Raw genomic sequence first — 72,089 nt, 5'->3', positions numbered from 1 at the left:
CGGCGGAGCAGGGTGTTGAAGGTTTTCCTGTGCAATCAGATGATCAATACTCCACTGGATAGGACTAACTATCATGGCTGGAGGGAGGATTGGTTCTGGAGATTCGGGTTCGGGATCTGCTTGATGAAGACGGGAGAGGGCGTCGGCTCTATTGTTCTGGGAGCCAGGGCGATAGGTGACCTTGAAGTTGAATCTCGTGAAGAACAAGGCCCATCTAGCTTGGCGATGATTCAGTCTTTTGGCTTCACGGAGGTATTCCAGGTTCCGGTGGTCGGTTACCACCTCGAAAGGGAACTGGGCTCCCTCCAGCCAGTGACGCCATTCTTCCAGAGCCAGCTTAATGGCCAGTAGTTCACGGTTACCAATGTCATAATTCTGCTCCGCGGGGGATAGCTTCTTCGAGAAGAAGGCACATGGATGGAGTCGTGGTGGATTCCCCTGCCGCTGGGAGAGGACTGCTCCGACCCCGGTGGATGAGGCGTCCACTTCCATGATGAACTGGTGGCTGGGATCAGGGTGGATGAGGATTGGAGCGGTCTTGAAGGCTTGTTTGAGCAGGTGGAAAGCTTCAGTGGCCTAGAGGTTCCAGGACAGAGACTTGGGCCGGTTCCGGAGGAGAGAAGTTAGAGGGGAGCTGAGTAAACTGTAGTCCTTGATGAATCTTCGATAAAAGTTGGCAAAGCCAAGGAAGCGTTGAAGTTCTTTTATGGAGCCGGGTTGAGGCCAGTGTGTGATGGCGTCCACCTTCCCCTGGTCCATCTTCACGCCACATGGGACGATGATGTAACCTAGGAACTGGACTGAGGGCGTATGGAACTCACATTTTTCGGATTTGAGGTAAAGGTGGTGTTCCCGGAGTTTTCGGAGTACGAGGATGACATGATGGATATGTTCTTGCTTGGATGTGGAGTCGATGTCGTCGATGTAGACAATTACGAACTTGTTAAGGTAATCTCTGAAGACTTCATTCATGTAGTTTTGGAAGACGGATGGACTGTTGGATAACCCATACGGCATGACCCGGTATTCATAGTGCCCGGAAGGAGTGATGAAAGCGGTCTTCCATTCGTCCCCCTTCCGGATGCGGATTAGGTTGTAGGCGCTCCTCAAGTCCAGTTTCGTGAAGATCCTGGCTCCGCGTAGTTGTTCCAACGCCGCTGGGACCAGGGGAAGAGGATAACTGAATTTGACGGTTTGTGAATTGAGGTGGCGATAATCGATGCACGGCCTCAAGCCTCCGTCCTTCTTGGCCACGAAGAAGAAGCTGGAAGCGGCAGGGGACGTAGATGGTCGGATGAACTCCTGAGCGAGGGCTTCCTGTATATACTCCTCCATGGCCTTCTGCTCCGGGATGGACAGGGGATAGATTCGTCCTCTAGGAAGGGTTGCTCCAGGCAGGAGGTCAATGGCGCAGTCCCATGGCCTATGAGGTGGTAGCTTCGTTGCCAACCGCTTACTGAACACATCCTGGAACGCCCGATACTCAGGAGGGATGATATGATCCATCTTCGTGTCGGGGCTCTCCACTGATGTGGACTGGACCGGTAGGGAAGACTTCCTTAAGGGAGGACTGACCTTGGGGATTTTAGCTGGAGGAGTGATGCAGGTATGATGGCAGGACATTCCCCATTTCAGGATCTCGCCAGTGGGCCAATGGATGTGAGGTTGGTGGAGGTTAAGCCAGGGGCGTCCCAGGATGCCCGCGATGTCTGCGGTGCCCAGGATGTCTGCGGTGGATTTCTCCAGCACCATGAACGTGATGTCTTCTTCGTGCAGGAGTCCCACGCGGAGGATGATTGTGGGGGAGAAATAGTGGACACGACCCTTGCCCAGCGGCTTTCCCTGTATGGTGGTTACTTTGAGTTCGACAGGGCTTCGGTGATGTTTGGCGTTGAGACGAGTTAAGGTTTGCCGGTTGATGAAGTTCCCCGCCGAACCGGAGTCGATGAGGGCTTGTACTGAAACAGAAGAGCAAAGTTGTCTTAGAGTAACCCAGGTCTTAGTTAGATGAGCAGTTTGAGGAGGTATATGGATGGTACTCACCGCTGGGCGTGGAGGTCGAACTGGATAGGATGGTAAGAGGTGTCCATCTCCCCCACAATAGAGACATAGCCCGGCGTTGATCCTCCGCTGACGTTCCGATGCGGACAGATGGTGAGAGTCCACTTGCATCGGTTCAGGTGCTGGAGGAGCGACAGATGGTATAGCGGGCGGAGGAAATACAGCGGGAGTGAGCGGATGACAGGCAGTGAGTCGCTGGGCAACTCGAATGGATTTCTGAATGAGATTCTCTAGTCCTAGTGAGTCTTCGTACACAACTATCAAACTTTGTATCTTGTCATTCAATCCGTGGCGATATGCTGTAATTAAGGCAGTTTCATTCCAGCCGCTTATGTAAGCGAGAGTACGGAAGCGTATGGCATAATCACTCACAGATTCATCTCTCTGTTGGTGAATGGTAAATAATTGGTCATGGACAGACAATGCAGAAGTTTGATGGCCAAAGACGGATTTTAACTGGGAACAGAAGTTAGTGACGGATCCAAGGGCAGGTGAGTTCGAGTCCCAGAGAGATTCAGCCCATTGGAGGGCCTTACCTGAGAGTAGGTTGATGATGAAGGCTACTCGACTGCGTTCGGAGGTGAATAAATGAGAGTTGGATTCCATATAGAGGGAACACTGTAGCAGGAACCCGCTGCAATCCTCCGCCGTGCCGCTGTATGTCGCTGGTGTAAGGGAAACAGGTCAATTTAGCTCAAAGGGAATCATTTAAGATTTTAAAGGGAATTTGAACAGAATCACTGTTTCACGGCTGTTCACGGAGAAGCGCCTGCGGTTCAGTGAACGAGCCGTTTAACATCAAATCTGCGCTGGATACTAATATCCAAACTATAGTGAAAACACTATTAATTAGCACAGTAACAAGATCGGCAGTTTAAGACATTAACTTGTAAGCACAAAACACAAGATACTTCTCTTTTCAATATGAATAAGGCTTTATTAGATAAATCTAAGACATATAAACTAATCTAACACATAAACGCACGCACACACACATTCACACAAGTTGCAGGAAGGTCGAAAGTTAGGGAAAGATGAGTTTAAGAGAATGGAAATATGGAATCCCAAGTTAACAGCAATACCTTAAATTGCATAGACATGAACAACCATCAATCACGTAATTAGCGCTCGCATTGAGTTCCTCAATGGGGTTAAAATTATATTAGATACACCAGCACAACAAATATCTGGGAATACGTTGCCTTCGTTTGCTGTGAAAGGGACTCCAGTTGAAAGGGGTATCCCGGTGTCGCTGATTGGCTTGAAGTTCAGTAGTGAAGTGACGTCTTGGGAAGCCCGTGGTTGCTGGGCGTTGGCTGAAAGTGCAGAGTCGTGTTCGCTGGTTGAAGTTGAATGGACGTTACAAAACTTAACTCAGAACACGAAACTCTCAAACGGAAAAGAAAAGAAATAAAGTTTGACGAGACTAGGTTGTTTTCTTTCTCATCGTGGCATAGTAGCAGCAGGCAGGCACGCTGGAACCGCGCTCAAAGAACCATGATGACTAACCACATGGCTAGATGCTACAAGCTAAAGCTAGGTAGCAAAGCTACAAGCTAAGAGCAGGCATGACTGATAGCACGAGCAAGGCTGGAACTAAAAGCCCACATGGCTAATAGCAGCAGCTAGACTAGGACTAAAAGCAGACTAAAAGCAAGGCATGACTAAAAGCAAAATTTCATGGGGTCCAAAGTATTTAAAACTTCCTTGTTGGCCACCCCTCAAATGTTGCCTTGACCAATCAGATATGTTCTTTGGGTGGGTATCATAAATCATTTGTTTATCTTACCAAGCATGTGGTTCTTGCCTCACAGGGTCTAATTTTGGACATGATTCCTATAACATGATTATGATATATTTTACAAATAAATGATTGTCAGGACAATATCAAGCAAGAAAATGCGATTATTTGAATACTAGACATGACTAGGTATCCTATAGTTATCAAAAGACATACACAATAAGTGATTATACATGATAGTCAAATGTGTGGGTTACACGTAAATGAATATGGAGTTAAGCAATGGAATGATTCATTCATAAGTCTTTTTTGAGTTCATTCTGGTCCATATATAATGTATAAAAAGGGTTTCTTTGCCATTCTCTGGCAAAGGACTTTTCTGTGAAGACAAAGGTTTAAAGCCCTTCCCCCTTAGGAATTTCAGTCTGGTTTCACTGGCTGGGGGGGGGAAGTCAATGCAAGTATTTAACTTGATCTCCTGGGTTTACATGTGATGTCCAGCGTTGCATTCCAATCACGAACAATAAATTTGACAATCTCTTCTTTGAATTAAAATTGTCAATAATTGTTCTATTGGTGTTAATGTTGAAAGCTGTTGTGTGAACAAGTTGGTTGGTTGGTTATCTTGTTTGGTTCCTGTGGCACTAGAATTGATTTATGACTTCCTGAGGAATTCAGCTCATGTTTCAATGCACACAGCTCTGATGGACTCTTTGATTTGTCTGATTTGACTCATTTCTGCTACATATATCCCCCTTTCGATCGGCGAGGTGTTTAGGTGAAGACATCGTCGATCGCTGGAGAAACAAAGGCAGAAGAAGCAGACAACACAGCAAACAGCAAGACAACACCTCCATGACAGTTACTGTACTGGTGCAGGCATCAGGTTATTTAGGTACACGTGGTTAAGTTCAATTAGTCAATGTAGTTTAGCACATTGAGGATAGTTTAGATCGTCTTGGAAATTGTTTTTATTTTGATTCATCAATCAAATTTGTGGTTAACTTTGTTTGGTTCTTCTAGGTTGTCTTACTTTACATGTTTACCATTAGTTTTCTAGTAATTTCATTTTCAATTCAATGAATTGACCTATCATGCATGGAGCTCTCTGGCTTCCATTCAGTTTAGAGTGGCTGGCGGATATTAGGTGTTGCGAGTCAATCCTAATATCAGACCTTCGACCCTCGCAGGGTGTCTAGGCGTTTCACCTACTCAGGAAAGAGGGGAAGGAGAAGGATAGGTAGAAGAAGAACAAAACAAAACAAGGCTGCTGTGGGTTTTCCTAGCATGGGTTACAACTACTATTGAGCTAGGATGTCAGGTGCAGCTAGTGTGTCATGAACCTTAACTTAGTGTCAGGTGTTCTACCTATTGTGAGGATGGCTGCACGTTTCTTCATGGTGGGTATGTGTAACTTTGTTACACTAAAAGTTGGATATTCTACCTGTGGGAAGAATATGTTTGTTGACTGTGTTATCAGTAGATGTGTTTACCTCTGGGTGTAGGTAATGTTGTGTGTTACTGGTGTAGTGCATGTGTGGTCAGATCTGTTCAAGTCTGTGTTGTCTCCCCCTTTTTCTAGCATGTCACTGAAGACTGGCTCTCAGCATCCTTGGCTTGGATGAGGGCGTGTCCATGGTCTAATGAGGGGTCAGTCCAGCAAGGCAGGAGGTTCTTTGGCAGACAGTCGGAGGCAGTTTGGCATGGCTGTGTGAAGCTGAGTTGCAAAACTTGTCTCCTATGTTGCATTCTTCTTGTGATGCCTTCTGGCTGTAGCAGACTTTCTGACCTTCTGTGCTCTGGTGGTTGCTGTTGCACAGACAGGGAATTTGGAACTTGGAGTTGGAGTTCATTTGACAGTTTGTTAGTGACTGAGGTGATGTCCTTTAGTACCTCAGATTTTTCATCAACAGTTGGCCGTGAAAGACTTGTTCGTTCTGGGTCGTTGTTGAACAGGTGCTTGTCATCTCTGATGTGGTGCACCAGGTGATCACCGGCCTTCCGTTCTGTCGCTGGTCACAGCGAGCACGACTCAACTTTGTGGTCATATGCATGTAAATTGTCTTGAAGGAACTCTCTTAGTTGTTCCATGACTTGTTCCGTGTCTTCTAATGGTAAGCGGTTATGTTCTTGTGCATACTCAGCACTGTGCATGTCTGAGTGGTGCTGAGGTGGGTTTTGTTGTCGCTTACCCACACGAGTTGCTCTTGGATGAGTCAGCTGATTACCTTTGGATATCTGGTTAGGTTTCCAGATGTTCTTATCCTTTTGGTTTCTTGAGAAGCGTGGCTGGTCCCATGGATTTTTCCAGCAGTTGGGCTGAAAGCGGTCGTGGATATGGGTGTCACGTTCTCTGTGCTCTTGATGGAAGACTCTGGTGTTGTGATGCCACTGGGTGTCGTCCAGTGCAAGGCTTGAGTCTTTGTTGACAGAGTTCAAGAGTGTGAATGTTTTGTTACCTTTCTTTGAGGCCAACTTCTGCTTGTTATAGGCCTTCTGTGTTAGGTCACGCAACTGTTGGATGGTCATGGAGTTCGGACAGGCCATGACACCTAGATGGTGACTGACTCCAGGGTGCAGATTCTTTAGGAAGAGGGTTTTGAAGTTCACATCCTCTTCAAGGTCAGAGTTGTTGTGTGCACCAAAGTAGGATTGTCGGAGTCGGTTGTAGTAAGCTTGTGGAGTCTCTTGACGACCTTGTTTGGTTTCCAAGGCAGTTAACAGTCCATGTTCAGACTCTGGGTCTGTAAACTCTTTAATCAGGACCTCACGAAGTCGCTGGTAGTTTGACTTGGTTTGACTGGGCTGTCGATCTAGAAAGTTTCGTACCTCGGAACTGGACGTGGCTCTAAGGAGGTATAACCAGTCTCTGTCAGTCACATGAGGTCTCACTTCCAGGTGAAATTCGATATCTCGCAGGTAAGCTTGGATGTCGGGGCTCTCTGTGGAGTTTGGGTTGAACCTGCTGATGTTTTTAGACAGCTTGTTGAGGTCTTTGATTGTCATCCCGTGTGCAGCTTCAAGGCCTTGGACGGGAGGTTTTCTTTCGTTGGCAGGAAAGGGTTGTGTGGCGAAGGCAGGTGAGGTTTTGGGTTGTGGCCCTTCGCTCCTTTCGTCATATGCCAGTTCTTGGACGTGGGACTCTGCTCTGCTCAGCAGTGATGAGGCTAAGAGAGGTTTCTCTTTCCTTGGCTCTTGTTTGTGCTTGTAAGCATTTTGGAGTTCTTTTCTGACCATGTAGAGCTCATCGTTGGTATCGTCTAGTTGTTGGGTCAGATTGTCCGTTTCAGTTCTGTACCTTTCAAGGTGGTCTTTCAAAGCACTATTTTCAGAATTCTTGTTTCTGATGTCTATCTTGGCTTTCTCTAGTAGCTGTTCGGCATACTGGAGTCTGTTTCCCAGGTCTTTCTGAGCAGCCGTTGCATGTTGCTGGTCGAGCTGAGCTGCTGCCAGGGCTGCTTGGAGCTTCATAACTTGTTCTGTTGTATCCTGCTCCCTCTCGCTGGGTGCTTTGAGTTGATCTTGAACTTTCACTTCCAGCTTGTCTATGCGACGTTCAGCACGTGTCAGCTCCTCTTGAAGGTGGGTGATGTGCTTGTCGCTCAGTTTCAGCTGGGTTGTGAAGGCATAGCTTAGTGAGCTCGTGATCTTGACTAGCTCCTCGTGGTTGTTGTTCTGGCTTGAATCTTGTGTCAGGAATCTTCTCAGGATAAGGATTATTATTAAAAATAATAACAGTTCAAATGTCTTTGGAGTGAGGCTGTCTGTCATGCCTCTCAGCCAAATGTTCACATCTTCCCCATGGGCAATGGGGTCTGCAGTCTGCGGCATGTTGGCACGCTAGGGAGAAGAGAGACTGACACAGATCTGTGTGGAGTAAAAGCCTATGTGTGGTGGGACAACTAAGTGTTGTATCAGTGATTGTGAACCACTATTGAAATGTGGTGATGACGGTGTTGGTTTCAGGGTGTCTAAGTAGACTAGAGATGCGAAGACTTTGTCACTCTAATGAGGAAGAGGAAAAGAGAGACAGAGGTGAAAAACAAATTCAAATGACAAGCATAATTTCTGTTTTTCAAATGAGGAAAATTATTTTTTCCAATTAAATGTTATCAAAAACGTAAACAATATTATTATATTTCTTGCTTAGGACAAAAGAATACAATAATAATTCTGATATCTCTTTTCTTAGTCTGACAGGATTGACACAGTACACCTTTCAGTTGGACCGCTCACCAGGGAGTCAGCGAAGCGACAGTTGCTCAACACGTATCTCTATTAAATTGATCGCAACGTTGGATGAGATGCTAAAACTTGGATTGCGTTTCCAAATGTAGGGAGGTTAGGAAGAACAAATGAGAGGATGAGTACAATCAAATTCATAAGGATGATTCGTCGTCTTTGGCACGATTGTGTATTTACTTCACTTAGAATTGATTGATGGTTCTTACATGTCCTACAAATGTAAAAAGAGAAGAGGAAAGTAAAGGAGAGAGAGGACGGAGATGGTAAGTCTCAGTAGCGGTTATCTCAACTACAAGGAGAGCGTTGTGTTAGTTGCTGCACAACTAATCAAACAAAATAAACTTTAAGTGAAAGAGGGTTGTCTTTCTAATTTATTTGAACTCGTAGTGAGGGATAACAATGTCTCCTTTTGGGGCTCAGGTTTGTCGTTCCCAGGCTAGGATACACAAAAGAAATGGTAAGAAATAGGAAAATTAAAAAATTAATAAATGGGCAAACTATGCAAAAATTAAATTAAAGAGAGGGAATCAATACGTAAAACAATAGTGGTTAAGTGTATAACCAAAACAGGAAGAGGGGTAAAACGCATTCAAATAAGTAAAGGTCTGAATAGCGTATATTCAGATGGGTAATAAATAAATTAGGAAGAATAAGTTTACTTAACTTCCAAAGTTCAAGGCTTATTCATTCCTAAAATAATTAGACCCAAAAGAGAATACTAGAAATAAAAGATCATATGAAATGATCTGAGAGGGAAATTTTAAATGATTCAAAATAAATTTAATGTTTCAATTAAATTTCAATTTGACAATTAATAATTGTGAGTCAGTATTTCCCTTTCTAGTAAAATGAAAATAAGTGGTCTAGTGAGAAAACAGAGCGATAAAAAGAAAGAGACTAACAAGTGTTAGTTAAGATGTTTAAAATGGTTAAATCACGTCAGCGTTGCCCAAACACACATTATTCTACCACTGTATGGTAATGCTAACGGCTAACCTTTGAGGCTAGTGGCTTTAGTATAGACTTCAATGTAAATGCAATGGTTTCGTTAGCTTAGCGACACCGCAGAGTTTGTGCGCTGCGCGTGCACAGTTCAGAGTTGCTCCGGAAGTACGTTAGTCTTCCTGGTCACGGTCGTCACTATGGCAACCAAAACACATTCTAGTGGATTAGCACATTAATCGTTGCATTGTTGCAAATACAGTTAAGCATGTTACATGAAATGTCGGCTCATTTCAACACTGTACAAATAACAACACCGCCTTTCAGTTGGTTTTGCGATGTGGCACTTAAACTCTCAGTTTGTATAGAGTTAAATTTATCTTAATTCAAATAGCAGCTTCCTGCTGTAGTTATTATATCTCAGCAATTTGATTCTCCGTGCCAGTTTTTCTGGACACAAACATAAAAGTTTTCCTTCGCTGTTGGTACACAGTTAAAATTTACTTGATCAAGCTTTTAAAACACTCCCATTCAAATTACTCTCGGACACACGCAGTGTTACGATTGCATTCACTTTGTGAACGGATACAAATGGACAAACATTGTTCTCTAATGTTTAACGTTAACTTAGGGGAGTCGAATATCAAATTTGATTCGGCAGTGGAACACGCACTGGCAATTAAACTATATGAAATATGAATACGGGGACTTTGATAAATAGATTGAGGAACCCGCTCAAAACTATTCTTTATTCACCGATTTATATCCCTTTTTAAACACTAACAGTTTAGCTCCGTTCAGCAAACAGTGACTGAGATAGCGTTTGAGACACTGGAACACGCAGTGAAATCAAATCAGCTATAAAACAAGGCATTACACAAATGAGGAACACGCTCAATTTCTACCTTATTGTACGATCTCAGATGTTTACTTTTAAGTTCACTTACTGCTGTTAACAACGGGGAGACGGACTCGAGTTAAAGTCTCCTCTAGCTCCTTTCATTCAAGCGGGAGGGCGCGCGCTGCTTACGTCACGCGTCACACACACATACTCAGGTCTCGCAAGCTTCTCATCTTTCAGTCCTTTAGCAAAATCAAAGATTAAATAAACTTGGTTTATGCTCACAATTTAGATTAAACTGCACGCATTTTCTCCACCATTATAAATGTAAGGGAAACAGGTCAATTTAGCTCAAAGGGAATCATTTAAGATTTTAAAGGGAATTTGAACAGAATCACTGTTTCACGGCTGTTCACGGAGAAGCGCCTGCGGTTCAGTGAACGAGCCGTTTAACATCAAATCTGCGCTGGATACTAATATCCAAACTATAGTGAAAACACTATTAATTAGCACAGTAACAAGATCGGCAGTTTAAGACATTAACTTGTAAGCACAAAACACAAGATACTTCTCTTTTCAATATGAATAAGGCTTTATTAGATAAATCTAAGACATATAAACTAATCTAACACATAAACGCACGCACACACACATTCACACAAGTTGCAGGAAGGTCGAAAGTTAGGGAAAGATGAGTTTAAGAGAATGGAAATATGGAATCCCAAGTTAACAGCAATACCTTAAATTGCATAGACATGAACAACCATCAATCACGTAATTAGCGCTCGCATTGAGTTCCTCAATGGGGTTAAAATTATATTAGATACACCAGCACAACAAATATCTGGGAATACGTTGCCTTCGTTTGCTGTGAAAGGGACTCCAGTTGAAAGGGGTATCCCGGTGTCGCTGATTGGCTTGAAGTTCAGTAGTGAAGTGACGTCTTGGGAAGCCCGTGGTTGCTGGGCGTTGGCTGAAAGTGCAGAGTCGTGTTCGCTGGTTGAAGTTGAATGGACGTTACAAAACTTAACTCAGAACACGAAACTCTCAAACGGAAAAGAAAAGAAATAAAGTTTGACGAGACTAGGTTGTTTTCTTTCTCATCGTGGCATAGTAGCAGCAGGCAGGCACGCTGGAACCGCGCTCAAAGAACCATGATGACTAACCACATGGCTAGATGCTACAAGCTAAAGCTAGGTAGCAAAGCTACAAGCTAAGAGCAGGCATGACTGATAGCACGAGCAAGGCTGGAACTAAAAGCCCACATGGCTAATAGCAGCAGCTAGACTAGGACTAAAAGCAGACTAAAAGCAAGGCATGACTAAAAGCAAAATTTCATGGGGTCCAAAGTATTTAAAACTTCCTTGTTGGCCACCCCTCAAATGTTGCCTTGACCAATCAGATATGTTCTTTGGGTGGGTATCATAAATCATTTGTTTATCTTACCAAGCATGTGGTTCTTGCCTCACAGGGTCTAATTTTGGACATGATTCCTATAACATGATTATGATATATTTTACAAATAAATGATTGTCAGGACAATATCAAGCAAGAAAATGCGATTATTTGAATACTAGACATGACTAGGTATCCTATAGTTATCAAAAGACATACACAATAAGTGATTATACATGTTGGTCAAATGTGTGGGTTACACGTAAATGAATATGGAGTTAAGCAATGGAATGATTCATTCATAAGTCTTTTTTGAGTTCATTCTGGTCCATATATAATGTATAAAAAGGGTTTCTTTGCCATTCTCTGGCAAAGGACTTTTCTGTGAAGACAAAGGTTTAAAGCCCTTCCCCCTTAGGAATTTCAGTCTGGTTTCACTGGCTGGGGGGGGGAAGTCAATGCAAGTATTTAACTTGATCTCCTGGGTTTACATGTGATGTCCAGCGTTGCATTCCAATCACGAACAATAAATTTGACAATCTCTTCTTTGAATTAAAATTGTCAATAATTGTTCTATTGGTGTTAATGTTGAAAGCTGTTGTGTGAACAAGTTGGTTGGTTGGTTATCTTGTTTGGTTCCTGTGGCACTAGAATTGATTTATGACTTCCTGAGGAATTCAGCTCATGTTTCAATGCACACAGCTCTGATGGACTCTTTGATTTGTCTGATTTGACTCATTTCTGCTACACTGGTTTGGCCATGGGACTCGCAGGGGCAACTGAAGAAGTGACCGGAGTTGTAGCGGTGTTTGAGTTGTTGACAGCCGGTGAAGAAGGGGGAGTTTGTTGCATCAGTGAGGACCGTACAGCGTGAACCAGTTGCGTGAAGGGATCCGCGGTGCGGTCCTCGCCCGTGTCCGAAGAGCTCTGCATGCGGTCTGGTCTTCTGTCAGACACAGACGAGGACACAGAGGATTCAGTGATAAGGTAGTTTAATGTGAATCAGAGGTTTCAATCACAGGTGAATCTTGACACGTGGATAGAACGGTGACAACACAACTTCCCTTATGGTGAACGGTGATCCAGATGGTGCTCAGATGAAGACGATGGGGACAGGAAGACTAACGAGGATGAAGAGGGTTCAAGAGTTCAGGTAGGTTTAATAATGGTGTTCAGGCAAGTGAGGAGATCGGTGCAAGACCAGACGATGAGTGATGGTGACTGATGGCTTTATATGTGGTTCTGGTGATGATGCACAGGAGTTCAGAATTCGGGTGATTGGGGACGAGTGGGTGTGGCGTAAGTGTCCGATTCCGGGAGTGTAGAAGGTGTGGCTGTGACATATATAAAATTTTATTCCAAAAAACATGGCGGAAATAATTTTTTAAGGCTATTGACACAGTATATTCTGATTTACAGGACAACAAAAGTAGATATCCATAAATCCCTCTGTAATTTTTTCCACATCTAATATGTGAACACAATGAAAAAAAATATTTAGCCTGGCTTTATCCAATATTCAGATTATTATTTTTTTTTAATATATATATATATATGCAAAATTAGCAGATATTTAATTAGATATTGCCTAATTTGCATTGTGAAATGCATTGTAGGCTATTTGAAAATGTTTAGTAGCATACACACTACAAAATAAATATGTGCATACATTGTGAAAGTAAAATCTGGTGTTTTCTTTATTACATTGTATTGCATTTGTAGAAATATAGTGTAAGCCATGCATTGCTTGGAAAGATTGAGATCTAGTTAATCAATATAACAAAGACATCTGTAGACATGAAGTGGCAGCTTCAGCCATTTGCAGCTATGAAAAGTTTGGCGGCTGCAGCAGCCATTTAGGTTTAGGCTGAGCTGGCTAGCCAGCCAATAACTTCATCAGCCAGCCATTATTCTCAAAACAAATGGCTTCGGGCTGTCCTCTGAGTGATGAGCCTCTGGGGAGACAGCCATTGGTCGTACATTTCCTCCGTGGGGCTTGGAGGATGAGACCTGTGGCTCGTACCAAGGTTCCCACTTGGGACCTGGCGGTGGTTCTCGGAGGGTTATTTGAGGCCCCCTTCGAACCGCTGGAGTCGGCTGAGGCCAAGAACATTTCCCTTTTGCCTGGAGTTTGCTCCAAGCTACATCAAAGCCATCCTACTTCCTAGGTCAGGCTTTTTGCCTTAGGTACCGTCTAATGTGGCACGGCCTATGGTTCTGCAGGCTTTTCATCCTCTACCTCAAGCACGCAGTTCGATGTTCCCTCGAAGTGGAACGTCTCGGGTTACAACTGTAACCCTTGTTCCCCGAGAAAGGGAACGAGAACCCCGTCCCTTCGCCACACCTCCCCCTGCCTGGGAGCGCTTGCTTCATCACAGAAGCTGTCTTTTTTGTGTGCTGCCATCCTTTTTGTAGCTTCCGCATATGCAGTTACACATTACGTCATGATGCAACACCAATCAAGATTGGCTTAGTTTCATTCATGCTTCAGAGGCGCTACGCTGAGGGGCTTCCCCCAAATTGTCGTTCGACGCAATTCTCGTTCCCTTTCTTGGGGAGCAAGGGTTACAGTCGTAACCCGAGAAGTTTTGTCACTTTGTTGTTCTTGCAAATAAAACACTGACACAAAGATGAGCAAGTACATTAAACATTTACAATAACATTGATTTATTGAATAATTAAGTAAATATAATTCCATAATTTACCTTTGTAAAAAAAATCTCATTGCTCTCTGCTGTCTTTACCGATGACATCTTTATCTGTGTCGGCAACCATGGATTCTCTTGAGGGAGGGGTAAGTGGGGAAAAATTCACAAACCTTACCTCTAGATGGCACAAAAAAATACACACTACACCTTTAAGTATCCAATGCTGGAATCGGAATCAATTTTCAATTCCCAACCCTAGGTCTATCAGAGTTATCACTCTCACTGAAAACCCGGCTGCCAATTCAACAGTTTGAATCGGGCAAACTGCCACCAACGTGAGCCCGACAAGAGCCAATAAGTAACACACTGCAATAAATAGCCGGCAAGATAGCCAGAAGTTGACAGTCACTTAGGGTGTCCTGGTCTTCATTGCCAGATAACAACTCTTGCCGTTAGCAATGCCAAATAACAAACATTCATCCGGGTATTTGAGGCCGGCGCTTCTGACACATCTATCAAATAACACTGCCACGCTGTCTCTCATTTCTTTCAAATGCAACTGCTATCATCTTGCACCTTAATAATCCACTGTATTCACTGTAAAATAAAACCCAGAGGACTTCAGTGTTAATAGTAGGTCTACTGTAATATTTTTTAAGCATTTATCTTGTTGTCAGAACAGATGTTATGCACACTGTCATGGATTTAGGATAATAATAGGGGTGAGCGATAAATATCGGCTGATAATTAATGCACATTTCGTCAGTAAAGCTGGTTATCTAATCAGTGGTAAATTTCCATCAGGTGCGTGATTTCACATTGACATTTATCATTTATCACCCCTAGATAATAAACATGTACATCCAGTTGGTAGTTATTCTTCAATAAACCCCTTCAGGGTGATGCATGACTGTACATTATCATTTAGGTAATATATTTCTGTCATAATTTCTTCAAGTTAAACCCAACTTCTACTTTGGTGGGTTGTCGTAAAGATCTTTGATTTTCAATTGATATCCCTCGCTATAAATTTTGTTTATTTCTTCTGTGTTTAATAAGCTGTTAGATTTATGCCCAGAACAACATAAATTTTACTATGATCTTGATATGTTATTGTTTACTGCCCAGCTCTACTGGAAAGTTAAACCTAATGCATCCTAATGTTATCGATCCATGATTGAAGGATCTCTGAAGAGACAATCAATGTCCCTGACTCTCCTTCAGACACCTGCTGTGTCCTGTCCAGCCGAGGCACTAAAGGGGTCAAGCATTGACCTTTCTGCATCATTAGACCCTCAATGGGGTGGCACAAATGCATTTGCCCATCAACCAGCATCAGAGGGGAGGGTGTGTGCCACAGAGAACAAACAGAAAAGGGGAGCATGAATTATTAATTCCCTCTGTTAGGGAGAGGACAGTGTGTGACTGCTCCTGTCATTTTGAGACATTCCCTGGGGCAGGTTTCTAAATAAAAGTCACTCCGTTAAAACAAACAACCCCTAAGGCCCTCAGGACACAGACCAGACATGTCCAACACAGTGAGCTTAAGAGGACACAAGAGATTTCATGTTGATAGACAAGATATACGGCAAAAAAAAAAAAAAAAAAAAGTTGCTACATGTCAGAGAATTTGTACTTTTACTTTTTTTTTTTTTTTTGCAGTTTTCACAAGTCAGTTTAAATGAGTAGAACAGACAGGTACATAACTTTCAATATTTATTGCACGTAAACAGACAGCAAGAGTTTTATCCTGCACTTCAAGTATTATCTTTGTAAGAAAAGTGTTTTTGGCCACTAGCTTTGTAGATGCGTGTCACACATTACATGTACACATTACATGCACGTTCTTGCCTTTGACAATGAATTTGGAGTAGTGCTTATATCTTCACCTTGAAAATGCCAACTTTTCATCGGATTGCTCCTGACTTGCCATCTCTGCTGCGAATCTCTGTGTAGCTGTTGCGTGTGTGTGTGTGTGTGTGTGTGTGTGTTTGGCAGAGATGCTCACAAGTCTCTGAGCTAGAGTCCAAGTCAAGTCTCAAGTCTCTGAGCTAGAGTCCAAGTCAAGTCTCAAGTCTCTGAGCTAGAGTCCAAGTCAAGTCTCAAGTCTCTGAGCTAGAGTCCAAGTCAAGTCTCAAGTCTCTTTATTATATTAAGTCTCTGGTTATAATAAATGTTGCATCACGTACATCGATCCATCCAAGCTGCTTAGAACACTGCATAGCTATATATAAGGAATTCAAAGCATGTAATATGTTATTATGACAACTCTATCTATTAGCATACAATATCAACTTTGATTTTGGTATATAATCAGTGTAAACAGGCTATTGCAACATGACAAAAACACCAAGAATGCTTTACTTTTAAGTTAATATCTGTATTTTGCATTTATGGATTCAGTAATGGCCTTCTGTCTGTACTGGCTGTATAGCTGCACACCTCTTGTCTGGCTTAAGAATGAACAAAGCTACGCTGACTTATGTTATTCATACAATACCTACTCACAAATAAACATCAAAAACAAAGCCGGCTGCAATGAATTTCTGTGCAAAACAGCTTTTACTACAAACACTTCCACACAAGAACATTGTTATCACACAAGAACATTTTGATAGAGAACCAAAAATATTTAAAGTAGATAAAATTAGAATAAATAAAATGGAAATGTCTACATACTATTACTACTGTAAACTTTGCAAATAGGACATCAGCCCCTTCAAGTCAATGAACAATAACAAAGTGGGCTGCAATGAATATCTGTGCAAAACGTCATGGCTCCGCTCCTACCCAATGACAGAGGCACGCAGGTTTTTTTCCACTGGAGTACTCACGTGAAGGATGCGTGCACAACTAATAACTAATATCATCACGCTATAAAGGGTTGGCCTGCGCTGGGTGCGTCCCTCCCCCTATAACTGTTCTGTCTCGCGGAGGAGCTCATTTGTGTGCATCTGTGTGAAACACGCGCTCTGAAACACGCATAGGAAAAAAGAGCGACAGAAAGAACGGCTCCCCTCCAGCCGTGACTCGGCTCTCATCGTTCATGTTTATGAGCCGTTCAAAAGAATCGGTTCGTTCGCGAACGTCACAACTCTAACAGCGAGCTCATCTGACGTTTACTAAAAATTAACATTGTTCACGAGTCCCGGAGCTCGAGTCCGAGTCGAGTCTGAAGTCTTTCGAGGACGAGTCTCAAGTCGAGTCTGAAGTCACTGTTTGTGCGACTTAAGTCGCACTCGAGTCCGAGTCTCAAACTCGAGTCCCCATCTCTGGTGTTTGGCGCCGCTGGCATGTGTGTAAAAACACTCTGATTGGCTACCATGAAACACGTGACTCTGCCTTAGCCAATCACAACCGCTTATCTCGTCATTAACCCACCTGCTCACTCGCTGTGTGAGCCAGAGGTCCGTTCGGATTGCATAGTTTATTAAATCAATGCATAGTAACGCGCCGCATTTAACGTTCAGTAACGTTAACGGCGTTGTAACGACGGGAAAAGTAATTAGTTAGATTACCGCGTTGCTGAAAAAATAACGTCGTTACCTAACGCCGTTCTTTTAAACGCCGTTATTCCAAACACTGCTTATAAATGATAATTAGCTAATATTTCACAGTTGTTAACATAAATGCATTTTGTATCACAAACTAACAATGAACAGTAATTTTGCAGCATTAATAAATCTTAATGTAAAACAAAATATACTATTGTTTATTGCTTTTTCATGTTTGTTCATTACACGCTCATTTATATAATGTGCAATGTAAAAAATGTCTACAGAAAAATGAATATCCTAAAATAATAAATACTACATTTTCAGTATTGATTTGATGTGGTGTGACAGATCACTGTATAGATGCCTCAGTTCAAATGAGCGCAGAGCATGGGTGAGTGTGATCATACCTTCCTCTTTACCAGTGGTTCCCAAACCTTTTGAAAGCATTGCACCACTTAGAATTTTTTTTTTTTTTTTTTTGTACTTTATTCTATTTTACTTTTTATTTTTTTGCGGCACCCCAAGCTAATTAAACTAAAAGTAACTTTGTGTACATAAATATATTAAGTTAAATCCAGATGAGCAAACAACAACAGTATTAATTTGTTTTGAATGCATCACAAATGACATAATATGAGGTGCGAAATCCGTGTATAAGTGGATCAGATGAAATGCGTGGCAGAACCTGATTTCACCAAGTGAGACATGTTCCTGGGACAACGTCTTTGTTGTCCTTGGAACAACATTGTGATTAACCAATCAGATTTGAAGAACCAGTTTATAGATTTTGTGAAGTTGTGCTTAAAATCACTGTTTGGTGCTTGTACATCAGTGTCATTCATCTATCATTTCCTCTGATTTTAGGGATTACTCATGGTTAGGGTTAGGTTTAGGTGTAGGGATATGGTCAATAATATATTTTTGGAGTAAAATGTTGTTCCAGGGTCAACAAAATATGTTGACCTAGGAACACATCTAACTCAGCAAAATCAGGACGTGCAAACGCTTGCATTGATTGATGTCTAGTTCTATCCCCCCCCCCCCCACACACACACAAACACCAATGAATAAGGCCCAGTGCAATTCATTAATGTGTACATTATTTGAAAAAATTTGCAAATGTGCGCCACTAAACTGAAACAAATGCTTTTCAACCGGTGTCTTATTATATTAATGTTCAACATTTTGTTCAAATAGAGACATATCTGTGAATACAAATGTTATAGTTTTAATAAAAGTAGCTAGGCTAGTCGCGTGCATTCATTCACATCTCTTCTGAGTCGATTCTATTTGATTCATTTGTACTGTGAGATTTTGTTCCACCCTTTTAGCCTTGCCCAATCCACACACACACGCAGCTTGTGTTCCACACGCAGCTGAGCCACAGAAATTCAGCAACCAATAGATGCCACTGGCCCCACTCACATTCCATTGTGTACTGTTTTACAAATGTTATATTGTTTTCTTTTTTTGATTTTGTTATTCCTTTCTACTGTAGAAATAAAGAAAGATGTTTTACTGAACTTGTTCTAACTTAACTTGTCCTAAGACACAGAATAGCTTATATTAATTTTGACAAACAAGAACTTCGTTACGGTAAGCCTCCCTTTTTTTTTTTTTTTGTAATTAAAGGAGATGTCAGTTATTCCTTCCTTGTATTATTATTATTATTATTATTATTATTATTATTATTATTATTATTATGTGTGCATCTATGAATCAATTTGAGTCTAATATAATTTGAAACAGGTGATATTATTTTAGGTTGTTTAAACTGGAAAAAAGTTAAAATTCAGCGGCACCCCTGGACAGTTGTCACGGCACCCCAAGGCACCCACTTTGAGAACTGCTCTTTACTACTAGTTTTAACATGAAATAAACATGAACATCTCATGCCTCGTGTAATCCGTCAATCAGTGTTTCAACCTTGAAAAGATGTCAGTAAAACTGCTTGTAAACAAAACAATTTTACTTATTTTACTTTACCTGTTAGTGATGTCTTAATTGTTTAATGTCTAAATAAATCAGCCACTATGTAATTGATAGACATTTTATAATTTAAGTTACTCTGAAAAAATGCATTATGTGCAGTTTACATGTTTGCATTAATATTTTTATTTTTGATAATAATAAATATCAATTGAGGTTTAAAAAAAGAGCAATTTGTTCTGTTAACCACTGTTTAATATATATAAAAAAGCTATTTTATGTTCAGTTTTTCCACCTGCTTTACCAAAACATGTCAAACCTGAGGTACATACTGAATAATCATTTTTGTGTACCGTTACATCCCTATTATGAATTTATTGTTAACAATAGTAATGCTTTAAATAAATAAACGTAACGTTAGACACAGCAAATATGACAGAATGTTAACTATTACAGCATAACTGTTGTGGCCTAATGATTCGTCTTTTTAGAAAAAACTGGAGAAATTGAGTAATTTACATACCATTATTGACAAGGACGTGTAGAGGCAAACCTTTGGTACAGATGTCAGAGAAGCCAAATCCAGGTACATGAACTCCACTGAAAGCAAAAAGATTACAAAATCACTACCTTCAGAAAATTCAACAATATATGTAAAGCTTCAAAAATGTAAATTTACACATGCTCAAGACATCCCGCACCTATATGACTTGTCTTATGTGTCTTTCTTCTGTGCAACATGAAAGAAGAGACATTTCTCAGAATATCTTCTTACGTTCCACAGAAGAAGGAAAGGTTTGGAATAACATGAGAGCGAGTAAAGGACAGAATGAAAATTTTTGGGTGAACTATCCTCCTACAGTTTCTTCAAAACATTCAAACAAGGCCAACATTTAGAGTTTTTTTTTTGTAGAAAATTTTTGCTTTTCCCGTTAAAAAAATTACTTCCCTTTTGATGATTTGTTGCCTTCAATTCTCCAGTCTCACATTGAAATCTGAATTGCACTTATGAATCCTGTTTGCTACCAATGCAAAAATGTAAAAAGCATTTTCAATTCAATTCTGAATGGCACACAACCCTGGTAAGCACAAATAATGAATTGCTCAAGGACGACACAAGCATGTGAATAGCAATAGCAAGTTCTTCATTCGATCAGATGAACAAACCTTTTCAGGATACAAATCCAAGATAAGATAACAGCAATGAAGTATTCAATATAACAACAGAATTATTCCACAATAAAGATGACTTCTACTGAATGCACAGTATACGTATTTTCATATGCAGGTCATATAGTTAAAGCATCTGCCCTCTTCATATAAAACAAGCAAACTCATCTTGTCAGCTTGTTTTACAGGGCTTGGTTTTAAACAGTAGTTGCAGGCTAACTCTGTTGATTCATCATCAAAGCACATGCCCAATTAGTCTAATTTCAAATGATTCCACTCACTAATGCTCTCGTAAGGTCAACAGAACATGTATCCCATCATTCCAAATGACCTGTCAGTGTTTCAATGATCACTTCTTTTAAGATAAATATCTGAAACCAATAAAATCACCACCACTGCCCTAAAAATCTGCAGCAAGATTGCTTACAAAACTGGCAACAAACAATAATGTCTCCCAGTCAGTGTATTGCCTGGTAATTGTGTTTTAAATCAATAGTCTTGACAATACATCTCAAAATATACTGTACATCTTAAAAACTTTATTTAAAGTTAGGGCCATTTTTATTTTTATGTTTATAATCTTGAAAATTGTAAATTAACTATCAGTCTGTGATTGTCTTTGATGTAACACTAATACATGTTCTTTTTTGAGACCTGCTCCATTTTGAATTAACAGGCCATTTATGGAACTTGGTCTCTAACACCTTATCTGAGTAATATGATGGGTCTTTATATCTCTGCTTAATGGGGGTCACAGTCCCACTCATGGAAACAGAAGCTGGAGTTTTGCCCACTCATCCTTCCTGTTCTTGTTCTCCATCAACTTTAATTAGACTTATCATTCATTTAGTCTGACGGGACAAACCTTCAAGCTAATAATGGCTCCCAAGTGAGAATCAGACCATTACACGTCTGCCGGGGTGGAAAACAAGAAATGTATACACAGGAGGCGCTATAAAAGAGCAGTGATACTTCAAGGATGTCTTTTAAATGAAATGTTTAGCGGAATTGTTGGTGAGCTTGTCAGAATACGTCCATGGGTAAAAATTTGAGTCAGTTTATTTCTCATCATATTAGTGGTGGGCCATTATCGGCGTTTATGTGCTGCGTTAACGCGAGACTCTTATCGGGCGATAAAAAAACATATCGCCGTTAATCTATTCTCAAAGTTAGGTTGGGAGCTGGGTCTAGGCGAGCTATGATGACTTTCACCTTGATATTTTATATAACCGACTGGCTGAGGCCAGCCTAAAAAGATGCTCAGGACAGTTGACGGGCCACTGCTGCGCATCGTCACGAAAGTTTATCTTTTTCACATGTTTTTACGCCTTACCGCTTGTCGATTTAAACATTAAAGCATCCAAAAACAAGATGCGGAAAAGCTGAACGGAGTAGCTGGTTACTGGTGTTCGGTGCACTTGAGAGAGAGACGCGTATCACGGACAGCGACACTGAACCGAGCTCTCTTCTGCGAAGAGAAAGGCGTCTCAAAACACTTGAACATCGAATTTGCTTATTTTTGCTCTTGTGCCGACAAATAAAAACAAAATATGTCAAAGTATCCACCTTGGAAATAACGCTCGAAAAAACTGTCAGTAAAATACATAAGTGAAAGTAAACAAATGAGGGAAAAATGGGATGTGTATTATGTTTGATGCGTTCATCGTCTCTTAAAGTGACCGCGCCTAATTTAGCTACTGGCTGCTGTAATGTTAATCCAAGAAAGAAAGAATGAAAAAAGAAAGAAAATCACTCACTTCTCTTGACTGCATTACTTTGTAGTTTTAACAGTCAAACCAAAAATTATTCAGACACCAGGTATAATTTTTGATATATATAGCAAAACTTTAATAATGTGAGAAATGTTGAAGGTGTCTGAATAAATGTAGGTTTGATTGTATATTTCATTTTTACATTGAAAACTATCCAGTGCTATTTTACATTTAATTATTTGGTTTCTGTACCTTGACACCTACAAACTTGAAAAAAAAACTTAAACATTGGTGTGAAACAGGCGTAATGTTGTTTGCACCTTGTGGAATTAGTTTACATCTTTTTCAAGCACATTGTGGTGCATTTTGGAAACAGGAGATGAGCCCCTTTTCTAATGCACCACCTAGCTTGATAAACCCCTTCCAAAGACTTACTGTTTGTCAGTTTTTTGGGGGTAACACACATATTCTGAATGCCTTCGGCAGAATTCGAATGAGCCATTTTAATCTAGATTAATCTAGATTAATCTAGATTAAAAAAATTAATCTATGCCCACCTCTAATATGTAATATATATATATATATATATATATATATATATATATATATATATATATATATATATATATATACACACACACAATACACACACACACTTACCCACTTGCCCACTTACAAAGAAACGAAGGGTCTGTAATCTTTATGGTAGGTTCACTGTAAAAAATATATTGTGATTTTAACAGTAAAAGACTGTCAAAATGCTACAGTAAAAACCTGTTAACTGCTTAACAGTAATTTCCATACTTCATAAGGTGAATAACTGTTTTTGAAAGTGAAAAAGTAAAAGTCATGGTATAATTTACAGTGAAAAACTGTAAAATGACACTCCCAGAACTTCATATTTTATATATATATTTTTTGTTTGTTGTTGAAATAACTATGTTTCTACTGTTTTTCCTTATCAGTTGTGTACATTAGTGTTTTATCTTACAGCTAATGTTGTTAAATGAATGTTTATTGCATTATTTCAGTATCATGCTTGTCACCATGATGGTGTTTAGTGTTTGTGTGAATGACACTGTGCACCTTCTACGTATATTTATTATATGCAACCACAGCTACTGGTATTTTACTGTAAATGTCACAGTTTTATTTTTATTTTACTACATTTTTTTACAGTGTTTATTTTAGTGGTGCAGTTCCTTTTCCTGCTCTGAGAGATCACTTGATGAACATTTTACTATTTCATTAGATACAACTCTTGTCAGATACACTTAAAGGTCTTTACATTACAAACTTCCAAAAATAAAGGACACAATTAAGATCATTCAAATGCAATGGAAAAATTCAAATAAGAAAACTTGAAAACACCACTTCCTTAAGGTTTATAGCCTATCTCTGGCTGATTGAAATTGGTTGTATGGATGGAAAGACCTTTCGACCTATTATGTTGCTCTTGACCTGAATGCTATCAATCCATTAGATCAGCCCAGAATAAAATAATGAAGGGAAGGGGAGAATGGGATGGCAGGAGGGATGAGAAAACCAGGTGCGGTGAACAGAGATTCAGATGGCAGCAGAGGCGTATGGAAACTCAAGATAATAGGGCCTTGCAGCATCAGATCTATTTATCAGACAAACAGAAAAAAAATATTGTCTGTCTGGCCCTCCCTTTAAGACTTACAATTACATACCATTTCAGTGGTGACTTAAAAGCAAAGCTCTCATACCAGTGATAAAATGTGAGTGTCTATTCCTTTCAGCCCTTTGGCACAGCTTGCACCTTTCCAGTGCTGAGTACTCAACCGCATAATTAAACTAATTATAGATACACAATTACAGCAATTACCCACTACATTACATTAATCGTCTGATGCTACCCCAGTTTAGAGTGTGAAATGCCATTCTGACTGGCAACCCTTCATTACAAAAACCACTCATTCATAGCCAAATAACAGAATCTTCTTAGACAGCTTACCAAGCACAAAAGTGACAAGCTATGATAGACTAGTTTCACTAGTGACTTCACTAGGTTAAAATGCTCCTTTTTGAGTGAATTTAAAGTTGACATGAAATGAAAATTATATTTCATTGAACGGCAGAATGATTCATTTATGCAGCGATTAGGCCACGGGAAGTCGTGGCCTAATGGTTAGACAGTCGGACTCCCAATTGAAAGGTTGGGCCAGCAGGAATTGTGGGTGGGGGGAGTGCATGTACAGTTCTCTCTCCACCTTCAATAACACGACTTAGGTGCCCTTGAGCAAGGCATCGAACCCCCAACTGCTCCCCGGGCGCCGCAGCATAAATGGCTGCCCACTGCTCCGGGTGTGTGTTCACAGTGTGTGTGTGTGTGTTCACTCCTCTGTGTGTGTGCACTTCGGATGGGTTAAATGCAGAGCACAAATTCTGAGTATGGGTCTCCATACTTGGCTGAATGTCACTGTCACTTTCATGTTTTATTATTCTTTTTTACCATGTCTGCATTACCATGTCTTTTTTTAGCTTACGTTCAGATCAGCCTCCATCCACTCAATAACTGGAAAATGTAATCAACACCCAGTCCTACTTTTTTTTTTCTTCCAATGATGTTTTACTCAGATTTCTCTTTAATGAAACCTGTAGTAATTATAGCCTTACCGAGTCATAAAATGTTACTTTGTACCACACAGTCTGTTTCACAAGAACACTATAAAAGTCATTGACTCTCCTAAGTTTCACTCTTCGCACACATTAAATGATGTGAATTTATGACACCATAGGCTGAAAGAGTATAAGACAGAGGGGATATAAACAGGAAGAGTGATGTCTCTCTGTGGTGGCACTGTGTATCATGACTCATAGAATGAAAGGGCAGCAGGATGAAATACAGCTAAGTGTGTATGAGTCTGTGTGTGTGATATATCAGGACATGCTCATGGGGCAGAACCCTAATGATGTAGTGTGCCCTCCCTTAGGTTTCTCTCTGTGTTGTGCATATATAAGAGGAAGTTAATGGTTTGAGGCAAAAAAAGATGACTAAAGCTTACGTAGAAGTCCCATGTATGACAGTTTTATATTGTCTTTCAGGCTTCTGGCCTTTTCCTCTAAAATAATGTCAACAAGGATCTATTAAGTATGTACTTCTTAGGGTGTTTTTACACTTGGTTAGTTTCAGAGGTCTAAGAACGGCTGCCATAAATTGGTATGTGAAGTATGTGCATACTCAACACAAAGTGCACATTGTTCACTGCATTTTCATATTTGAAGGTTTAACCAGAAAAATATTTAATGCTGGGTGAAAGTACATTAAAGGGATAGTACATCATCATGTACTTCATTATACAAGTTTGTAGGGATGGGCGATTTTTACGATTGTATTGATTCCTTTTGAATTTTATGTTTTACCACAGTTTTTTTTTTTTTTTCATAAATCAATGAATCATGATTTTGAATAGAATTATACTAAACATTGGGATTGGACACTTTGGCAATATCCCAATGTTTACAGTAAAGAGAAAAGAATGATCCACCCACTGTCGGCTCATGTGTGACATGCTCTGTAAAGCACCATAAGTAGAATATATCACTAATGCCATTCACACAGAATGCGATTTTGTGTTGACGACGATGTGACGCAGGCAGTGGAATAGGAAAAAACGTGGTGGTTGAACTTTTGAATTAAGCACAGTGATTTTAAAATGCCATTTCATGCATGAGATTCTGCAAGAAACACGAGCGCAAGTCAAACGTGTCCATGTTTTTTTTTTTTTTTTCTTTTTTTTTTCATTGGAGGGTCAATAAAGAAAAAGTTACTTGAATCATGTTGTAGTTACTTTTTTAAGTTGACTTGTTAAAAATAGTACAAAATGGAGAATTGGTCAAATGTTCTGATTTTTTTTTTTTTTTATTAAATTTATTTTAAAAAATTAAAAAAAAAATGCAATAACGTCCAGCCCTAAAAGTTTTGACTGACACGAGGGTGAGTAAATGATGAGGTTATTATTATTTTAAATTTTTTGGTAAAGTATTCCTTTAAGTAAACAAAAATAAATCACAATTAATAATTTATAATTAAAAAATAAAAAATAAACAAAAAATAAATATTTTTATTTTTTTAAGTGTCTTATGCTCACCAAAAACTTGATCAAAAATACAATAAATAATACTGTATTACAATAATATCATTAAAAAAGTTGTTAAAACAATTTGCAAAACATGCAAAGGATGTTTAATTAATCTTTTCAATAATAATAAGTTAACTGCCCTAATTTTACTCAAGTATTCAATATAATATTACAAAGGTTAATTACTGCTATATTACAAGCAGCCTAGGTGACTGATGTTACAGCTTAAGCTGACCTGGGAGATCTGAACATGGTTTACTTTTTGGTCCATATCCTCTTAAAGGAGTCTTAGTTTGGTTCTCGTAAAGAGGGCTACATGTAAATACTTTTTTATTGTTCCTGACGAGAGACCCCAAACAACAATCATGCTGTTCTTTCAAAATCACAGCCTACAGAAACTCTATGATGACAAGTTTTGTCCATGTATTTCTGCTCTGTTTTTCAATCCAGATTTCCTCAAAGGCCTTCAGTTGGTGGCAGTTCTGGCATGATTGATCGCTGGCATGTGTCTCAGAGCGCTGCTGGACAGGGATGCCTGCAGATGTTCCGTTCTGATTAAAAATCCGAGCTGCAGTAATGAGCACAAGAGCCCATGCAGAACTTGTGAATGCTGTTTCCTGATGGCACCAGACCAACAGGTCTGCTTTATAAGAGGTGAGTTAATCTGGGGATTCGGCCCACCACAGAATATTCCTGTCTCATCCTTATTTGCTCTTTCTCTCATAATTTTTAGTTTGGATGTGCCAAAGAGTGTGGTAATGAGGTAATCTTGGCACCAGAGTTACAGTGCCAGCTGGAGGACACAGTGATTGGCAAACCGCCAATTTCAAGTACCAACAAAGACATTTCCCCCCTCCTCAATCTTCAAAGGTTGCCAGTAAATCAGACACACACTCCTGAGAGAGGATGACTGATAGAGAATAACCCCTGGGTAAGTGACAGCTCTGGCTGAGACACGGGGTTTTGTCAGCCGGGTTGGTCTCCAAAAGGTCTACGAAAATGTAGATGGTAGATGGATATTGGACGGGATGATAAGATTTATCTCTCTGTGTCAAGTCAGGAAGAGATGGAGTAGATCAATAAAGGACAGAGATAAAAGAAGTGGCCAGGGATTCTTTAGCTAGACGTCCCTAAACCATTTCACATTCATTCTTCATTCTGGTATAGCTGAACCACTATGGATGCAGTATTCTTTTGGCCTCGTACGCCCTCATTACGCCCTCCGTGTTTCGGCACCCCAGGAAGTTTGAATTCGTCATTTTTTATAATGACTCAGAGAATGAAAACACAGTAATAAACAATAAAAGAAGAAGAAGAAGAAGAAGAAGAAGAAGAAAAAGAGAACACAGTGGCTTGGTTGTTAAATTCAACGCATTCCCAGCACATCTATCAAAGGAAAGATAATTTAAGTTACATCAGTTTACGTTTTATTACCATTAATGCTGAAATCACATTAGTAAACTTCGTTAGTTTCCAAACTTTACCCTGTCAGGTTTTATTTATTATAGTTCATCGTAGGCTAATTTGTTTGCACATACGTGTCTGTATTGTTTGTTGTACGTGTCTGTATTGTTTGTTGTGCTTCTTGAAAACTACAGACCGGTATCCCTTCTTCCATTCATTGCAAAGACACTTAAGTGAGCTGTGTTCAACCAGCTTTCTATGTTCCTTGTACAGAACAACCTCCTGGACAGCAACCAATCTGGCTTCAAAAGTGGCCACTCAACTGAGACTGCTCTGCTCTCGGTTAATGAAGCCCTGCGACTAGCAAGAGCAGCTTCAAAATCCTCAGTACTCATCTTACTGGACCTGTCTGCTGCTTTTGACACTGTTAATCACCAGATTCTCCTGTCCACCCTCAGAAAGATGGGCATCTCTGGAACCGCACTCCTGTGGGTTAAGTCCTACCTCTCTGATAGATCCTTCAGTGTGTCTTGGAGGGGTGATGTTTCTAAGTCACAACACCTTGCTACTGGGGTTCCTCAAGGCTCAGTACTTGGACCACTTCTCTTCTCCATCTACATGACGTCATTAGGATCTGTCATTCAGAATCATGGCTTTTCTTATCACTGCTATGCTGATGACACCCAACTCTACTTCTCATTCCAACCAGATGACCCGACGGTAGCTGCTCGCATTTCAGCCTGTCTGAGTGACATTTCTAGCTGGATGAGAAACCATCACCTTCAGCTTAACCTTACGAAGACAGAACTCCTGGTAAATCTAGCTAACCCATTGGTTCATCACAACTTCTCTATACAGCTGGGTTCTTCAACCATTACTCCTTCGAGGACAGCCAGAAACCTAGGATTTGTAATGTATCATTAGTTAAGCTTCACTGACCACATTGCTACAACGACCCGGTCCTGCAGATTTGCCTTATACAGCATTAGGAAGATTAGACCCTTCCTGTCAGAGCAAGCCACCCAACTTCTTGTCCAAGCTCTTGTTCTCTCGAGACTGGACTATTGTAGCACTCTCCTGGCGGGCCTTCCTGCATGTACTGTCAAACCTCTGCAATTGATCCAGAATGCAGCAGTGAGGGTTGTCTTCAATAAGCCAACAAAAAAAAACTCCTTTCTTCATCAGGTTACACTGGCTACCAGTAGCCGCTCGCATCAAATTCAAGGTACTGATGCTTGCCTACAAGACGAGCACTGGCACAGAACCAACATAATTAAACTCACTGGTTAAATCTTATGTGCTCTCCAGAAGTTTGCGCTCTGCAAGTGAATGACGCCTTGTTGTGCCTTCCCAAAGAAGTTCAAAATCACTCTCATAGACCTTTTCCTGGACTGTGCCCAGCTGGTGGAATGACCTCCCAATCGGATTCTTTACTCATTTTCAAGAAACATCTAAAGACTCATCTTTTTCGCCAGCACTTAACCAACTAATACTAGCACTTTTCCTTCTTTTCTTGTCTTTTCATTTATATATATATATATATATATATATATAAAAAAAACACAAACAAACCTGGCTTTGCGTTCTGTACTAGACTAACTGAGACTTGTCATGGCACTTGTTTACTGTTGTTGTTCTTTGTTGACCTGACTGCTTCTATTTTTCTCATTTGTAAGTCGCTTTGGATAAAAGCGTCTGCTAAATGATTAAATGTAATGTAAATGTAGCTGTAATTTATGTGTCTGTATTGTTTGTTGTCATTAACACGTCATCTGTTGATTACAAGCTAAATTATGAATGGGTGTAACTATTATTTTCATTTTTATAATGAGATTACATGTATTCCACAGTTCAAAAAATGTTTTCTGACCATGGTTAAGTAACCATAATTTAGCCATGGTATTTAGTTCACAAAAGTCACAACAATAAATGTACCATTGTTGTTACAATATTGGACATTATTTTTGCAGTACAGCTATGAAGTTTTAAATAAATATCAATCTGCCAAAAACAGCAGGGATTAGTACAGTTTTACAATAGTAACATCATGGTTGTTATATATATATATATATATATATATATATATATATATATATATTAGGGCTGTCAAAAATAGCGCGTTAACGGCGTTAATTAGTTGTTTGTCGTTAATTACGTAAAAATTTTTAACGCATTTCACGCATGCGCAGTGTGACAAATTATTTAGGTCAGGAAAGTCTCGTCGATCTCTGAATTCTCAAGATAGTAACAAACAGCGGCGAGCACCGTGACGAAAACACCGAAGAAGCTTAAGGTTTTACCCCAGTTACTCTCAAATACATTCATGCCAAGCTCGATAAACAGAGACGACTTTGGTAGTTGATACGCTGGAGCTTCTTCCTGTTATAGCGTCCTGTGTTTCACACTGTGCATGCGCAGAACGCATACATGCAATGCAGTGAAAATTACAGCTGTTTGAAAAATCATTTGCATTTTTACTTGGATTTACTGGCACTTGAAGCCTTCAGAACGTGAAAATATCGATCCTAAAGAATTGTGGCAGAGCAAATGAACACCTCCTAAAAACATATATAAAAATTTATATATATATATATATATATATATATATATATATATATATATATATATATATATATATATATATTGTCACGGATCCGCCAGGTCCTACTGCACACACTCCTCATTTCCCAAGATCACATTCACCTGAATTCTGATTCACCACACCTGGCACTCCCAATCAAGACAGCACCATAAATACCAGACACTCTCACTCAGTCACCGTCCGGTCTCGTCTCTACTAGCATGCTCTAATGCTTGCGACTTCTCCTGACCCATATCTCTTCCTGTTTACACAGAACCGCTTGACTTTCATCTTCCTCGAGGAACCCACCATTTGCAAACCATCCATTGTGTGCACTGGACTTATATCAGCGATCTACTACCATTCATCTCACCTTCACTCTACTTTAAACATAACTTCAATAAACTTGTCATTTGTATTGCAGTTCTGTCTCCGTAGTCCTCTGTCCCTGACAGAAGACCGGACCAACACCGAAGATGTCTCAACAAGACACATTTCAGCAACTTGTGGACACGCTACGGGCAGAACTGCTACAAACACCGTCCACATCAACTACCATCCAGGCTACCTCTACCGCAGTCCCAATGGCCAATCCTAAACCGTATTTTGCTGAGGCGAATGAGTGCAAAGGATTCCTTTTGCAATGTGAACTTATTTTTGAGATGCAACCTAACCGTTTCCCTACAGACCGCAGCAAAATAGCATTTATGCTTTCTTTACTTACCGGAAAGGCGCTACAGTGTGCTGTTTCAATCCGGGAACAGAATGGACCAGTTCTCCTCTCCTATCGCGCTTTTCATGAACATTTTCAAGAGGTATTTGGATATTCCGAAAGTGATAATTCAGTCTGTGATGAGCTGTATAATATTCAACAGGGGAAAACTTCGGCTGCAGAGATTCCGCACGCTAGTGGATGGGATGAACGGGCGCTCATTACAACCTACCGAAACGGTTTGAATGCAGAACTTCGTCTCCAGTTATCAGCATTTGATGATACCATCGGATTAGAACGATTCATCCAGAGAGCCATTCGCATATAAAATAGGATGGTATCTTGCCGAACATCTCAAACTGCACTCACTCGCCCACCAGAACCGCCGTCTCCAGGACCAGAACCCATGCAGTTGGATTTCACCCGCATTCCACTGTCAGAGCGTCAACGTCGCATTACACAGGGACTCTGCCTATATTGTGCTAGCAATGAACATCATATTGCTGAATGTCCTGTCCGTCCATCACAAGCCCTGGTGAGTACTATTCAACCAGAAAACCACATTTATACACCCCTGTCTACTAAAGTTAAACTGTCTCTTCACCATATGTCGGTTATAGTCACGGCCCTCCTTGACTCTGGTTCGGCAGGTAACTTCATCTCCGCAAAACTCTGCAAACAGTTTAACATCAAGAAGGAACCCATCACACCGAAACTAAGAGCACAATTCATCACTGGAACACCACTCAACCGGTCATACATCAAACATAAAAATCATGAGTTCACTCAGACAGTGGGTGTCCTGCATCGGGAAACCATCAAACTACTGGTCCTGGAGAATTCCACCGCCGACGTAATTCTGGGAAGACCATGGTTAATGGAACATCACCCGGAGCTCTCTTGGGACACTGGAGAGGTGAAACGTTGGGGTGATAACTGCTTTCCACATTGCTTCCCTGAAAGACCTCAACCCCATGCACGTCCAGTAAGTGTTAAACTTCACAGCACCACCATTGAAAGTCCTAAAGAAACCGTATCTGTACAAATCCCTCAGGAGTACACAGACTACAAGGATGTCTTCTGTCCCAAGAGAGCTTCGCGGTTACCACCTCACCGGCCTTGGGACTGCGCGATTGACCTCCTTCCGGGTGAACCAGTGCCTAAAGGTAAAATCTATTCCCTCACTCTCCCAGAACAAGAAGCCACGAATAAATACATCTCTGAAGCCTTGGAACAAGGGTACATACGTCCATCGACAGCCCCTGCTGCTTCTCCATTCTTCTTTGTGACGAAGAAGGATGGAGGTCTCCGCCCCTGTGTAGACTATCGCAAGCTTAACAACATCACCCGCAAGTTCTGGTATCCCCTTCCTCTCGTCCCTTCAGCACTAGAACAGCTCCGTGGAGCAAGTATCTTCACAAAACTAGACTTACGTAGTGCATATAATTTGATCCGGATAAGAGCTGGAGATGAATGGAAAACTGCTTTTGTGACTCCTACTGGCCACTGGGAATACCTTGTAATGCCATATGGTCTAGTCAATGCTCCTTCAGTCTTCCAGGATTTCATGCACATGATATTTAGAGACTTGCTAAATGATTCTGTGATAGTGTACATCAATGATATCCTCATCTACTCTAAAGACTTTGAGACCCATGTGTTACAGGTTCGAGAAGTACTGGAAAGATTAAGAGAACACTCACTCTTTGTCAAAGCAGAAAAATGCGAATTCCACAAATCTGAGATCAAGTTCCTTGGATACGATGTCTCCAACCACGGAGTGAGTATGGACGAGGGGAAGGTGGCAGCAATCAAGACCTGGCCGAAACCCTCCACAGTCAAAGAGCTACAAAAATTCCTAGGATTTGCCAACTTCTACAGAAGGTTCATTCAGAATTACAGTGTGATTGTGGCTCCACTCACATCTGCTTTAAAGGGTGCTCCCAAACAGTTGAAATGGAGCGAAGAGGCTGAACAAGCATTCACTCAACTCAAATCCGCTTTCTGTCAAGCTCCCATACTTGTTCACCCAGACCCCAACAAACTTTTCACCATGGAGGTAGATGCATCTTCTACAGGGGTAGGAGCCATCCTTTCCCAGCGACAGGGGAGCCCAGCTCGTCTCCATCCTTGTGCCTACTATTCTCACAAGTTCAACCCGGCGGAGAAAAATTACAATATCGGTGACCGTGAACTGCTGGCCATCAAACTGGCCTTAGAAGAATGGCGACATTGGCTAGAGGGTTCTCGCCATCCCTTTACAGTGTTAACGGATCACAAAAACCTCCAGTACCTTCGAGAAGCAAAAAGACTGAACCCTCGACAAGCCAGGTGGGCCCTTTTCTTTACACGTTTCAATTTTACCATCTCATACCGTCCGGGGTCAAAGAACTGTAAAGCTGATGCACTGTCCAGAATTTTCTCACCAGAAGAAGATACCTCACCTCCTGAAACCATCCTTCCTGAGAAAATCTTTGTTTGTTCTATTGAGTGGCACGAAGACGACATCATCCCTGACCCTGCCACCACTCCGCACACCTCTCATCACCAAGGCCCACACCTCTCTGGGCACTGGTCATCCCGGCACACAGCAAACCCTCTCGCTGCTAAAACATCGCTTCTGGTGGCCCAACATGGCCGAAGACATCAGAAGGTTCGTGAGGGGGGGCCAGGACTGTGCCATGGCAAAAAACACCCAAACATCTCCCTAATTTTAAATTACGACCTCTTCATGTTCCACAACGACCATGGTCACATCTTGGAGTTAACTTTGCTACAGACCTCCCTGCATCACAAGGTAACACTTGCATTTTAGTTATAGTAGATCGATTTTCCAAAATGTTGAGACTGATACCTTTGAAAGGTTTACCCACAGCTATGGAAACTGCGGAATGTCTTTATATAGAGGATATCGTTTCGGACAGAGAAACACAATTTACCTCCAGAGTATGTAAAGCGTTCTTCAAACTCCTTGATGTGACCGTGAGTCTATCATCTGGGTATCATCCTCAAACAAACGGACAAACAAAACGCAAAATCCAAGAGGTTAGTCGCTTCCTCCGAACCTTCTGCCACAACCACCAGAACTCTTGGAGCCAGTTTCTACCATGGGCCGAGTACGCACAGAATTCCTTATGACAACAAACCACAGGTCTCACCCCTTTCCAGTGCGTACTCGGTTACCAACCCCCCCATGTTTCCATGGACAGCAGAACCATGTGAAGTCCCTTCCATCCAACACTGGTTCCAAGAGAGCGAGAGGGTCTGGGACTCAGCACACCATCACATCCAAGCAGCCATCCGACGCCACCAACAACAGGCTGATGCCAGGCGAGCCCCAACGCCCAATTTCAAGGTTGGGGACAAGGTTTGGCTTTCCACACGATGCATCCGTCTCTGTTTACCTTGTAAAAAGCTAAGTCCCAAAGACATTGGACCATTTAAAATCATCAAGGAGGTCAATCCGGTAGCCTTTCAATTACGTCTCCCACCTCAATACAGGATTCACCCAGTTTTTCACACATCCCAGTTAAAACTTATTACTCACCTGTCTCTTCTGTTCCCCCCACAGGACCTGGTGAAGAAGCCCCCCCTCTGGACGAGGACAACAACATCTACATGGTCAAAGAAATCCTGGACTCCAGACGTCGGGGTGGGCGACTAGAATACCTTGTAGATTGGGAGGGATTTGGACCTGAAGAACGAGCCTGGGTACCTCGAGATGACATCTTGGATCCCGAACTCCTACAAGAGTTTCCCCACACTCATCCAAATAAACCTGCTCCGAGGCCCAGAGGTCGCCCTCCTCGACATCAGCGGAACCCACGGTTCTCAGGAGCGGACCGTCAGGGGGGGTACTGTCACGGATCCACCAGGTCCTACTACACACACACCTCATTTCCCAAGATCACATTCACCTGAATTCTGATTCACCACACCTGGCACTCCCAATCAAGACAGCACCATAAATACCAGACACTCTCACTCAGTCACCGTCCGGTCTCGTCTCTACTAGCATGCACTAATGCTTGCGACTTCTCCTGACCCATATCTCTTCCTGTTTACACAGAACCGCTTGACTTTCATCTTCCTCGAGGAACCCACCATTGGCAAACCATCCATTGTGTGCACTGGACTTATATCAGCGATCTACTACCATTCATCTCACCTTCACTCTACTTTAAACATAACTTCAATAAACTTGTCATTTGTATTGCAGTTCTGTCTCCGTAGTCCTCTGTCCCTGACATATATATATATATATATATATATATATATATATATATATATGTGTGTTTATTTGTATCTGCAATAGAATTATTGCTTTTTGTAATATTGCTATTTTGATATTCTTGTAGAGAGCACGGATTCTACACTGCTTGTGCACTTGCTATCATCTTTTTCTGGTACACAAGCAGATCCTCAGTCAGATACAGGTAAACATTTGACACATTAATAACACCATACACAAAAAGGTTTCTGCAGGTTTTAACATCTGAAAATGTATTTATTTACCCTTACACAAGTGAATGCCTTAAAGTTTTAAATCAGAGCACAAAGTCTTAAATTTATAAAATGATGGCATTAAATGTTGGATGCATAGCAAAAAGTGAATGAATCTCTTCTGTTTTGTCTTGTATTCCAATAAAAATATCAAACATCTTTCAATCAAGATATTTTTATTTATAATGGAAATGTAAAATGAAGTCTTAAAAATGTAATAAAATGAGTTATACTTAAAACAATAACAAATATTTGTCAATGAGTTATCAAAACTTCCTTTTTATTAGTTTGTTCATTAAATTAAGGTGACTCTTTTGCCAAATGACAGATATTAGATATCAGATATCAGATATTTTTTTAATCACAAAATCACTTCATGTTCATGTCATTTTGTATCTCCAGTAAAAGTATCTTTATTTAATAGAAAAACAAGACAAAAATATGGAGGAATCACTTTTTTTTGCAGCATGAAATACAGTAAAATATACTGTATTTCCATATTCTAGTGTCTGAGAGCACAGAGTTTCAGTGCGTTTTTATAAAATGAATGAAATTATGAATATCTGTCTGAAGTTAATATAACTCGTGTTTCTCTTCAGACATTTACATTTACAGAACATATTCGTGTTTCTCATTTGTTTCTCAAGTTTGATTTACTTAGTCCTAAAAAGGCCTTAACTTTACCTTAATAAAACCTGCAGAAACTCTGTTTCCTTACACATTAAACTAAATAATGTTCAACTTTTCCCACTGGCACACAGCCTGTGCCCTCGCTGTCCTCATATCATGGTTCCCATGTGGAGCCTCATATAGAATTTTCAGAATGCAGATACTGATAACATTTTTTTCCTCTAGGAACTACATATATGCCACCTCTGCCTATGCTGGCCTTGCCTGCAACCCATACTGGACCTGTGAAGACTGGTGGCAGGGTGTTTGTACTGGACCACAAATGCAGAGCTCATTGACAAATTGCTTAATAAACACCATGGGAAGAAGGTCATCTTCAGGAGCATGCAGCAATGGTCCACCAAATTGCTGTACTGATCAAAACAGCATTATGATCCATTCGTATACACAGAACTGCACTTTTCACAGTATGTCAAGCAAAGTGGACACCAGTTTATCATTAAACAACGAAATGCCTTTAAAGCATGTAGTAAAACAGCCAGAGTGCTAGTGGTAACAATGAAGCCTGTGGATGTAAACCCACCAGCACCTGCTTTGACCGCACTCCTAACTCATGACACCATTGAGAGATTTGTATTATTAAGCGGCAGCAGCAGCAGCAACCTGAGCAGGAGAAAAAGAAACAAACAAAAGACTTGCTTGTGGACAGCTGAAGATGGTTCCTCTGTAAAAAAATTTTTTTTTATTTTTTATCAGCAAGGCCCCGTCAGGTACTTTTACTGTTCCACAAATGTTTAGAATGCTTACAGTGATTAAAAGGACTAACAAACCCCAGAATGCCATTCCAAGACTTTATGGAAATTGACTTCTTTAAGAGTGAACTTGAGGACACAAAGAAATGGGTGGAGGAGAGAAGACAGCAAAAATGCAAAAGGCCTAAAACTGAACACGTTGGTCGCTTCTGCAGGTTTTGTAAAATGGACGTGAAGCAGGGTCCGAACTGTCCTCACATGCACACAGGCTTTCCTGGCATAGAAGGGAAATATGTTAATTGCCCTACTAAAGTGTTTTCCATTTACCAGCCTCAGGGCATGCAGAAAGAGATGACGTGGAAAGAGTTTAAAGAGTCTGCATTTTATGGATGGAAAAGATGGAAAGATAAAAAAAGAAATAAATTATATTCTTTTGCCCCTTAATAATATTTAATTCATGTATATACTGTATATTTAGATTTATTTTTTTTTCCGTGAGAGATTGTAAAGTCTATATATTGTCAAAATTCTATTTTCTGTTTCATGTATATACCATTTTATGGATGGAAAAGATGGAAAGATAAAAAAAGAAATAAATTATATTCTTTTGCCCCTTAATAATATTTAATTCATGTATATACTGTATATTTAGATTTATTTTTTTCCGTGAGAGATTGTAAAGTCTATATATTGTCAAAATTCTATTTTCTGTTTCATGTATATATTTTCTTATTTTTTTTGTATCGATATTTACTAATCTTAAAAAGTGCTTGAAGCATTTAATAAAAATGCAACTAAAAAGGACAATTTGCTTAATGAATGCTGTGTTTCACTTCATAGGACTAATATTTGACTGTTTCTATGGTTTTGGAAACACTTAATAGATCATTTATCCTAATTTTGACTTAAATTGTACTCAGTTTGAGTTAAATTGAAATGCCTCTTATTTACATTTCAAAAGCCACTTAATATTTAATATAACCATTCATGTTTTTTAAATAACCATGTAATGTTTTACTAATATTATTTTACCGTATTTATTTTAATATGAATAACTTATTCAAAATACTTTGTCTAGTAATCCAAAAATATAAGACACACATTTAAAATACTTTGCAGCTGTAATGTAGTATTGTTAAATTGTAAAAAAAAAAAAAAAAACTAAAAAAACTGCATTACAAATTTGATTAATGAATATATATATATTACCTGTTGTAGACAACTGTTGGGAACCTTTGACAGACAGTGTGTATGTGTTTGGGCATATGTTGGGGCGTCTTTCTAATTACATCAGGCAGTAGGGTGCTGTCACCACTGCAACGAGCCTTCAGTGAGCAGACATTTTCCCAAACACTGACACTGACTAACTGGTGAGGATCCAGACGGTTCTTTGCAGGTTCCGACTGTGCAGACGTCTGCTGTTCAAATCAGCTGCCAGCTGGCTGTCAACAGGTAGCACAATAAACTCTCACCGTTACCTACTGATAATTACATAGAGGTTAATAGGTAGTTTACAATGAACAATTCTGTTTGAGTACACAACAAACCAGAATCGAGGGTCATTAATAGTTGTTATTTCAGTATCATCCAAATACATTTAATTTTTATTTAGTTTTTATATTTTACATTTTCATTTTGCATTTGTTCCAGTTTTCATAATTACGTTATGTGTTTGTCTTTTTATATATACATATGTCAATAGCTCTTATTATTTTATTTAATTATTTATTTTTATTTTGTTATTTTAGCACATTAAGTTAAGAAAATGATAAATGTTTTATTGGCAACTAGCTGAAATGCGTTTATTATTATTATTATTATTATTATTATTATTATTATTTTAAATACTGCACATATTATGAAAATGTTGTTTCTAGATATTTTTGTTTATAAATAACATGAATATAACCTTTGTGTGGTCTTTTTTTTTTTACTAAATAAATTTTTTACTTTTTTTTAAACTAAATAAAGTGCAATAAAACTACATTATTATTACTATTATAGTAATTACTATTACTATTTTTTTTTTATTTTTTATTTTTACATTTAATGGGTCACACTATGTGCAGTGTGATCACCAAACCAAATCTCTAGGTGATCTCATGAGAGCCAGACTGAAAAACTGTGCACCCCTGGTTAACAGTTATTTTCAAATGATTTAATTCATGAAACAACACTGTTCCAAAGTTTTATAAGAAAACAGTTTCTTAAAGAAATTACTACTTTTATTCAGCAAGGTCACATTAATCAATTGAAAGAAACAGTAAATACATTGAAAATGTTCAAAAGATTTCTTTTTGAATAAAAAATGAAATGAAGAAGCGTGCACTTTCAATAAAGTAGTTGCTACTATAAAATAATTTGAAAGAAACACTTTACTGTTATTCAAAAGACTGAGTGAAATATTTCACAGGGTGGATTCAAAAATTCAACAAACCACATTCAGAGCAATGTCATCTAAATGGAGAAGGTTTGAAATAGTTTCCAACCCAATAAGTCACAAAAAAACACCAGAACAACAGCCAATTATTGCTCAGCATTACTCAGCTAACATCAGAAAGACACTGGTCAAAAATAGATCCATGGCAGAGCAGCAAGGCAGAAACATTTCCTTTCCAAGAATGCTCACATCATGTTCGCTAAGAAGCACTTGGATGGTCTTCAAGAATTTTGGAACAGGTTATTACAGAGAGATGAATCAAAAGTGGAACTTTGGGCCCTGTTTTGTCTGGCAAAAACCTGTATTTCATAAAAAGAACCACATTCCTTGACGCATTTCAAACACTGGAAAAAACAAAAGGGAACGATTTGCATAGTACAAAGTTAATAGACAATATGAGCCCAAAAAGTGAGCACAATCCGCTGGGAATAGAATACTAAACAAGCACCTTCGGAATACTTTTTTTAAAGCACTATGATTTATTCCACACTAATAGTAATCCTGCATACTATTTAAGAAAATATGTGAATTGAGACACAGCTAATCTATGCAAAGCATAGACATTTGATGGCCATACAATATTGATGTCAAATTCCAGCAGATCTTGGTCAAACAGCTACAGTAAACCCTGCAGGTGCGTGTCATTACGGCGTGCTCCATGACCACATCTAACAACCTGACACAGACGCTTTCTGAAAACTGCTACAAAGGCCTTGTCACTCACAAATCACACCACAGAGCCGGAGCCACGGCAGCTGCACAGAGAAAGAAGACAAGCAGAGGATGGGCGGAAAACAGCCTAGGGAACATAACTGTCCGCCCATCCACAGTGACTGAATCCATAAAGCATTGACAGGGTGTATTGCCGCCTGCCATGGCTCAGCTCTGCACGTCTGCCTTGTGTTGTCAGGACACGAGAGAGGAGAGCGGATCAGTGTGGGACGAGTGTGTCTGCCAGCAGTGCTCTGCCCTGAATCAGTCACTCAGCTCTATCTGTCTAAGACGGACACTATCTCTGGAGCCGCAGAGTAAAGGGTCAGCGTGACCTCGTGATGAGCTTGGCTAGTGCCGTTTTGGTGGTTCAATCATTTCAATTGAGCTTGGGAACATTCAAAGCTCACAAAATTAAATTCATTTAGGGCTACACAGTAAGCATTATTTTCCTGGTGGCCTGGTTTAGCAAATAGTTGAGAGTTTGCCTGCCAATATATATATATATATATATATATATATATATATATATATATATATATATATATATATATATATATATATATATATATATATATATATATATATATATATAACTGACATTAAAATGCATGCGTATTGAGCAATACAATGATAGTAGAAACTAATGCTGCAGGTTAATGAAACACAGGACATGTTAGTGTCAAATTTTAACATCATTCAACACTTTTAATGACTCGATAATTGAATTGTGTTAAAAGCAATCGCAATCTTTATTTGAGTTCAATTAAGTTTAATTAGCTCACTTCGTAATGGACATGTTATACAGTAATGTTATAAAGAAGATAATACTGAAGCAACCTTGGATGTGAAATTTACTGTAATTCAAAAGCAAACTAAGTGATTTTATGAAATAGCCAAACATTTAAGAAAAGGTTTTTTTTAAAATGTGACCACACCAATTGCAGCATCATCCTGGTATAGCATTTGTTTTAAATAGCCCAGGCAAAATTAAGACTGTCCAACTGAACAGCTGTTAACATCTTAAATAAAATGGCTGCTTGACTTTAACGTTCCTATACAGCAGTCTGAGCTCATTATAATTACATCTTATCTTTGTCAGCTCAGTCCATTTTCCTAAAACACCTCCTCCGTTTAACTGGATGTGATGTCTAACCCTCATTAGGTGATTGTAGCCATATAAAGAGCACTCGTGTGTCATTATTAGACTAGCTTCGAGAAGTACAGTGACAGATCGTGCTGAGCGTAAAGGCTCACACACGTACACGCACGCAAACAGACCTTCAGCCAAGCTATTGCTTGTTTTGAAAGACTCAGCTCTTGTTAACACACCTGACATCTTCGCAGTATTGTTTTCCCCTCTGAACCAAGACCAATTTCAAAATTGGTATTTAAGGTTATGGTGGTTTTAGACAAACTGACACTAGATGAGGGTAGAAAGACAGCTTCCGTCCGGTGCATTATTTCTCAACTTCAATAGTCCTATGATGAAAGCTAGAAGTGAAAACCGACGGGACTGTTCTCGCCTAGCAATTGAAAAACCACATGGGGGAGGGGTGGATACCACAGGGAGGCAAGCGTGCCTTCATCCGAACTGTGGCTCTCAATAACCCATCTGCATTACAATGAGGTTATGGTTCTTCAGTGAACACAATCATCAAACATCTCTCTCTTGGTATTCTTCTGCTTGCTCTCACACATTCTTCCAGTAAACACGCCAATCCAAACATGGCAAGAAAAATGATCATTTTTAGCTGCAAATTAAGCAGTTTCCGGTCACTGCAGAGTAAATCATCACCTCAAGGAGAAGTCTCCACCCCAACCCTTTAAAGACATTTAACTTTGAAAGAATTTGACCTTTTCCCTGATCTAACTCTTTTTGAATCTTCTTCACTGCGGCCAGACATTCCTATTCCTCATTCCCAGCTGAAGAGGAAAAAGAAAAGATAGAAGACGATAGTATTAAACAAATACTAATTAATATCACATACTCAATCTGCATTCTAAGTGGATTCACCTTTATTTTGCTCATGGTGAAATTAAAGGTGCATTCAGTAGTTTGGTGCTAATTTAAAGACGTTTTACACATTAAGAAATAAGTTGTGTTTTAGTGAAGAATCATCTGAATGAGTCATCTGAAAGACTGTACACTATATATGTATATATTTTTTAAAATATACTGTATATATATATATATATGGTTGTATTTCGCCATGTTGAAATAATATTAAATGTTGTGTTCCTCCTTACATCAGAAACAATCCTCACTCTCTCTGGCTGCTGGCTCTGTAGATGCACTAGTATTGTTTGGTGATGTGAAGCTCAAAAATTAGACAGGGGAACACACTTATCACCATACTTTACCAGCAAAGACAACATTGATAAGGCAATGGGAAGTCATGGCCTAGTGGTTAGAGAGTTTAACCCTAGGGTTGTGGGTTTGAGTCTTGTGCCGGCAATACCATGACTTAGGTGCCCTTGAGCAAGGCACAGAGCACCCAACTGCACCAGGGCACCGCAGCAGAAATGGCAGCCCACTGCTCTGGGTGTGTGTTCATGGTGTGTGTGTTCACTGCTGTGTGTGTACACTTTAGATGGGTTAAATAAAGAGCACGAGTATGGGTCACCAAACTTGGCTTAATGTGACTTTCACAAGGTAGAAAGAAATGATGATAGGGAAAATCCTGAGTTGTTATGAAAAAGTTATTATTTTTAATAGTCCTTGTGAAGGGTGTCAATGATTGTCTTCTGGATTACTGGTCTTCCATTTAACCAAACTGAGAGACCAGTTTGAAGGCTCAGGAAACCTTTGAAGGTGTTTTGAGTTGATTAGCTGATGTTTAAGCTGGCATGTCACCATATTCTAATTTGTTGAGATAGTGAATTGGTGGGTTTTTGTTAAATGTGAACCAAAATCATGACAATTAAAAGAACCAAAGACTTAAATTCAGTGCACACAAACAGAAGTAGTTTATTTAATACACAAGTTTCAAAATCTTAGTTAAATTACAGACATTTATTGTACAGGTGCATCTAATGTATTGAGATGCACCTGTACAAAATTATTTAGAAAATACCAGAGATTGCTTGAAGGACACAGATGGACCATACATTGTCACAGTTGAGTGTGTGTTGTCTTCATGTTTTTCATTCAAAACATTTCCATCTTTTTTTTTTTATTATTCAGCGATAGCTGGAAGTCTTTGTCCATATTAGGGATTTCCTGAAGCGTCACGAGTTCTACTACTTCTGTGATACATATGTGTAGTTTCTGCAGGAGGGCACCCTCCAGTTTCCATTATGAATGAAACAGACATTACATGTGAACATAGCACTCAATAATGGTAAATCCATTTTATTTTGTTGAAAATGGGAAAATAACTCTTCTCTCAAAAAAAAAATAAAAATAAATAAATTTATATATATATATATATATATATATATTTTTATTTTTTTTAGAAACCACATTTAGAATCGCAACTCACCAAAAAATTACTTGTGCAAAGCCACCAGAACTGAACTGAACCGAAAACCATGGGATAATTGTATTGTTGCATAAGCTGCCAAGAATACAGACTACTTTGCTGTTAGGCCTATTATCAACAACATCCACTGTTGTTTTGTGGCTCTTTTTTTTACGTTTTGGATTTTAAAACCATCGATTTGACATCATATGGTATCATTAAAAAAAAAAAAAAAAAAAAAAAAACACGATTCCAAACCCTATGCATAAGCCATTCTTACTGCCTTTCATGTGATGCTATAATTTGGGAAAGAGTTCTTATTGATAATGTGAATTGACAAAAGGAGAAAAAAATAAACATTGTGCTGGTGCTCTGTCAGCACCAGTCATACTACTGACTGACTGTATATGGTATAAAAAAAGATTAAAAGTCAGACACAAGTGGAAAAAAGACTGTCTTTGTTTGGGACATATAGTGTCATCCCTCTGTGAGTGTGGCATCATCTTAGGGATATGTAGGAACTGCATCCGACACCGATGTACTGAGAACAGCATGACCTGTATCTGTGATAAGTCTACTAATGATGCCATGCCTTCACTCTTTTGCTTTATGGGTATTTATTATTAACCAAGAAAAAAAAAGTAACTTGTGCACTATTGATGTTTTAAGCAGAGGAATTATGATAATCATCACAGATAAGCAATGCTACTTTTTCTTGCCATTTCCTTGGTAAAACTGTAAAATTAAGGTAATTGTGTTAATTGCAAAGCTTACATTATACTGTGTTCACAAAAAACATAGTCCAATAATGAAAACAAGTCTTAAAATCAGATTTTTTATTTTTATTTTTCAGAAGATTTCAATATTTCTGACACAAAAGTCCATTTGTGCAGATGGATTTGAGGCTAATCCTTTTGCTTTGTGCTGGGACATGGTTGCCCTTTAACAGTGATTTTAATTTAAATACAGAGCCATCTAAAATTCCAACAGAGCAATCTTAAATAGAAACGTGATTAGTTTGTGACAATTCTGAAAAGTCATCACTCACTGGCAACAATTAGCCAGATTCTGCTATAAATTAAATATTCCCTGTACGTACACTATAATTTAAAGCCAGCATTTCAACCAGAGGCCAATATTTAAAACAATCAGTTTAAAAAAAAAAAAAACAAACATAATTACATTTCTAACTATTTAAATGAACATCAACAACATGAAATATGTCTTCATAATAAGAACTTAGTATTGGAGTAAATATGTCAAAGGTTACAGTCTGTTATGTTTCTAAAGATAACAAATGACAAACACATTTAAAATGTTTTTTTCTTTTAGGTTAATGCATAATTGCAGCCTAGTTAGCAGCCATAATATACAAACTGCTGAATGTTAAAGGAATATTTGACTCCTGTCTTTATCGAGAAAGTTAACTGTCCCTTTAAGCTCACTTCTCAACATTCCCAATCTGCACTGGACAGCTCCTAACGACTGAATAACTGTTTGACAATAAAACAAACCACCAACACTCTAAACTGGCAGGGTGAATGATCTGATGAAATTTCAATTTTAAATTTAATTGCCCGACAGGACATCTATATAATAAGCATCTATATAATATATTATATAAATACCCTAAGCAACATCACACGACCAAGAGTGATGTTTCCCCGACTATCAGCATAATTGAAAATGTGACATTTATTTTATGTACCAGTAGTTCAATTTAGTCAATAATCTCAATATATATATATATTTTTTTTTACTCTGAAAAGTGAATGATTGATTTACTTGTCTGACAAGCACATGTCAAACACATGTACATATATAAAACCTAAATGTTTGTTATGGAGAAATAAGCAGATAGATGGTTCAAGGCTGTAATCAACAAGTGTCAGATTTGCCGGCGATGGAGCATCTTGATGGTGATTAATGTTGCAGGTTGTTTCTGCTGATATGACAACACACTTCCATCCTAAACTTTTCCTAAGGCAAAATCCACCAATGAATCCTCACTTAACATCCTGAGTGGTGACCCAAAGGGATGTAGTGCTGACAAAATCCTAATACACCTCAGCCACTTAAGAGGTCAGGCAGCTTGCAGCTGACACCTCTGTTAAGGGTACTCCTGAAATAAAAACAAAAATGTATTTGTAAAAAAATTCTCTCATTTTTAATCTGTACTCTGGCCCTCGATATTTTACATTATTTTCATCATCCTTTGTGTGTTTGAATTATTTGACATAAATGGATGTCCTGCCATGTTTATGCATGGTTAAATATTAGGGGTGTAACGGTTCACAAAATTCACGGTTCGGTTCGATACGATACACTGATGTCACGGTTCGGTTCGGTTCGATACGTTTTAGATACAGCAAAATGTAAAAACATCTCAACTTTTCAGAATGCCGCAAGCGCACCGCGGGTCATGTGACAAGAACTAACCAATCAGCTTCATCCTTTCCCGTAACAACGTTGAGAGCTCAGCCAAGATGAAGGATCAGCTGATCATAGTTGTATATGGATTGCAATTTTGAAATAAATTTAGTAGCAGAGCTACTGCAAGCGATTTTTAGAGCTGCAAATCCATTTATCCTTCGCTGAAATTTCCGCGTCTCATGGAGAGAGCACGTCATTGTTGCTTAGCAAAGACAGACGCCTCATGAGCGCTTCTGCCCAAGCGCTTTGGAAAGGAGGAGAAAGACGCGCTTAGCGTTTTCCATGCGTTTTTAGGCACGATATGTGAACGGCCCCTAAGGCGCTCGCTCACTCAGCACGCGCTGAAGGCTCGTTGCAAAATGTCGAATGCCTTTAACAGACCAGAAATATAAGATCCTAAAATAACCAACAGGTCTGGTGTTTGGGTTGGATTCCCTGTAAGCTATAGTTTCTAAATGCTGCAGGGATAGTTTGCTGCGTGCATGTTTCTCCTTTTTTTCGTCTTTTCCCAGATAGTACTGACGCATATATCCCAGATATTCCCGCTGGTGTTTTTTTTTTTTTTTTTTTTTATTCCCGCTGGTGTACCCTGTCATGTTGCAGATGCGACATACCGTTGTTTTTTTATCCACCACTCTCTTGCCATCACCATTATAGCTTAAAGGGAATCCAAAGTGCACCCAAACACCAGACCTGTTGGTTATTGGAGGATCTTCTCATTTCTAGTCTGTTAAACACATTGGCTATTTTGCAACGAGCCTTCAGCGCGTACTGAGTGAGCGAGCGCCTGCTGAGTAGCCTAACATAAACATATAAGATGGTGTTTTTTTCTTCTTCGGGAGTGTCAGGGGCGTTGCCTGTTACGTTGTTTGAGTTATTGGGCTACCTTGTTGAACGCATATCATTATATTTCTCTCTCTCTCTTTTTTTTTTTTTTTTCAAATATAATTAATTACTCCAACGAACCGTTCGGTATACATAATGCGTACCGCGTACCGAACCGAAAGCGTCGTACCGAACGGTTCAATACGAATACGCGTATCGTTACACCCCTATTAAATATATATATATATATATATTACCCATTATTACATAAATTATTACATTTAAATTTGTAATTTCAGTCTGCTCTATAATAATAATAATAATAAAGTAAATTTTTTGACTAGTGGGAAAGTCCATTTATTATATCTAAGCCTGATCTCACACTAACTAAAAGCATGTATTTATTTATTACATCATGTTTATTCTACAAGGATTTGATGATTCACTTAAACTTACCATAGTTCTAGGTTTGTACCAGCTTTGTTCTCTTTCAGTACAGCTATGAACAGGTGGAACTGTTAGACAGCATTTTGCTGTCTAGTACTGTAGTTCAACATTATTGCAGTCGCTCAGTGCTGTCCCAGCATCACAAGAATGACTGCTGCGGGTCAGTAATACAGGAGGGGAGTCATTTAACATAGAAGATAATTAAAGAATAACAAAAGTAATTTATTTATATTCTATATAAATATTTGTGAAGTAGAAATTTTATTATAGAATTGCATTCACACACACTGTAAAGAGCTCTATAGTTTCACTATGCCTGTCTTTGTACAGAAACCTTAAAAGAGGTTGTATAAAACAAGCATTTAATTCAGACTTAAGCTAATTTCTTCCCTTCCGCACTGGACTGAAACACATCACTCTCAAACTTATCTCTCATTGTCACCTGATTCTTGATGGAATTTGAGAAATTATTCAGTTAATATTCATAGTCCAAAAAGTGTATATGATGCATAAACAAGCACATCAGTCAAAATTAATAGAATATAAGTAAACATGTTAACTGGATAGATTAAAACAAATAATGAAAAGATATGAAGGGTAAGAAACTGGGACTTAAGAAACTTGTTTCTTAGATTTAAGAAACTTGTTAGACACTTGTTCGATATAGCATGAGAATACTCACCCAAGTGTCGATGTAAGGCAAAACTTCTCCTTCTAGCTGTTATTAGACAGCTGACTGCCTCACAATGCTTTTCATTGTCAAATTATAACAGTACAACAACAATAACAATCCAGGGTCATTCAGTTTTTCATTCCAGAAGAAGTCCTTCAGCAAACCATTGTTTGTAGAGAACTTAATAGTGTTCTCTAAACAGAGAGAACAGATTCCTCCTGAAATAAAAAAAATAAAAATCTAATTTTCTTTTTTTTCTTTTCTTTTCTTTTCTTTCTTTCTTTCTTTTTTTTTTTTTTTTTTGATGACGAAAGGCACTGCCAAGTATGTAACATGTGACAATTAAACCTTAAAATAAAATTATTGCCGTAGATTCGTATTATTCCACGTTGTTCACAGTAATCCGGGGAAGCTTTTTAATAGGTTGAAAAGCGAGTGTAAAATATCAACTTGTCTCCACAGTTAATTTTATCTATTGGGAAGGCCCTCAAATTTAGAAGTTTACTTAAGATTATTCTCTAAATAAGTAATTCTAAACTTCAGTAGTAAGGACCACCTGGTTCCTGATTAAACTCTTCAGCTTTTTAGTGCGTTAATTAATGAGACAATCTAAAACATTCTGGACGGACTTGAGTTGGGATATAGATATCTGATGTTCTTGTGCCATTGAATTACACAACACAAGATGTGCTTTTGGAACATTCTCAAATCTTGCTGGATAACATGGATCATCAGATTTTACTTGTGAAGTTGCCAGATCACCAGCTTAGGGTTTGCCGTCATAAAATACATAAATAACATTCCTAAGACATTCTCAAATGTACATTTTTCAGTTAAACTTTTAAATAAAATTTTTATATTAGTAATTTGTCATTAAAATAATTGTATTAGAGAAATCCCTAAGTGCTCTCTCTCTCTCTCTCTATACATTTCTGTAGATGTGTGTGTGCATATATATCTGGCTGTTTCAATCTACATCATTTGGGGGGGGGGGGGGGGGGGGGGGTTCAGTTGGGAGCAAACAGGCATGTAGCCTACTGTCATGCAAGGGATGTGTGTCATGAAAACCCCTCAGGAGAGAGAAACGCAAACCTGGGGCTCAGTTTTGGTGCAGTGACAGCAGGTTGTGGAGAATCCTTATTGTTGGACTAGTACTACGTAAACAGACATTTTCTACTGGAAGTGCTCTCAGGCTTTTATATGTAAGGATTTTGTCTGAGAAAAGAGGCTGAATGTCTCAGATTGTGGACTGAGCACCAGGGGATTCTTTCTTTACAATTTAAATGTGGACCTGTTGCTAAATGTTTATAATGAATGAGAATTCAAAAAAAGAGAAGAAAAAAAAAAGGAAAATGTTGGTCATGGGTCAAACGGACACAGCACAGAAGAGGCTGAGGAGTTACAAAAAGACAACTTGATTGTCCACATCGGCACTCGGGAATTGCCCTCAAAAGCTATACCACTTATCAAAAATGAATAATACAAGTCACTGTGACATGAGAAGCTTCTGTCTAGCCTCCTACCTTCTCCCTTTGTCTCTATCTCTTTTTAGCAGGCATGCTGCTTTATGCTTTCGGGGCCAGGCAGGGTGCTTCCCCTGAGCATGTTCCAACACTGATCTGAATCCCTACTCATACCCATTCTTTCCAGAAGTGCTAAGCCTCCAGACAAACATGCACTCACGCATAAACTCAATGTTCTTTTTCTCTCGTTTCCGCTTACTCTGGATGCTGGATAGCAAAACAGCTGTTGTATTTCCCCTTTCAGAGTTTGTTTGTGTCTACAGACTCGTTGTCAGAGTGCATTCAGAACAACAGCACTTATAACCTGGGAGCTCCAACACTCCCCCTTCTCTCACGCTCTTCTTATGTTCTCTCGCTCACTCCGGTTCCAAGAACAGTTGTGTAATTTGTTACGTATGCACACATAGTTAGCATTCAGAAGAGTGAGCTGAGCATAACGTATGAGTGGAAATTCTGTCGTCATTTCGCTCATGCCATCCAAACCCAAAAGACATTTGTACATCTTCTTTCAAACACAAATTAAGATATGTTTTATGTAAACTGAGAGATTTATGTCCCTCATTTCAAACTCATAGTAACCAAAACCTAGAAAATCCCATAAGATCACAAAGGTGTCATAAAATAAATCCATATGAATCGAGTGGTTTAATCTAAGTTTTGATTTGACTGATTTATATGAAGGCCAGATTTAAATTATTTGCATCTTAGCAGTGATTGACACATGCACATCACATATGGTAAACACAGAAGCTCAAATGTTAGGGGATTTGTGTAAAAACAAAACAAAACAAAAAGTTTTAGTTACCTGTACTTTTTTTCTGTACTTTCTGTACTGGAAGCTTCTGTCACCATGACAAATTCATTATAAACACACTTGGCAATAAAGCTCTGATGCCGACTTTTTATGGAGGGACAGAAACGTCTCAGGTTTTATTTAAAACATTGTAATTAAGTCTTATGGGTTTGGAACAACATAAGGGTGAGTACATGAGGACAGAATTTCCATTTTACATTAATAATAGTAGTTTATTTCATCAGTATGACATTAAGACTTAATTCATATGGGATTTCAAGCCATGGATAATAATATAATATGGATATAATAATATATATTTTTTTCAATACATAGAATAATTTATGTTTTTAAATAATATATGCAAAATATCTAATGCATTTATATATAAATATATATATATATGTGTGTGTGTGTGTGTGTGTGTGTTAAGTGTATTTTTTTCAAAATTGAGATTTATACAATATCTGAAAACTGTATAAATAAGCTTTCCATTGATGTATGGTTTATAAGGATAGGACAATATTTGGCTGAGATACAACTATTTGAAAATCTGGAATCTGAGGGTGCAAAAAATAAATAAATCAAAATACTGTGAAAATCGCCTTTGAAGTTGTCCAAATGAAATCTTAACAATACATATTACTAATCAAAAATTACGTTTTTATATATTTATGGTAGGAATTGTACAAAATATTTTCATGGAACATGATCTTTACTTAATATCCTAAAGATTTTTGGCATAAAAGAAAAAATCTATAATTTTGACCCATACAGTGTTTTTTTGGCTATTTCTACAAATATAACCCGGTGACTTTAGACGGTTTTGTGTTCCATGGTCACATATGTGAAATAGTTTGATATGTCATATTACACACCATATGCAGCATTCAATCTGAACTCAATATATGAATCCTTGGGTGTTTGGGTGGCTTCATGGACACTGAATGGACATATCAACAGGTCATTTTCTAACAAATAGTGTTTCGTGAATATAAATAAAGGTTCCAAAGGAGGGGTTTCGTATAGATTCAATTTAATTGGGCTCTCTTAAGAACCCCTCCCCCTTTACTGTGGGGGAGCATAAAATAATAATAATAACACTAATAATAACACAACAACAACAACAATAATAATAATAATAATCTTTTTAATCTACAAAGAAACTTTTGTGCAATGGAAAGGTTCCGTGGACGTTAAAGTTACTTCATGCCAAACTTTGCATTATTCTATTATCTGTCTCTTGCAAACACAAAAATATTATACAACTACACACATATCTGCATATCAAATTATTTTTAATATCTTTTTTACCTTTTTTTATAATTATTGAATTAGTTTATATTAAGCTTAGGAATAAGACATCTTCAACAAGCACAATGAAATCTGGGTTAACAACCAATCTGCCCTCTATTTGTCCTTCAGGAAGGAAATGTTTCTGTTGGTGTAGCAGTTCTGGTCATGATCTGGGTCTAGCGGTTCTTTCTCAAGCTCTCTTGCAGAGGTGGCCCAGGCTCGAGGGCAATTTGGCAGTTGGACACGCTCATGATGCGCTATGGCGATGTGCTGACTGACACTTGAGATTCCACTCACGTTCAGAGAGGAGTATTTCATCGGTGAGTCACAATGCTCGTAGCTTGAAATTGTGATCGTTTTGCAAAAGCAGAAATAGATAAATCTGTACCCTCTGAACAATGGGAAATATAACGCATAATTAAAGCATTTGCGATTACGGAACATCTACGCTACAGCTAAAGGCTATGGGTGAAATAAATCAAAACGAAAAAATGCAAAGACATGAAGCTGTAGCAGTGAGTTCTCAATTAATCTCACCATAGCGAATGGCTGAAGGCAAGAACCAAATTCCAAAAGCTTTCACATCTAGAGGGCCTTACGCTCCGCCGGAACCTTTTCATAGTTCCAGAACTAATTGTGGAACTACACACAACAGGCCAACCCCTATGGCAAGCCGTTTAAAAATCCATTTCTTAAACTCAACTATCTTATTTTTTACGTTTCTGTATTTTCATTTTCAGTCTTACAAATAACTAAACTAAAAGTAAACTTTTTAACTATTTACATAAAATCAATTGTAGCTATTTTATATAAATGTTAACTCCTGGTGATACAGTAGGCTACTAGTACAAATAAGCTCATATCATCCCCTTGGAATTATAAGGTTCTATCTGACATTTTTGTCACAATTGAGTTATTCCCATATCGTTATTCTATGACAAATTATTTACATTATGTGATAGATTATTTTTTGTTGTTGTTGTTTACGTAATGGGATTTTTATTAAGGTTCTATCTACAGTGTTGAATGGAATGCAAAAACTTTGAAGCTCAATATCTCAAAACTACTCAGAATGCAGATAGAACCTTATTAGGGCTGCACGTTCTCAAGTTTTTCATTAACCGTTAACCGAGGCCCTTAGCGGTTAATACTCGGTTAACCATAGTGTGCCATAGTAACCATAACCATAGTAATTTCCGGACATTGGCCGAAAAAAAAAAGGAATGTCCGACAAAATTTAATCTCTCCGGTCAAATTGTCCTATTAAAACTGCCTAATAATGCCGCCCATTAACACAATCTGAATTTGAGAATAAGCCTAAAATGTATAAGGCAAAAGGTAACAAGCAGACTCCGCGGCCGCCTCGCTAAGGCTATGACTATGTTTGACACGTACAATATTTGAAAATCGATAATTATTTATTTATTTATTTAAATTACATTTATATCTGAATTTATGTCAACCTATAGACTTTCAAATAACAAAATGTCATGAATTAATATGTATTTGTGTACAAAATGACATATAAACATATTTTCCTATTATACTTTGCCTGGAAACGCTTCCAACAAGGCGTCGGTTCTATTTCTAGCATGCACTAGAGCTGTAATCGGGCCATAAAGTTAGGCCCGACATGACCCGAGCCCGACAGGTTTCGGCCCGAGCCCGACAAGTACATTTTGATTGACAGCTTTTTTTAAAGCCCGAACCCGTTTACAGCCAGACATCATTCAAATGTGCGCACGCACACAGCTCTTTTGCCTTTGGTCAACAATGAGTAATTTATTCATGTTTTAACATAATTTACTCATAACTAACGTAGACTAGACCACTTGGAAGTTGGAATAAAGAAATAAAATAAGTCCTATGTGACATCGTAACATCTCAGCATTCTAGACATAGGCTCATTTAACCTATAAATAGACCAACGCACCAATAAAAACGAGTCATTTAAAAAAAAATTAATTAAGATAAATTTTAAATTAAGATGGGTATTTGGCAATAACGAAATTAAGATAAAGGCTCCGCCGGATTTGCTTTATTTAATAAAAGAATAATGCCAACATTAGCGTAAATACTCTGTCAACATTATGCATTTAAGACTCAATGAATATTTAGTTATCATTTGAAAAACCTTTACTCACAGAGATTAGGCTAGGTCTAAATGTTTTTGTGGAGGGAAATGATTGAATCCAGTGTAGATGTCTTCAGCGCCGTTCCTGCGCTCACTGATGGTGCGTCATTATTCAATCATTATTCTCATTATAATCATGGTCAAAACTTTTCCACACCTCGCTCAGAGTTTGCTTTAGTTGCTGGTGCAACCAAAACGTAATCACCAGAGGCAAGCCTCCGTTACACCTGCTCAGCATTCATTTTAGCATCTTTCTCGCGCTAATCGAAATACATCACATGACCACTCGTTTACCTCGCAAACCGGAGCACAAGCCCGAGCCAGGGTCCCATCGGGTTCGGGCAAAGATCTTCAGCTCTAGCATGCACGCGTCGAGCCGCGCCTCAGCCGCGCGTCTCACGCAGGCAGTCGGCAAGCTCTAACCTGTTAACATGGGAACCGAATTAAAAACAGACACGCCACGCAGCTGAGATGCTTTCGCCACGCATCCAGTGTGTCCTGACCGGCCTAATGATGCCCGGGTGTTGGCTGTTGAGATTACAACAACGAGGTTGTACTTGAAGTATATCTAAGCACTGTATTGCAATACTTGCATTTTGCCCCGTCACTCGTATTAGCCCGCTTCATATTAGAAAAATGACTTCTTCTTGTGGACATTACAAATGTCTGGGAGCGCTCTGGCGGTCTCTGGTGGTGCAAAAATGTATTACAACTAAATTCAATGCACGCCATTGACGTCACTTAACCGAGCAAAATGTTTCACTCGGTTACACAATTTTTAACGGTTAATCGGTTAACCGGTTAACCATGGACACCCCTAAACCTTATAATTCCAAGGGGACGATATGGACAACTACTGTATTAACTACTGAGAGATACTAGTGCCAGAGTGTTCAGTCTTTCTCCTGGAGGGTCACTGTTCTGCAGGAGCAGGGATTGGAGTTTAGCTCCAATCCCATGCAATTAAACACGCTTGAACAAAAGTAATCACTGTCTATAGGATTACTAAAATCATCCAGGTAGGAATGTTGGTTTAAACTGGAGCTAAACTCTGCAGAATGGTGGGACTGGAGGATTTCGCACCCCTGTAGCAGCTAAACAATTATAGTTATAGTAAACCTTAAAAAGGTGGCAGCAAAAACTGAAATACACTATTCTGTGAATAGTTGAAAAAATTATAATAACAATAATAATAATAATAATAATAATAATACATTTAATTTGATGCTAATATAATAATTGCTGTAACTGTTGAGCAACGGGGTAAGCAGTATATAGAGAAAATAATTACTAAAGACTTATGAATAGACATTGGCTGCTTCAATGTGGAATATAAATAGTTTCTGTTGAATAGTTACTAGTGCAATTCAAAAAGGCACTAGTTAATACTTTATTAAGTGATTTGCCATTATAGAAATATACATTCTGACAACAATGGATAATATTCTATTTAAAGGAATAATTGTTAAATAGGCTTGCCATAGATTTCCACAAACTTCCAGTGCGGTTAAGTGGTGTAAGATATTTGCTTGAGTATAGCATCTGACAGCAGAAAGGAGAGACGTCTATAAACTGTACACCATAAACAAGCGGGGCATTTAAAAGATGCCATGCTTAATGAACCCTTATATCTCAACTTTTTTCATTTTCACTTACATAGCGCAGAAGTATTTGCTCTCTGTTGCTTATTTGGGAACGAAAGAACTGAATTCATGAAAGATGATGCAGTACTTTGCATACAGATGTAATGACAAAACAAGTTATTTTATCATAAATGTTAGCAGAAAATCCACTTGATTTGATTTAAACGAGGATATAATAAGGTGCAGCGAGGTACAAATTCAAATTAATTAAAAAAAAGCTTAAAATTGGACATAGGCTATGTTTGAATTGGTATTGCGTCTACTTTAACAGGTGGAAAGAAAGCAGCTATTTTCAATGGTTACTTACTGCCAGTGAAGCGCAACACGTTATTGGAAAAGGACATCCCAATCCATGTCAGAAAAAAAAGAAGAAAAAAAGGGGAAAAAAAGACAAAACCCAAACAATGCTTTCCACTCTTAATCCTCATTGCTGGAGTTAAACAGGTTAGTCACAGGGCACTTACCAGTCACCCTTTGCTCCCTTGTTGGTCAGTCCCAAAGCTGGGACACCCGGTGCATGTCCTTAGAGACGCATCCAACAATGCCAATCAAATTCCGTGATCACAATCCACATCTCTACATATATACCATAATATCACGTACAAAATGAGCAGGATCGCAAAAATAAACAGTGCAACCAGTATTGCTTTGGTGACTGGGGATATTAAAGACTGCATGATGCCGGCGAGCTGGAGAAAGCAGACACCGTGAGCGCAATGAAGATGGATACACGTTCAGGCGCCAGCAGCGTCCGATCCGGTCCGTGTCTGCATTGGTGCGTGCGAACCTACAGTCAAACGCGTGGGCTCTTCAAAAACATGACACGCGAAAGAGCGCTGCATCATCCATTCGTGATCTCTCAAACCATTTGCGCAAGGGGGCACGATACTGAGGTCCCTTCAGGATACCCATCATCCAATACCTCTAATAATAATATTAATAATATTTTTTAATAATAATAATTAAAATAAAAAAATAATATATATATTAAGATATATTATATATAAGTTAAGAAAAGGAAACTAATATATCTTAGGTTTTGAGAGGAGTATTAGAGTGTTGTCCTAAATTATATTGTTACCGGATCCTTTAACAAAGATGCCAATCATGCGTTTTACTTCAACTTTAATCCCAAATGCGCTTGGGAAGTCATCGATAATGGTGATTCTCAGTGAGTCAGACCAAAAATATTTGCCATAGTTAAATTCATCCTGTAGAGAAGCGTAGATACCCTTCTTTATTTGCAACGCATTCTTTTAACACTAGATGGAGTAAGAAACCAGTCTATTTGCTGTCTCATAGGTAGCGCTATTTCATGCCAGAGCGAATGCCACAATTAAAATTAGAAGCGCGTGTTCAGTGATTTTTGAGCAGGAAAAAGAAAAAAAGAAAAATCAATCTTAAACCTTAATCTTAAAACAAATTGGCACTGTTAGATTATTGCAGATACACATGTTGTTTGTAACTATAAAATGCTGTGACAGAAATCAAACAGAATGTTTCGAGCCTTCAGCAGGTTTTAGCCACACTAAAGATTCTGTGGGGAATTCACAAATTTACTACCAAGTGACTATCCTATTCTCCGTTAATTTTCTATGCATATATAAATACTGTTTTAATAATTGATCCACTACATTAGCCAACACACGACCCCTGTTCTAGTGCGAGCTCAAAAAAAGCGCAGGTGGGGCGTGGCGAGGCGCGTCACAGTTTCGATCATCACTCTTTAATTAGACTGTACAGACTGATAAACTGTTGAATTACACTGGGTTAAATCACTCAGAGAGGTGGGCCACATAATTCATGCTTAACTTCACCTTTGAGATACTTGCAGTTGTTGATTTCGAGGCTTGTAAAATCTTGCGAATTACTGATATTGCATGAGGTTTGTTATTTCCACAGCAAGATGACTTCATACACGTGGATTTTACTCCTTCTGTCAAGTCTTGTGGGAACAAGAGAGCAAGGTATGGTTTCCTACCCAAACTGTTGACATGTTTCGGTAACAGCTCATGTAACAGTTGCAGCACTGCGTCGTAGACGGCGGTAAAGTTAAAGTAGCTAAAGTTTTTGCACAAAGCTCCATTTTTGGAATTCCCATTTTATGTGTTTTTTTTTTATGTTATAATTTTACAACTTTTAATGTGTGCAAAAAAAATCCAACGACAACACTGTTTGATCTAAAGGTGTTAAACCAACTGTAAAATATTCAGAATATTATGCCTTATGATGCACAAGGCTTGTTTTTTTTCTTCAGATTATGCATTTAATGTTTTTATATACAGTACTAAATCCATATTTTTCATGTTTTATATACTGTACCCACTTAAATGAATTAAACTCTGACACTGTTTCAGAAAAGGTATCAAACCTATGTAAAAATATTCAGAAAATTATTCCATATAATGCTCAAGACTTGGTTTTTCAGATTATGCCTTTAGTATTTGTGTTTATTGCAAGAATATGAAAGTAGAGATGCAAAAGCCCTTAAATTCCATCTGAAAATGTATTCTAAAATAAGCATTTGTATCATGCTCCCATGTTTAGGTTCAGCACTATCACTTTAATGGCAGTCAGTGTTATTTTCTTTGTGAGATGGTTTTGTTATATTTATATATAAAATAAATCACTACATAACATTAGGGCAGTTACGTAAATATAAAAAAGCACAATTTTTATTGTTTTTATAAGCTTCTTATTTTGTGATCTCATGTTAGCAAAAGTTTCAAAAATATATTTTAAGACCAGTTTTACAAAAGGTTATATATGACGGTTTATTTTATAAGTATTTTATTATTTTTATTGGTTTGATGTAAAATTATTTTTCGTTTACCAAAAAAAAAAAAAAAAAATCCATATAATTCCATATAAAATATTTGCTAGTTGAAAAATTGGGTTTGTCCAAAAGTTGTATCCATTTATGACCACACCGTATATCATGTTTGGAGAGGATATTATTCACATATTTGTAACACTTAAATCTAAAAAACTCCACACTTTTGACCGGAGCGTAGCAATAAAGTGCAAAATCCATATAAGTATATTTGTAATCTGGTACTTTTTATGTTTTTCTGCACTGGAAGATCTCTGCAAAACAATTTCCCTGTGTTAGTCACAATAAATTTCACTGTATATCTGATTCTCTTAATTATATTAAATATATATAATTATTATATATAATATAATAATATATATAATAATTCATTTAATTTATAAAACATGAAAAATATGGATTCAGTACTGTATATTAAGTACTGTTCTATACCTTTGTCCTTTATCTTAAATAGTGTCAGAGTTTAATTCATTTAAGCAAATACAGTATATAAAACATATGAATTGTTCATCATGTTTTATTATTATTTTTTTATAGGGAATAATAATCAGAATATTTTACAGTTGGTTTGATTCCTTTATCTCAAAAAGTGTCGGAGTTTAATTCATTCATTGGGTACAGTATATAAAACATGAAAAACATGAATTCAGTAGTGTATATAAAAACAATAAGGGTATAATCTGAAAAAACAACAACAACACAAACAAGCCTTGTGCATCCTAGGAAATACAATTCTGAATATTTGACAGTTGGTTTAATACCTTTAGAGCAAAAATTGTTGTCATTTAATGGATGTATATTATTTCAATAAAAGTTCTAAATTGTTATAAAACACATAAAATGGTAATTCCCAAAATAGAGCTTTGTGCAATAACAGAGATGTTATTTCTGAACATTTTATTATTGTTGAAGTTACAAATTAAAAGTATTAAACATCCATCCCAGTTACTTAACATTTTGTGATATGGAAAAAATGCGTGCATTGAGTGTTTTTGAATGTCCAAAAATGGTATATTGGTTAAGCTCTTGGAATTGTTTTTTTTGAAAAGTTTCTGCTCGATGTTGACAGAACCGCATTTTTACAGTTAAACTCTGCGCACACGGAACAGCTGCGGGATCTCGATCTGCTACGGAGGCCTTCAGCATCACCGACCCCCACTACTGCATCTCACCCGCAGCGGAGGCGCCACAAGCGCCGTGAGAGGAAGCAGAAGAGGGGTAAGCGCGGAGGTATCCGGGCTAGGCTAACGGCTAACCCACACAAGCCATCTATCCCCACCATCGTACTTGCTAACGTACGCTCAATAAACTGGACTACATACGATTACTACGCTCAACTCAGAGGACTGTAAGAGACTGTTGTGTTTTTGTGTTCACGGAAACTTGGCTCAGCAAAAGCGTTCCAGACGGCGCTATTCAGCTAGACCAGCTGACGTGCTATCGAGCGGACAGAGCTCTCGTCGCGGGAGGAAAAACCCGCGGTGGCGGGCTTTGTGTTTACATAAATGACGCGTGGTGCCGCGATACTGTTGTGATCAGCAAACACTGCTCACCCCTGGTGGAGTTTATGATTATTAAGTGCCGGCCGTTCTATCTGCCGAGGGAATATACTGCTATACTGCTCATTTCGGTGTACATTCCCCCATTCAACATCATCAGCAACAGGAACGACGCACGAAATGAACTGTACGAGCACATCAGTGAGCAGCAGACAGCACACCCTGATGGTTTTCTCATCATAGCTGGGGATTTCAACCATGCTGACCTTAAGAGTGTGCTTCCAAAAATACACCAGCACATCAACTTTCCAACACGAGGTAATAACATCTTGGACTTTGTTTACACCACACAGAGAGGAGCTTACAAAGCTGGAGAGCTGGAGATGAGGTGGGCCTGAGAACAGCTAGGGCCAACCTGTCCCGTGGCATCAGAGAGGCTAAGACACAGCACTCCAGGAGGATAGCTCACCAATTCAGTGACAGCAGAGACACTACGAACCTGTGGCAGGGGATACAGATCATTACGGACTACAAGCCCCCACCACGGACCTGTGACAACAACATCTCTCTGCTAAATGAGCTGAACACCTTCTTCGCTCGCTTTGAGCAACAAAACAGCACCACTGCACAGAAGACTCCACCTCCTCCCGGCGACCAGGTGATGACACTGACCCCAGACAGTGTGAAGAGATCCTTCAGCAGGATCAATGCCCGCAAAGCTCCGGGTCCTGACAACATCCCTTGGCGTGTACTGAAAGTCTGTGCAGCAGAACTCACTGATGTCTTCACAGACATTTTTAACATCTCACTGAGTCAGGCTGTTGTTCCCACATGCTTTAAATCTACCACCATCATCCCAGTCCCGAAAAAGCCATCTCCATCCTGCTTCAATGACTACCGTCCTGTTGCACTTACCCCCATCCTCATGAAGTGCTTTGAACGGCTAGTCATGCACCACATCAAGTCTCTTCACTCTGCTGACCCACAACTGCACACCGTCACACAGCTCCAACCTCTTTATTAAGTTTGCAGATGACACCACTGTGGTGGGTCTCATTAGCAACAAAGATGAGACAAACTACAGGAGTGAGGTGAGCCGCCTGGCCAAGTGGTGCAGTGACAACAATCTCTCTCTGAACATGGAGAAGACAAAGGAGATTGTTGTAGACTTCAGGAGAGCACAAACTCAGCATGTTCCTCTGACCATCAACGGTGCGACTGTGGAGAGAGTGAGCAGCACCAAGTTCCCGGGTGTGCACATCACAGAGGACTTCTCCTGGACTGAAAACACAGAAGCACTGGCCAAGAAATCACAGCAGCGTCTCTACTTCCTCTGCAAACTGAGAAGAGCCAGAACCCCACCCCCTATCATGTACACCTGTACACTATATGTACACTATATGTATATGTACACTACAGAGGCACCATCGAGACCATCCTGTCGAGCTGCATCACTGTGTGGTATGGCGCCTGCAACGCGTCCTGCTGAAAGATTCTGCAACGCAAGTGAGAGCAGCTGAGAAGTTCATTGGTGTCTCTCTCCTATATATATATATATATATGCATAGCTGCTTTTCAAAGTCAACTAAATGTAATACATAAGCCAATTCCCATGGTATAGTGTGCCCTTTGGAGTGTGCTTAATACACTCTAAAAAACGCTGGGTTGTTTTTTCAACCCAACTGCTGGGTTGAGGCCGTTGGATAGGACTTTGGGATGTTTTAACCCAAGTTTGGGTTGAAAATAAGGTTTAAAAAAAAAAAAATTTAACCCAGCGGGTCTGGGTTGAGGACGCGGACGTGAAGGAGAGCACGCACGTCACGTCAAGATCGTACATCTCCAGTGCGAGCAGCCGCCATTTTCTCAGCGTGATAGAAGCGAGAAGCGAGTGAAAGACTATGGTAAGTAAATATTCAAAATGTAAAGTTATCTTTTATTGTTTACCCGGTTGTATGAAAGGCGGAAGGTTTTATGAAAGGCGGAAACAAAGGAGCTTAACGTTATATATATATATATATATATATATATATATATATATATATATATATATATAACAAAACGGACGCGGTTTTCGCCTCAGACACGGAGGTCTTAACTGCCTCATGTAACGGTACTGAACGGAGGATGTACTTTTAATATAACGTCTGTGAATGTATTTTGTCATATTTACATAAGATTTTACATTATCTGTACTTTTTGAGGCGTTAACAGACGGTTATGGTCACGGTTACGCTCATGTGAATTTGTCTTTTTTTATAGTCATGAAAATAAAGAAAACTCTTTGAATGAGAAGGTGTGTCCAAACTTTTGGGTTGTACTGTATATATATAAAATAAAGTGGAAAACCTCTTTTAGTATATTATAATTTATACTGACGTTTCAAAACAATTAACAATGTTATTATGATTTTAAGCTTCTGGGAAGCCAAAAGAAAAACCAGCCCCACCGAAAATCTCAGATGATTCAGGTAACCTTACCATCATGCGCGAACATATTTTAGTTACTATATTTAATAATAGTATTGACTGAGTAACACATGGAAGTATATGCAGAGACTTATGTTTTTGCTTTGCTCTCATAGGATTTGATCTTTCAGATGTCTTTGATTTGGGTAAGTCTATTTGGGCTAAGAAATATTGACAAAAACAGTTGAAATGAATTTTGGTCATGTTAGTTTTTAATTTTTATCACATTCTTGTGGTTTACTTTATTAGGGCCTGTTGAATATATGATGATCAGTACATTGATTAAACTCATTGTTTATTCATGTCCTCATTTATGTACTTTAATTTTAAATGTTCTGGATAAGCTTTCCCTCTACTAGTGTGACAACTTGATGAACATTTAGTATCATTTCATGGCAAAATGAACACCACCTTTGATATTTTAATGGTTTTTATTATTATTATTATTATTATTTTAATTTTTATAACTCAAAATAATAAATAATAATAATATTTTTCAGAAAACATGGACTAATCTAATTCTGCGGCTGCATGCAGTTGCATTACTTGCAATTCAGTAAAATTTCTGTTATACCAATTCAACTCCACCATCCCTTGGTTTTCAGTGTAATAACTAAACTTGAATTACCCAAACCTCAAAATGAGTTTCTTTATGACCATTGTTTGTTGTACACAGACCTGAAAAAACCTGTAGTGGTTCCCCCCAAATCAGAAGATGGTAAGAGAACATTATACTGAGGTGTTTATGTAATAATGTATAATGTTTGTGGGTTACACTTTTATTTTAAGGTATCCTTGATGTAGTGTAATCATATACAGAAGTAATATTAATTTGCAACATGAGTTATTATTAGGGTCAGAGCCCTATCATGTTTTTGCTAGTTTCAGCACGTTGCTATTTTGAGGAACTAAAAAATAAACTGTGATATAGACCAACTCAAACCTGGTCTAAAGTGTGTTTTAATAAAATTTAAATACTGAATTGTTCCTTTTTTATTGTATTTTCCAATAAAAATAAACCATCAGGTAAAACATACCGTATATGTGACCTTGGACCACAAAACCAGTAATAAGAGCACATGTTCTGAAATTGAGATTTATACGTCATCTGAAAGCTAAATAAAAAAAGCTTTCCATTGATGTATGGTTTCTTATGATAGGACAATATACATATATAATATATATATTATACAATATACACACACACACATATATATATAATAGAGATACTACTATTTGAATGTTTGGAATCTGAAGGATGCAAAAATCAAAATCAAAATATGGATAAAATTGCCTTCAAAGTTGTCCAAATTAAGTTCTTAGAAATGCATATTATCAAAAATTAAGTTTGAATAGATCTACAGTAGGAAATTTTTCAAAATATCTTCATGGGACATTAACTTAATATCCTAATAATTTTTGGCATAAAAGAAAAACTTTTTATTTTTTCTTCCCCATACAATGTATTTTTGGCTATTGCTACAAGTAAACCTTAGCGACTTAAGACTTTTGTGGTCCAGGGTTACATATGCATACACATCATTGTAGGTAAATTCTGATTCTTCTAATCAGGTGTTACATTATTTTTGTACAGTGATCAACTTACCATTGCAAAAATTAACATGATGTTTTCATTTTTAGGTCTCTTCGATCTGTCTGATGCATTTGGTCCAGGTAAAAATGAGAGCTGTACTTTTTTCCTTAACTTTTGTACTGTGTATATAGTTTCCATTCTACCTGACTGACAGACGTTATCTGTGGAACACAAAATAGGATATTTTGAATAACTATACTTTTAAAAATAATTCATGTTGGGTATTAAATGTCATTAAATATTAATGTAAAGCTACAACTTAATAGATATTGTGCTGCTATTCATGACTATTGCCAGTGCTATTGGTTTTCCTGTTCTGTTTGTTTTAAAGGTGCTGTTTATAATGATTTTTAAGCAGTAAAAGATTATGCCATAAGTTTTCTTTTTCTCTCTCTACAGATACTGAGCACAAAAAACATGTGGTCCCACCCAAGGAGAGTGGAAGTGGTATGTTTCTGCCAACATCTGTTATTATGGTCTTGCAATGGTTTCATTTTTGGGCTCTTTTGTATGTTAAAGTGGTGATTGGTCTGCTTTTTTCAAAGGTTCGATTGTGTTTATGGGCAGCAGTGTAACATTTCTCATGCTTCGTAAAATAAAAAAAATAATTAAAAAACCTCCTAGTGCACATTGTTCAGAAAATGTCACACCCTCTTACCATTACGGGACAGTGTTTATTAAAACATCAGGGTTAATAATTTCACAAACAGGGCTCTAGATTAACTTTTTGCACTGGTTGAACTGGTGCACCAAAAAAAAAAAAAAAAAAAAAAAAAAAAAAAAATAGGTGCACCCAAATTTTCAACTGCATTGCATGTAACACCGCTATTTTACAAGTTCACGTTTGTTAAAACTGCTGTCCATATAAGCAATATTGACTTGTAACTTAAATGATTAACTAACAATCTGGTCAACATAAAGTTCTTTATTTGAAGCAAAATTCTACATAAAAGGTAACTTACTGGAAATGTGTTGGTGCTTAAAGTGCTTCACTGAGATGAAATTAAGTATTTTTAAGGGCTTCAAACTGAATATCTCATGCCCCTCTGATGGCCAACTCCTGTATTTTGGCCCTCTTGATCTTTGGCCTTGGCTAAACCAGCTGGCCTCTCCCTGATGCTTATCAGATCTTCCACTGTGTGAATGAAGGGATACTCTAGTGTTTGATTTGAGCAGTCCCTAAACAGCTTCAACTACTGTTTCAGCTATTAAAATAGTTAAGTTTTGTATGTAATAGCAAAATGATTATATTTAGGTATGCTTAGATATGCATAAATGTATGTATTTATAGGACACAGATTGGAAATTTGTATATGCCATGCACAGTAAGTGTTGACATGCACAGTTTTGATTTAGTTAAGAGATTAGATTTAAGCTTGAGTTTTGGTTGGGATTATACTGGCCGTAAAACTACCAGAGAAAAAATATAAAAATAACTGTTTTCTTGCAGATTTTCTGGACCTCACTGGTTTTTTTATGATGCTGACAGCCGTAATTAAAGAGCACTCTCTATTAACTGTGTATTGTCCATGGACTAATCTAATTCTGCGGCTGCATGCGGTTGCTTTACTTTCTTTTTCTTTTTTTTTATTAATAATTAATTTTGAAAAACTTTTTTTGCTTGTTAAATATAAAAATAATTTTATTTATTTATCTATTAAGTAATGACCAAGCGGCCAGTGGCAGACAGTGAGCCTATGTTTTACAATAATGAACCATGTGTAGTGTGGAAAGAGGACCAGAGACAGCAATTTGCGGAGCAGATACAGTCTTTAAAGAATGAAAGACAGGAGCTTGAAAATTCTTGTAAAAAAAGTCCCAAAGGGAAAAAACGGGAACCAAAATCCTTGTCTCGTTCAAAAAGGAGAAAGCAAAAAACCACCGGCCGCCCAGGCAGAATCAGTATGGTGGACAGCTCCGCAACAGCACAGTAGGGAGAGATCGGCAGGTCAGGAGACGAGCAGCGGCAATATTTCTAGGCTCACACTCTCGGCAACCCCAAACAGACAGGACAATAACTAAGACATGACAGGGGACAAGACATACAGAGTTAGCCAGTTTTAGAGGAATAATCTGGCGAGCCAGGTAGGGAAGAGAGGAAAAGAAGTAGGAGTGCTAATCAAAGGAGAAGGGGAAACAGGTGCGGGAAGCCAATCGCAAAGAGTAGCGCAATGAGGAGCAGCTGAATGAGATTAACAGCAGAGGAAAGGTGAGTGCAAAAAAGGAGAGGAGGAGGGATCATGACAATGCCCGAGGGGGAAGCCTGGTGGGAGCGGAGGAAATCATCAATAAGCGAACGGTCCAGAACGTCGCGGGAGGGGATCCTATTTCTCTCCTCAGGACCATAACCCTCCCAGTCCACTAAGTACTGCTGACCCCGACCCCGGCGGCGGACGTACAATAACCTACAAACCCTACAGACAGGGGATACCTCGATCTGCACGGGGGGGGAGGAAGACCGGGGAGGGACGCGGATAACGCGATTATTCGGTCGATGACGGTGAGGATGACAGTGTTACCGGCCAACGGGGGAAGACCCAAAATGAAATCTAGAGCGATATGGGACCAAGGGCATGAGGGAATAGGGAGGGGTCTGAGGAGGCCAGCCGGAGGGGAGTTCCCAGACTTGGTCTGTTGCGCACACGGCGCAGGCGGCTGCAGTACAAAACGACGAGTATCCCGTTCGAGGGAGGGCAACCAGAACCATTGGCCTATGGAAGCCAGGGTGCCCCTAACGCCGGGATGGGCAGCTAAAGAAGATCGGTGGGACATCGACGGGGAGTGGCGAAGTGAGAAAGAGCCCGTTTGACTAGTCTCTCGATTCCCCAGATGGCCGCACCAATCACGCGCCCCTTAGGGATAATGGGAACGTGTGACTCGGAGCCCTCTGAGGAATCAAAGAGGCGGGACAAAGCATCAGGCTTGACATTCTTCGAGCTGGGTCGGTAGGAAATGGAAAAGTCGAAACGGGTAAAAAACAACGCCCAACGAGCCTGACGGGCACTCATCCTCCTGGCGGAACGAATATATTCGAGGTTCCTGTGATCCTTCCATACTATGAAAGGAACACAGGAACCCTCCAACCACTGACGCCATTCACCTAGCGCCAGGTGGATGGCGAGTAATTCACGATTGCCCACGTCGTAATTACGCTCAGAAGGAGATAACCGATGTGAGAAATAAGCGCAGGGGTGGATCTGACCATTGGAGGCAGATCGCTGGGAGAGTATGGCTCCAACGCCTACCTCGGATGTGTCAACCTCGACAATGAACTGTCTGGAGGGGTCAGGGGTCATAAGGATGTGAGCGGACGTGAAAAGGGTCTTAAGACGGTCGAAAGCACTCTGGGCGGACTCGGTCCATTCAAAACTGGTCTTGACAGAAGTAAGGACGGTTAGATGCACGGCGACCTGACTGAAGTTACAAATAAAGCGTCTGTAAAAATTTGTGAACCCCAAGAAATGCTGCAAGGCGACACAAGAATCAGGGACTGGCCAATTAATAACCGCGTTAACCTTAGCGGGGTCCATGCTAATGCCCTCCACTGAAATGACTGACCTCAAAAAAGTGACCAAGCACGCATGGAAGCAGCATTTCTCAGCCTTTACGAACAGTTTATTCTCGAGAAGCCTTTGAAGAACACGGCGAACCTGCTGGACGTGCACCTGGAGGGAGGGCGAGAAAATACGAATATCATCAAGATAAACGAAAAAAAAAATATTGAGCATGTCTCTAAGGATGTCATTGACCAACACCTGAAAGACAGCGGGGGCGTTTACAAGACCGAACGGGAGAACGCGATATTCAAATGCCCAAGGGGAGAGTTAAACGCGATCTTCCATTCATCCCCCTCCCTTATGCGAATTAAATGATAGGCGTTGCGAATGTCCAACTTCGTGAAGAATGCGCCCTGCAAGACCTCAAAGGCCGATGACATGTGGGGTAATGGATAACGGTTTTTAATAGTCATTTCATTAAGGCCCCGATAGTCTATGCAGGGGCACAAAGAACCATCCTTCTTCACAAAGAAGAACCCAGCGCCCGCGGTAGAGGATGAGGGAACTATGGTACCTGCGTCCGGGGACTCCGACAGATATTTCCCAAGAGCTTCGTGTTCGGGGCTCGACAGGGAATACAATCTACCACGAGGTGGCGTAGTGCCCGGGATAAGGTCGATGCTACAGTCATACGGACGGTGAGGAGGAAGAGAAGTGGCCCGAGAACGGCTGAAAACCATCCGCAGATCGTGATACTCCTCCGGCACCCCAGACAAATCACCTGGGTCCTGAAAAACAGAGACAGAGGATACAGGAGGAGTAGCAGAGGTTAAACAGTTAACATGACAAGAAACATTCCAAGAGAGAATGGTACCCTTTATTCAGTTAATCTGAGGATTGTGCTGTATAAGCCAGGGGTGTGCTAAAACTACCGGGAAATATGGGGAATGAAAAGTTAAAAAGGAAATGGTCTCACGGTGGTTACCGGAGATAGTGAGAGTTAAGGGTGGAGTCTCATGGTTAACCCTCAGGAGAGAGCTTCCGTCTAGAGTAAATAGGGGAGAGGGGGCGTCTAACTCCTTCAGGGGAATACCTTGTGCGCAAGCCCATGACTCATCCATGAAATTGGATGAGTCATGGAGTCAATCAGGGTCAATCAGGGCCCTGCAGGAGGTAGAGGCACCAGGCCAATGAAGATTGATCGTGAAGGTGGTGCAGGAGTTAGGAGGAGAGACCAGATTGCGCTCGCCAGTAGCCCTCCCCTTACTGACGAGCACTCATCCTCCTGGTGGAACGAATATATTCGAGGTTCCTGTGATCCGTCCATACTATGAAAGGAACACAGGAACCCTCCAGCCACTGACGCCATTCACCTAGCGCCAGGTGGATGGTGAGTAATTCACGATTGCCCACGTCGTAATTACGCTCAGAAGGAGATAACCGATGTGAGAAATAAGCGCAGGGGTGGATCTGACCATTGGAGGCAGATCGCTGGGAGAGTATGGCTCCAACGCCTACCTCGGATGTTGCATGGCCTTTGGCTTTTAATGGACACACATCGACAAAATGCGCAGGTGAAGCGCAATACATGCAGAGGCGATTGTCAACTGTTCGCTCTCGCTCCGTAGAGGATATGCGGATGCCGCCCAGTTGCATGGCCTCAGGTTCGGAGGAGGAGGAGTGGAAGGGGATCGGTGGGTAGCGAAGCCAGTAGAGCAGACTCCAGACCTCGATCGCGGCGGCGCTAAGTCAATCAGTGAATCCAGACGAGTAGGGACCTCCCTGGACAAAATCTCATCCCCTACATCGCCGTTGAGCCCCTCCAGAAAGCGAGCGAGCATCGCCGGCTCATTCCAGCCACAGGAGGTTGCCAATGTGCGGAACTCGATAGAAAAGTCCGTAACAGAGCACTTACCCTGGTGCAGAGAAGACAAGAGGCGGGAGGCCTCCTCCCCGTAGACAGACCGGTCGAAGAAACGGATCATTTCCTCCTTGAAGAGGGAGAAGCGCTCGGTGCACACGGCCTTGGCCTCCCAGACTGCCGTTCCCCACTGGCGAGCTCGTACGGAGAGAAGGGAGATAATGTAGGCGATCCTTGCCCGGTCTCCAGAATAGGTTGATGGATGGAGGGAAAACACAACCTCGCATTGGGTTAGAAACGAACGGCACTGGGTGGGCTCACCGGAATAGCACGGCGGGTTGTTAATTCGAGGCTCCGTGGGGTGAATAGATCTGGACAGGGCTGGCGGATTGAGGCAACACTGGTGAAGCTGTTTGGCAATATCCGTCACCTGTGCAGCCAGAGTCTCCATGGCCTGTCTCGCGGCCGACAGTTCCTCCTCGTGCTTGCCCAGCATAACCTCCTGGATCTCGACGGCCGTCTGGATCGGATTCTCTCTTGCTGGGTCCATAGCTGGCCAGATTATTCTGTTGTGTGGAAAGAGGACCAGAGAGAGCAATTCACGGAGCAGATACAGTCTTTAATGAATGAAACACAGGAGCTTGAAAATTCTTGTAAAAAAAAAACAAAAAGAGTCCCAAAGGGAAAAAACGGGAACCAAAAACCTTGTCTCGTTCAAAAAGGAGAAAGCAAAAAACCTGCGGCCGCCCAGGCGGAATCAGTCCGGTGGACAGCTCCGAAACAGCACAGTAGGGAGAGATCGGCAGGTCAGGAGACGAGCAGCAGCAATACTTCTAGGCTCACACTCTCGGCAACCCCAAACAGACAGGACAAGAACTAAGACATGACAGGGGACAAGACATACAGAGTTAGCCAGTTTTAGAGGAATAATCTGGCGAGGCAGGTAGGGAGGAGAGGAAAAGAAGTAGGAGTGCTAATCAAAGGAGAAGGGGAAACAGGTGCGAGAAGCCAAGCACAAAGAGTAGCGCAATGAGGAGCAGCTGAATGAGATTAACAGCAGAGGAAAGTTGAGTGCAAAATAGGAGAGGAGGAGGGAAAGAGTCTGAGTGAAAAAGGGAGGGGGAAAGAAAAAGAGAGCCAGGATCATGACAATATGCCTCACAGACATGGAAAACTTATCTATAGAAAGCTTTATATGACTACTTAAAATAAAACAAATCGAAAACAAAAACTATTTCATTATAATCATAATCTGTAAAGATGCATTTCTCTCTAAAGGCTCGTCTAATGAGGAGATGATGAGTCAGGATCGGCTGTCACAGATAAGGAAAGAGGACCCAAAAGCAGAAGGCAATTTGACAACGTTTAATGGTGAGACTCAGTTCAGGAAAGGAACACAGGTGGCCATTTAGGTGGGATAATCCAACACAAAGTTTTTCAATATTAAATCCAACAGAAGATAGTCTCAGTCCAAAGGGAACAGAAAGTCTCTTAGCAGTAATGCAACAGAAATACACGGTCAGGACTGGCAACGGGAAAACCCCAGGAGGTAGAGAGAGAGGCTGGGTTTGTTCTGAGCACGGGAACGCCAAACCGTAAACCACTCACGTAGCTGGAGGATGGACAGAGCAGACGCGAGGTAACAATGCACAATGCGATCGAGTGTTTACATGCACTCTAGATCATATTAGAAAAAGAATAAACCCTTTCAATTCGCTCAAAATTGAATTCAGATCAAACTTTTTAAGGTGTTTACATGAAGGCTTTTCGGTCCGATTGAACCATCAATCCAATTACTAACTGATTACTAACTAACGATTACTAACATGTAAACAGCCATCGTGTCTAAGGAGGAGGGAGAGACAGACATGGTGGAGACAGGGGAACGAGTTAAATAGTATATTGCATGAGTACAATTAAACAAAATAGAAAAAAATCACAATAGGTTATTGTGTCCTTGTTCTTCCAGAGGGTAGGGGAGCACAGGGTGGTGAGGAAACTCCCAGCCCGGAGTCTGCAGCGGCTGTGGTGTGTCTAAAGGAGCCCAGCACGAGTGCGTCCCGAACGCATTGCATGGGTGGAAGTGGCCGTGTGCTGACTGATGGTGTTCCTGAGACACAGAGGGACACAACTGATGCATTAAAAGTCATAGCAGATGAGCTTAAGAAAATAAGTGTTGTGTTGTGTGACATTGCATCTACATTAAAAGTTAAAAAATGAACCTTCGCATTGCTGTCCCTTCACATATGACACTTGATTACTTCCTAACGGACATCATTGGGCATCACTGTACTGCATTTACTCTGCACTCTGATGGTTTGGGAATCTGGTGAGAAGCCAACATCTGATGGGGTAACCACTGTCACTTTCACAGTATAACAGATTATCTGTACACTAAGCTTGATCTGTTAGGAAACAGACATTGTCATTTTATCTTTGCAAGAAGCCAGCCATAACGCACGGCACCTGGCCCAAGTCTATTCCATACACTGCTGTGTTCTAGAATAAACAAGTCATGTTTATCCAGGCCATCGTGCCATGACATTTGTCAGAATCAAGTTTGGCTCACAAATAACTTGCACATTTATGGAATGCACATTTTTTATACACATACACTCATTCTCATGTGGAGCCTTTATAGCAATATGAATGCAGTTAATTGGAACGAATACATTTGGGAATATGGGCATTGCTATAAATTGCCTTTTGATATGTGCCTGTTCTCCAACAGTGTAAGAAAACCTTACGTATCAACAAATCCCTTTTAAAACAGAAGGCATCAAGGAACTCGGATGCCTGGGAAATCCCAGACCTATGAAAAATGGAACAGAATTATGCATTTCCAAAATAAGCTTTGCACAGAAGCAAAATCACATCATGATATTTGTAAACTTACGTATCGGCTATCTCCCACTAGGTAACTCAAGGTTGCCAAAAATCCTAAAACTGAAAGGATTTGTGTTGATTCATGGACAGGAATGGCATGGTTTCGCCTAGTTTGCCTTTGTAATTTTGGGCCCAATTCAGCACACAGATCCAAGATCATGGCTCTAAGGAACCTAAATTGGCTCATTAGCCAGTCATTAACG

General features: G+C 39.5%; 1 protein-coding gene and 1 long non-coding RNA gene across 2 annotated transcripts; one reads left to right on the top strand and one right to left on the bottom strand.

Moving 5' to 3' along the window:
* Nucleotides 1–44,305: 44,305 nt before the first annotated feature.
* LOC128015939 (uncharacterized) lies at nucleotides 44,306–56,149 on the bottom strand. Its single transcript, XR_008184040.1, has 2 exons — nucleotides 55,716–56,149; nucleotides 44,306–45,606 (listed from the first exon to the last, which is right to left on the bottom strand). It is a non-coding gene; the product is annotated as an uncharacterized LOC128015939 (long non-coding RNA).
* Nucleotides 56,150–57,157: 1,008 nt separating this feature from the next.
* LOC128021224 (uncharacterized) lies at nucleotides 57,158–71,221 on the top strand. The gene is made up of 8 exons (XM_052608278.1): nucleotides 57,158–57,218; nucleotides 61,374–61,484; nucleotides 61,997–62,050; nucleotides 62,165–62,194; nucleotides 62,725–62,766; nucleotides 63,690–63,722; nucleotides 64,042–64,089; nucleotides 70,970–71,221. The coding sequence occupies exons 1-8, from the start codon at nucleotides 57,158–57,160 to the stop codon at nucleotides 71,218–71,220; spliced, it is 630 nt and encodes a 209-aa protein (XP_052464238.1). The 3' UTR covers nucleotide 71,221.
* The last annotated feature ends 868 nt before the right edge of the window (nucleotides 71,222–72,089 follow it).

Source organism: Carassius gibelio, chromosome A1 (genome assembly GCF_023724105.1).
Source record: "Carassius gibelio isolate Cgi1373 ecotype wild population from Czech Republic chromosome A1, carGib1.2-hapl.c, whole genome shotgun sequence".
Taxonomy (NCBI): domain Eukaryota; kingdom Metazoa; phylum Chordata; class Actinopteri; order Cypriniformes; family Cyprinidae; genus Carassius; species Carassius gibelio.
This window is presented reverse-complemented; position numbering and strand designations above follow the sequence as displayed.

What these genes read in the sequence shown, in the direction of transcription:
- LOC128021224 (XM_052608278.1), top strand. Translation starts at nt 57,158, where the DNA reads ATGACTTCATACACGTGGATTTTACTCCTTCTGTCAAGTCTTGTGGGA. An exon ending in TGTGGGAACAAGAGAGCAAG is followed by an intron (nt 57,219 to 61,373) that starts GTATGGTTTCCT and finishes GTCTGGGTTGAG; the next exon opens with GACGCGGACGTGAAGGAGAG. An exon ending in TTCAGATGTCTTTGATTTGG is followed by an intron (nt 62,195 to 62,724) that starts GTAAGTCTATTT and finishes TGTTGTACACAG; the next exon opens with ACCTGAAAAAACCTGTAGTG.